The sequence below is a fragment of the Benincasa hispida genome, chromosome 10 (assembly GCF_027475165.1).
Source record: "Benincasa hispida cultivar pf3 chromosome 10, pf3_genome.v1.1, whole genome shotgun sequence".
In the NCBI taxonomy this organism is placed as follows: Eukaryota; Viridiplantae; Streptophyta; class Magnoliopsida; order Cucurbitales; family Cucurbitaceae; genus Benincasa; species Benincasa hispida.
Window position 1 is genome coordinate 47,532,582 of NC_143487.1, and position 72,089 is coordinate 47,604,670.

At 31.7% G+C, this 72,089-nt stretch overlaps 4 protein-coding genes across 4 annotated transcripts in view; 3 read left to right on the forward strand and 1 right to left on the reverse strand.

Moving 5' to 3' along the window:
• LOC120089179 (protein NUCLEAR FUSION DEFECTIVE 4-like) overlaps window positions 1-4,519 on the forward strand; it is a 4,717-nt gene extending 198 nt beyond the window's left edge. The window contains exons 1-3 of the mRNA XM_090305587.1: window positions 1-328; window positions 1,507-2,336; window positions 3,779-4,519. The exon at window positions 1-328 is cut by the window's left edge and continues 198 nt beyond it. Coding sequence (XP_090161713.1) covers window positions 1-328; window positions 1,507-2,336; window positions 3,779-4,253 — 1,633 coding nt within the window. The 3' untranslated portion in view covers window positions 4,254-4,519. The remainder of the gene's footprint in view (window positions 329-1,506; window positions 2,337-3,778) is intronic.
• A 14,910-nt stretch (window positions 4,520-19,429) lies between these two features.
• LOC120089115 (uncharacterized) lies at window positions 19,430-22,971 on the forward strand. The gene is made up of 7 exons (XM_090306401.1): window positions 19,430-20,004; window positions 20,125-20,390; window positions 20,932-21,109; window positions 21,229-21,380; window positions 21,575-21,768; window positions 21,909-21,960; window positions 22,193-22,971. The coding sequence occupies exons 1-7, from the start codon at window positions 19,430-19,432 to the stop codon at window positions 22,969-22,971; spliced, it is 2,196 nt and encodes a 731-aa protein (XP_090162527.1).
• A 10,024-nt stretch (window positions 22,972-32,995) lies between these two features.
• LOC150033412 (Glycosyl hydrolase family 10 protein) lies at window positions 32,996-37,212 on the forward strand. The gene is made up of 8 exons (XM_090306142.1): window positions 32,996-33,233; window positions 33,334-33,368; window positions 33,483-33,636; window positions 33,753-33,925; window positions 34,282-34,383; window positions 34,752-34,898; window positions 34,992-35,630; window positions 36,715-37,212. The coding sequence occupies exons 1-8, from the start codon at window positions 33,137-33,139 to the stop codon at window positions 37,048-37,050; spliced, it is 1,683 nt and encodes a 560-aa protein (XP_090162268.1). The 5' UTR covers window positions 32,996-33,136; the 3' UTR covers window positions 37,051-37,212.
• A 633-nt stretch (window positions 37,213-37,845) lies between these two features.
• Window positions 37,846-39,761, reverse strand: LOC120088451 (Pathogenesis-related thaumatin superfamily protein). Its single transcript, XM_039045761.2, has 2 exons — window positions 38,695-39,761; window positions 37,846-38,311 (listed from the first exon to the last, which is right to left on the reverse strand). The coding sequence occupies exons 1-2, from the start codon at window positions 39,423-39,425 to the stop codon at window positions 37,996-37,998; spliced, it is 1,047 nt and encodes a 348-aa protein (XP_038901689.1). The 5' UTR covers window positions 39,426-39,761; the 3' UTR covers window positions 37,846-37,995.
• Between the last annotated feature and the right edge of the window lie 32,328 nt (window positions 39,762-72,089).

The following is a 72,089-nucleotide window of genomic DNA, read 5'->3' on the forward strand; positions in this document are numbered from 1 at the left end:
TTCTTTGAAGCTGCGGCCGTCGACGACGGCGCTGAAATGGCTGGGATTTGTCTCCGCCGTGTGGGTTCAGGCCATTTCCGGCAACAACTACACCTTTTCAAACTACTCCGACGCCCTGAAATCTCTGATGAATCTTACCCAACTTCAACTCAACAACCTCTCCGTCGCTAAAGACGTCGGAAAAGCCTTCGGACTTCTCGCCGGAATCGCTTGTGACCGGTTTCCCACTTGGGCGATTTTGCTTATTGGATCTCTTGAAGGTCTTATTGGCTATGGCGTTCAGTGGCTTGTTGTTAGCCAGAGAATTTCTGCTCTTCCTTATTGGCAGGTAAATTAATTAATTAATTATTTTTAATTAATAACTGTAGAGGTCAAATTTTTTATTTTTCTTGTTCAAGATTTTAATTCTTGACCTATTTTTTTTGTTAATTTGATGTTATGAGCTACACATACTATATTTTATTAAAAGGGGGAAAAATAAAATGTTTTTTTTTTAATCTATAATTTAGTTTCTATATGTTGTTTCAAAATGACTCTGACTTTAAGATTTGAGGTTGGTTTCAATTTAGTTCCAAAAATCCAAAATATTACAATTTACATTTGAGGTTTGAGTTTTATTTCAATTTGATTCCTAGATTTCAAGATCTATACTATATCTATTAATTAATTTAAAATAAATATGAAATGAAATTTTAAAATCTAATTTTAATAATGATTAAACCTAGTGAAAATTAATTAATTATAAATTTTCTAGATTAATGAGTATTTGGTAAAAAATTGAGGTTCAACGTGTAAATATTGGACCAAATTGAATCATGGTTTAACTTATGAAATTGTAACATTTATGAAATCTAACACTAAATTGAAACCAAACTTAATACTTAAACTAAAAGTGTAACATTTGAACATCTAGAAACTAAATAGAAACTAGAAACAAAAATAAAAATTATATATTCCTTTATTAAAAATATGTTGACTTGTTTCTTTCTCGGATCTTTTAGATCCCATGGATAATCATATAATTTTTGGTCTTTCTAGATTAAATTTATAAACACAAATTTCATCCCTAAATTTACATGCTTTGTTATCCAAAATTTTTACTCATGTTTTCAAAAATTTATTTTTGTTTTTAAATTTTAACTTGAATGCAAGTGTTTAAGGTGAAATTATGAAACAACCCTAAATTAAAACAAATTTATTACATGAAAAGTAAGTCTTTTTTTCTTTAATATTTTTGAATTTTTCTTTTGTTTTTTTTGGGGGGGATTTTTTTGCTCTTAAAAATTGCGTGGTTTTGACCAATCTATTTGTTTGCAACGAAAAGAGGGGAAACTGGAAAGAAAAAGTTAAGTTTTCAAAATGGTTTAATTAATAATAATAGGGAAATAAAACAGTGATTATCATCTTAAACTAGCAATCTCAGTTGCAAAAAACAGTTGAATTAGATCTTTCTCATTATATTTCTTGTGATAAATTTCACTGAAAAAATGGCGTTTGCTTGGTCAGATGTGCATCTTCTTGTGTTTGGGCGGAAACAGCACAACATGGATGAACACGGCGGTGCTAGTAACCTGCATCAGAAACTTCCGGAAGAATCGCGGCCCAGTTTCCGGCATTCTCAAAGGCTACGTCGGCCTCAGCACCGCCATTTTCACCGATCTCTGTTTTGCTCTGTTTTCTTCCAACCCATCTCCCTTCCTCCTCATGCTCGCTTTCGTCCCCTTCGCCGTCTGTCTCTTCGCCATGTTCTTCCTCCGTGAAATCCCACCTCCACCCTCCACCACCGCCGCCGATACCCAACAAGAATCCGATTACTTTTCCGTCTTCAACGCTCTAGCCGTCGTCGTCGCCGTTTATCTCTTATGCTTCGATTTCATCAAGAACTCCGGCAGACTCATCTCTCAATTGTTCTCTTTCGGCCTTCTGTTTCTCCTCGGATCCCCTTTGGTTATCCCGATTTACTCGTTTTTCAAGAGCTGGAACTCGAATCGAGACCGATCGGATCTAGAGGCCAGAATTGAGGAGCCGCTACTGAAGGAAGAAGTGGTAACAGAGGCGGTGAAGGAGGAGGCAGGGGAAATTGCAAAGGAAGAACAGAGACTGCCGGTGATCGGAGAAGAACATACGATTTTTGAAGCGGTGAAAACGATTGATTTCTGGGTGTTGTTCGTGTCGTTTCTGTGTGGAGTTGGGACTGGATTGGCGGTAATGAACAATATGGGTCAGATCGGATTGGCTCTGGGTTACGCCGATGTTTCCATGTTCGTCTCTCTCATAAGTATTTGGGGATTTTTCGGCCGGATTCTTTCCGGTACACTTTCCGAGCATTTTCTCAAGTAAGTTTCCCTCACTCTCTCCTTTCCAAAATTAATTTTTCAATCTAATTAATTCTACATTGTAAATTTCATTTTGAGAAAAAAAATCCAATTTTTTTCATAAATTTTGAGTATGGTTTTGAAATATTTTTATTTTGAGCTTTGAGTTTAGTTTCTATTTGATTTATGAATTTCAAAAGTTTATCTTTTCCGTCGTTAAATTTTAATTTTAATTTCGATTGAGCTATTAGATTTTAAGTTGTTACAATTTTAATTAAAATTTTGTTTTAATTTAATCTCTAGATTTAAAAAATTACAATTTTATCCTCAAATTTTCTTAAATATTAAGTTTTCTTTATTTAGTAATTATGTATGATGTCTATTAATTAATTTAAAAAATATTATAATTAATTAAGTTTTACTATTTTTCATTACTTTAAAATTTGACTGAAGATTGAAAGTGAATATTTAATTGTGAATTTAGGTTAAAACTGTAAATTTTTAAATTTAAAATTCAAATCTCAAAAGTAAAATTGTACAATTTTGAAATTTAGTAATTAAATTGGACTAAATAAAAATTAGATTTAAAATTAGGTGTAAGAAAAGATATATGTTTTCTTTTTAAAATTATTCTATTTTGATGGATGAATTGTAAATGTTGTTTTGAATTTTCAAAATATCTTTTAAGAAAATATTCTTCTTAGTCCGAATTTCTTTTGATTATTCCATTTATTTTTAAATATTGATGTGACATTTACTAGAGATACTTAAATTGGCTGAGATAAGTATAAGATGAAGAGAGATATTAAAGAGTAAATAATAACAGAAACTTTATTTTAAAGATCTAGAAATTAAAATATTTTTTTGGTTAAAATAATAAAATACTATTTTAGTCCTTATTAATTTGAAGTTTGTTTGATTTTTTTTTTAAATCTTTTATTTTCGATTATCATTTTTACTATAAATTTTGAAAATATATTAAGATATTATATTGAAAGTACATCTACTAAATTCACATAATGGTAGTTAAAATTTTATTTTTTATTTAATGTTTCTCAAAATGAAATCTACAAAATCTTTTTTTATTACTCTCTAATTTTTGCTTTTGAAAAATTAAGTTTATAAACACTATTTCAATTTATGATTTTTTTATATGTCATATGCTTTTTAAAATACAAACTAAATTTCGAAAAACTAAATAAAGTTTTTCTTGAACATATTATCCTTATAAAAATTTAACTATGAATTGAAATATTTCTTTAAACAAGCACAATTTCTAAAAATACAAAATAAAAATGTCAAATACTTATACCTTTATTGTCAACAATCTTTAATTGTTGAAGTTGATATATTAAAAAGTTGAGTCATTTGTATTTCGCTTTTGGAAAAAGAAGAAAAAGATATTCTCAAAGTGAATTGAAAATGAAAAGCAATATCTAAAAATATCTTCATGGATATTACAGAAAAGCAGGCACACCAAGGCCTCTATGGAATGCTGCATCCCAAATTCTAATGACCGTTGGATACGTTTTGATGGCCATGGCAATGCCGGGTTCTCTCTACATCGGCTCGGTCATCGTCGGGATATGCTACGGTGTTCGTCTCTCCATCACCGTCCCCACCGCCTCAGAGCTCTTCGGTCTCAAATACTACGGTCTAATCTACAATATTCTCATCCTCAACCTCCCGATCGGCTCCTTCCTCTTCTCGGGCCTCCTCGCAGGGTTCCTCTACGACATGGAGGCGACCCCGATCGAGGGCGGCGGGAACACGTGCATCGGAGGGCATTGCTATAGAATTGTGTTTCTTGTGATGGCCTTGGCTTGTATAATTGGCTTTGCTTTGGACATTTGGTTGGCGTTCAGAACCAAAGAGCTTTATTCTAAGCTTAAAGCCAACAAGAAAACAAAGAAGGGAAACAACAATAACAACTCCTAGAATGGAAAAATTAAGAATTAATTGGTGGATTGATGGGATTTTTACCCAATGACATCCCCCAATTTATATATATATATATATATTGGTTTTTTCTTTTTGAAATTATCATTTTTTAGTTTCATTGTTGAATTTATATCATTAGATTGTATAAGCAAGTTTTGGAATTATCTCTTTCCCCATTTCTTGTAGTGAGTAATGAGTTGTACTTTTAATCATGAATTTTCTTAAATAAATAAATAAAAAATATCCAAATTTGTACATTGCAATTGATTTTTCCCTCCTTTTGGGAATGGTTTGTGTAGTGAAATATCATGGTGCTAGTAATTATTTGGAAAAAGGTTCAATGTATTAATTTTAATCTTAAACTTTTAATTTCATTAATTTAGTCCTCAAATTTGATAGATTGTATCAATTTTAATCTTAAACTTTCAATTTCATCTATTTAAACATAAAATTTAAACAATTGTATCAACCATTGATTAGGTCTCATTATGGTTAAAATTGATATAATTTGTTAAGTACAAGGTTGAGGTTTAAATTGATGAAATTAATAGTTTATGTTTAAATCGATACAATCTGTCAAGTTTAGGACTAAGAATGATTTTTTCCTTAATTATCATTTTTTAAAAAGGTATTTTCCTAATTATTTTTAGAAGATTATGAAAGTTATAAAAGGTATATGCTTTTAGTCAAAGAAATATAACGGTATATTTACTAAAGGAAGAGGTAATTAAAAATGAGAATATATAGGTTTGGAGTTTGGATGAAAAAAAATGACATTACTTTTGATGTTGTTTACTCGACTTTGTTTACTTACATTTGAAATTCAAATGAAAATAGCTGACGGTTAAAATATCAATTTATATTTATAATCAATTAACTAAAGAATATGGTACAATAATTAAAATGTCATATTTAAATTTTATTTACTTATTCAGATTGTAATTGATTTTTACGTATTCAAATTTTTATAATGGTAAAACATTTTAATACTTAAAAGAATGTCTAACAGAATTAAAATATCCTTTCTAAATTTATTTACTTATCGAGATTTTAATTTATTTTACTTCTTCAAATCTATACTTTGAAAACGTTTTAATACCTAAATTTAAATATAAAACGTAGGATTTTAAAAAATGAAATAGTAATTATTTTGAATTTCATTTCTCTAATTCAAATTTAAAATTTGAATTTTGGTATAAATACATCTAATTTAAAAGAAAAAAAAACATCACTTAGAGGCCATTTGGTTTTAGGGAATGTAGATAATCGAGACCTTAGATATCTGAAGTTATAGATATACGAAATTATAGATGTCCAATTTCTTTAGATTATCATGTTTGTTTTGTAAGTATTTTTTTTTTGCAAATATTTGAGAATATTTTGATAATTGTGTTTGTTTTGTAGGATTTCTACATGGGAATGCTTTAAATTTATATAATGTTTCAAGGATGCCTTTACGACTGTTTATTAATTTATATAATTTGAACTTATATAACATATTTGTTTTTATCAATTTGAATTTATTTTTAAATTAATACAATTTATATTATTTTTATTAGTTATTTTTCTCAACAAAACGGTATACGATGAAGCTAAGGTGGTACGAAAAGCTCCTATTTGAGGAAGAGCCTGATGTGGAGTTGCAGTTTTTTAAAAGAAGGCCCATGTTTTAGAATTGCGGATGGAAAAACAACTAGAATGTTCATGGACCCATGGATTCCTAAGGAACTCTCCTTCAAGCCATCATGTACAGATGATGGCTTCCTAAACTGTCTGATAGCTGATTTTATAACAGAAGATAGATCTTGGAGGCTTGATTTACTCAAACAAGCTACATCACTTGAAGATTTCGAACTAATTAGAAGAATCCCAATAAATTTGAGCTTGCATGATAGATTGACCTGGCACTTTGACAAATTGAACTTTTATTCTGTGAAATCGGGATATAAATGGTTTCAACGTTCGCATCTTTATTCAAGCTCCTCTAGTGAAAATAACATGGAAAAAGTTTGGATAAAGGTTTGGGATTTAAAGATTCAATCTAAAATTAAACACTTTATATGGAAAACTATAAAAAACATACTTCCAACAAGATCCAATCTGCTAAATAATGGTATTAATTTGACATCTATTTGTCTTGTGGGTTCAAGATATATAGAGCATACAAACCACATTTTATTTACGTGCTCTAGAGTTAAAAGATATATGATCTCACCTTTTAATCATCCCACATGTTTTAGATGATTTTAGTGGAAGTTTTTTTTTTATCGTTGGTGCTCACGCAGTGAGGATTGCTCTCTTGATAAGCTAGAAATTATAGTTGTAGCTTGTTGGTCTCTATAGAACGACCAAAATTGTATAGTCCATCGAAAGAATATTATCCCAGTTACAATGAAGAGTATGTGGATTCTTAATTATTACAAAGAAACGAATAAACGTGGCAATTAGAAGTGGCCTCACTCTCCTTCTACTCTACAAAATACCTCAAAGAAAAAGACCTGGCTTCCTCCTCTTTTAGGGGTTTTTACTTTTAAACGTTGATGCTGTGTGAACTTCCCTTCCACCTTCGACTACTTTGACATCTGTTATCAGGAACTCTGATGGTTCTTAGTCACGGTTTTAGCAATCCACCTTGATGTTGATTTCAAACCTCCTATTATTGAAACAATTGCTATATTTGAAGGAATCAAGTTCGCAATTATGCTACAAATTCCTCATATTCAAGTTCAATTAGACTGCCTTCAATCCATCCCGTAGATAAATGGGAAGACTAATGCGCTGAATAAGATTGGAAGCTAGATTGAAAAAATTCAATCCCTAATTAAATCCTTTGAGAGTATCTCCTTTTCTCATATCAATTAGAGTTGTAATAGAATAGCCGATTTAATTGTTAAGAATGCTAGATATAAACTTTGTATAGAGGTGTGGTTTAACAGGTTTCCCTCTCATTTTACTCGTCATGCATTTCAAGAGCCTTGTTCACACTATAGCCCTTGGGGCAAGCTTAAATAAAATTTCTCTTTTCAAATAATAATAATAATAATAAATAAATAAATAATATATCACAATAAATTTTTTTATAAAATAAATTTAAATTTGAATATCTAGCTTAAAAAATAATAAGAATTACGATATAACAAAAAACAAAAAAAAAAAAGAAAGAAAGAAATATGTGTGTGAAGTTATTATTGTATTTCTATATTTTAGTGTAAATGATAGGTAAATATAAGGGTATTTATATACACAAGAATACTAAAAAATAGATACAAGAAAACCTCAACAACCCACATATTCTAGCCTACAAAAACATGACCATACTAACAAACAAGACACTCACAACACCCTCCCTCAAACTTAAGGTGGTAGAGTAGTAATCAACTTAAGTTTGTGCAGAAACTGAAGAAAGCGACTGGGCGACAAAACTTTGCTGAAGATATCTGTTGTTTGCTCTATAGTGGATGTAAGGATAAACAACGTGCATTCGAGAACAATTTAGTGAAGGAACTCGTATGAGGAGAACTTTGAACGGAAGCGGATCATCCAAATTTCATTAATTATCGAAAACTTAATTTACAACAAACATACAAATAGATATGTATTTACATTAAACTACAATATGCTTTTTCAAGAAAAGGGTTCAAAATACATTACCTTTGAAGAACCTTTTTCTTCACGTATCCCTCGAACAATCACAAACTCAGCAACTTCTTGAAGACCTTCTTCAAGATTTTCTCAAATAGTAATCTGAACACAATCACAAAAAGTCCTTGGTATTCTCAGGATGAGAACCCAAGAGTGGTGAGCTCTGACTATTTTGGTTAGAGGGAGAGTTTGGGTATGGAGGAAGAAGATTGAGAGTTCTCTCACAAAAACAAGAACATAAAACACTTCTCAATCGTTCAACAAATTGCTAAATCGTTGAGGAAGAAGAAGAAACCACTTTTCTTTTATTTCTCTTGCCATAAAATTAATAACCACCCACTAAGGTGGTTGGAGAGAAAAGATAGGGAAGTTATTATTCAAATAATAATAAAATAATAAAAATAAATATGATAACTAACTTATCATATTGTATTTATATTAAATTATATGTTATATCAAATATAACATATAACCTATAGTTTTAATATTGTATCACATACAATATAAACTATAGTTTCTTTTCTCTATTTTATGGCATTTAATATAAATCATATTTATATTAAATTCAACAACTATGAATCACATTCATAAAAAAAATATTTGAATCTCATTCAAATATTTATTTCTTCCCATTAAACTATAATGTATCAAATATATTATGATAATTATATCATATATAATTGAAACTATATATAATTAAATACCTCTAATTAATTTCAACAATTCAAATTAACCCAAAAACGATTCTCAACGAAATCCTTTTGAGCTACCAAGGAGATCTTATGGACTTGTAGTTTGAAGCTCCAATGATACATGAATAATTAGTTAAACTCTTTAATTACATTATCCACCATCAGTTAATTGTTGAGCATTCTACTAAAGTCTGACAGCTACATTCTTCACACTACAGATATATTTCTATGTCCATTGGATATATCCAATCAACAGTACGATGACCCTTCACAAATTGCTCGAAGTACAGCTAGGCCAAGTTACTGTTTTGCCCCTATAGTTACATCTAATTCTTCAAGTACCACTAATCCTTTTAATGAACAATAAATCATAGTCCTACTATGACTAAAACTCCTCTCAAGCCAGGAGAGAGCTTGGTGCCACATTGTTCAAGACTTTGAATCATCCCTTAAAGGAGCAATTTATCTACTTACCTCTGCTTCGGAGAATGAGTGAATTCCATTTTGTGTAGTTATGTTTCTAGCTCTCTAATCAGACGAATCCCCAAAATGGTAGGCTTGTTGATTCGGCGATCTGGCCACTCTCACCCATACAAATCAAAGGACCGCCCTCATAGGCAAGAATTCACAACTCACTCAAGATTTAGGTCATGTTACCTATAGTCATCCCGATGAAATGAAAGTTTCTATTATAAACGTTGTTATATAATAAGATTAAACATTTCGTGGTCCGGTCTTATACAAACTCTTTTGTATAGAATATCTCTGCTCGCATGTCTAATACATGAATGATTAGGATCATATCATTTGTAGCATTTTACAACAAGTGTAATACCTATAAAGCGGGCCATACTCGTAGTGTCACCAGGATAAGATACCCAGTCTTATCCATTTATTACAGTCCATTTAGGTTCCATTTAAACATGATCTACCTGTATGTCTCCACATACATGTTTAAGTTACAATGATAACCTTGGATGCTAGTTTTGTTGCGGTTGATGTCCTAAATCTCGTAGGGTTCTGTAGTTTGTAAACATCTGTATGAACAAATGCTTGTGATGAAATAATATGAGATATTTTCTTCACTGTTGTCTATGAAATATGAGATATTTTATTTTCATTTATCACAAACTAATTAACTAAGATCCCTAGTTATCTTTGTAACTTAAGCATGTATGTGGAGACATACAAGAGGATCATGCCTTAAGTGATAACCTAAATGATCTGTAGTATATGAATATAGGAAGGAAATCTTATCCTTGTGACACTACAGATATGACTCGCTTTGTAGATGTTATAAGTGTTGTAAAGTGCTACAGATGTTCTGATCTTGATCATTCATGTGGAGACATGCGAGCGAGAGTGTCATATACAAAAGAGTTTATATAAGATCGGACCACGAAATGTTTAGTCTCATTATATAACACCGTTTATGACAGAGACTTTCATTTCACTAGGATGACCATAGTTAACATGACCTTAATCTTGAGTGAGTTGGGAACTCCTGCCTATGAAGGCGGTTTTTGATTTGTATGGGTGCGATTGGCCAGATTGCCGACTCAAACCTACCACTTTAAGGATTCGTCTGATTGGGGAGCTAGGAACTTAACTACATAAGATAGAATTCACTCCTTCCTCGGAGCAGAGGTAAGTAGATATATTGCTCCCTTAAGGGCTGATTTCGAGGCTTGAACGATGTGGCGCCACACACTTTCTCATGGCTCTAGAGGTGTTCACTCATAGTAGAACTATGATGTATTGTTCATTAAAGGAACCAGTGGTACTTATGGAGTTAGATGACTACAGGGGCAAACAGTAAATTGGCCTAGTTGTACTTACAAGCGCTCTATGAAGGGTTATCGTACTGTTGATTGGTTATATTTAATAGACACAGAAATATACCTATGGTGAAAAGAGTGCAACCATGGGTCTTTAGTGAAGTGCCCGATAGTTAACGAATGGTGGATTTCGTGATTAAAGAGTTTAGTCAGCTATTCACATACCGTTGAAGCTTTAAGCTACAGGTCCATAAGGTCCCCATGGTAGCTCAACGGATTCAAGTTGAGAATTAGTTTTTGGGTTAGTTTGAAGTGTTCAAATTAACAAGAGGGAGTTTGATTATATATGATATAATTAAACTGGTTCAATTATATGTGATATAATTGATATGATGTATGAAATATATTAATTAGAGGAATTGATATAAATATGATTTATATTAAATAAAGAAGAAAGGAACTATGGTTTTAATATTACATATGATGTGATATTAAAACTAAAGGTTATAAAGATAATATGATAAGTTAGTTATTATATTTATTTATAATCAAACAATTATGAGATAATTGTGATTGGTTATTTTTCTCCATTAACCTTGAAAATGGGAGGTTATGTTCAGTTTTCATAACTGAAGGATAAAATGAAAAGAGTTTTCATTGGGTCTAATAGATCATTTCATTTGTTGCATAACTAATCGTTTAGCTCACGAGAGACTATGCGATAGCCTTTAAACGAGAGCCTAAACGATCGTGTAAAGCGATTTACTAAACGATTGTGTAAAGTGATTTACTAAACGATCGCGTATTAAGAGAGATTTACTAAACGATTGTGTAAACTATCTAGAGTGTTTTACTAAACGATTGTGTACCTTCGAGATATATTAAACGATCAATCATTCACAGTCTATGCGATAGACAATACCTTCTCCCACTTGCTTGATCGTGTAGTTCGATCATTGCCTTCCTTCATCCCTCTACCAAATTCACAACAGAGCCCACACCTCTTGGATTCTCACTCCGAGAAGACTAAGGTTTGAGTGGTGGTGTCGAAGGGTGCTTGTTCGAGGAGAAGACTGTTCGTGATCTCTAGACGATTGGGTAGGCGATCGGAACGAGAGCAAGCGGTTGCTTCCACTTGTTGACGAGAGCGAGAGATTTACAGAAGAAGAGTTCTTCAAAGGTTACAGAAGAAGAGTTCTTCAAAGGTATGTCTCTTGTTCGTTTTGTTATTAATTAAGAAAGCATGTTGTAATTTGTTCTTAGATGCATAACTGTTCTGTATGTTTGTGAATGCCTTTAATTCATTCACAATGGGCTTGGAAAGATCTTACTTCTGCTCACTGGTTCTCTTGAATAAGAGTTCTTTCAAGTTTATTGGTTTGTGGTTAATGCAACTAAAATATCACATATTTTATAGACAAAGTGAATAAAATATCATATATTATTAATTACATAAGAGTTTTTCATACAAAGTTTACAAACTATAGGACCCAACGAGATTTAGGGCATTAACCCCAGCATCTATATCCTTAACTCTACCATATTTATATGATTCTTATGCATAAGATGTTCATTTTATAGGTAAATTCATCTCGCGGATCAAAGGAGTCACTTAAGTGAAAAATAAGCAACATTGGTGTCAAAATGGAGCATAGAGAGCATCTGACAAAATGGCACTCAATAGAGAGCATTTGGCAACGCATCAGCGTCACGACCCTAGCTCGATGTTACAATGCAGCACTTGAAGGCAGTAGCATCAGATACAGGGCAGCATTGCGACACTACCCTCGGTGTGGCAATGTTACTAGATTAACGAAAATTTCAGCTTTCGCGTGTATGCGCCTCATTACAAACCAACATCACAGCATCGTCGTAGCTCTGCTCCAACACTCGAGGTCTGAATCGATAAGAGCGTTGCAACACTCATTGAAGAGTCGCAATGTTGCGACCTAGGTATAAAAAGAAAAATTCAGTTTTAACACGAAGGAGAGACCATTTTTTAAGAGAATTTCATAGCACCTTGAAGAAATTCTAGAAAATTTTCACCATTCTTTAAGCTATTTTTGTATTCTTTCATTCAATTCTTGTAATTTCCTTAGATTGATTGAAGAAATCAACACAATGGAAGGCTAGGTAAGCCTTAACTCTTGGGAAATAGTCAATTAGGTTTAGTTCTTAAGAATTTTGTAATCTTTCTTATGAATTTCATAATTCTTGGTTGATTATTATATGAATTTTAAACATAAATTGATTGAGATGAATTGACGACTTGGATCTTTTAATTTCTTACTTGCAAATTCTACTTGGCTACTTTACATGATAGTAGATTAAGTTGCAAAAATTAGATTTTTCTTTAATGAATGAAGACTTTTTCTGAATTCTTGCATGAATAATCTAATTTAGAATCTTCCGATAAATCGATCTTTAAGTCTAGGCTTTCCAACTTAAAGAGCGTCACAATAAACAAACCTCATTCTTAATGCAAATTAGGATTAAACATGATAATTGTTGTCAAGGAAGTATTTTTGCCTAATTTAGGGTTAATTGGAATATAATTCTTGATTGACTAATTGGGCTATTAGGCATTGCTTAATAGGTTTTGGAATTGTGTAAATTTCATAAATTTTTTTAATTTGATGATATAACTACACCTAGTGACTATATTTCCCAAGAATCTTTTCATAGAGAATTTACAAGTTTATTTCGTGCTTAAATTTTATGTGTCTCAAAATAATAAAAATCTATTTACTTTCTTTTAATTTCTTTTTGCAAAATCAACCCCCCCCCCCCCTAAGGAATTCGTTGTTTTATTTAATTGATCAATAGTTTCCTTGAGGTTCGATCACAATAAAAAGCAAGTTCGATGAATTACAAGTATTATTTGGTTAGGTCACAGGTTTATTAATGACATAAATCCCGCCTAACACGCATTTTTTACATCCATCTGTAGAAAAGTTCACTGTTTGGCAGTGACAACAACTAAAAGGTTTCTTACCCGGGGGAAGAACAACGTAATCCCAAGTATGAGTCTTTTCTAATGCCTAGTGTTCCCCATCTATTGCTCATTGCCAGAGAGAGTTAGTGCTAGCCTCATGATAAGATGACAGTCCGACTAAAGACTGAATAGTGGAGAAACAAAGGAAGTCCTGAAGATGGGGGTGTGGTTTATTTACCGAGTGGAGCGACGGATAGAAAGGACTAGTATAGGTTTATAATCAGTAGCAGAGATAGACGTTGATGTCGAGCGAGTAAGAAAATGAGCAGTTGAAGAAGTCTGAGAGGTTGTGTTAGATGGGGAAGTATCATGGGAATCCAATGTTAGGTCAGGGAGAAGAGAGATAATGGTGAAATCCAATGTTTGATCTAGGAGAGGAGAAATGGGGGTGGGTGGATCAAGTTTAGGAAAAATGGCACGAGAGGGATCGGTAAAGAAAAGTGGTTAAGTAGATAGAGGGTATGGAAGGAGGAGAGACTGGAAAACATATGATGCTCCCAAAAAGTAACATGACGAGAAATACATAACTGTTTAGAGATAGGGTCCCAACAATGAAAGCCTTTATGCTTAGACTCATAGCCAAGGAAAAAACATAAATGGGCACAGGGTTCAAGTTTGGTATGCTCATGAGGGTGTAGAAGAACAAAACAAGCGCAACCAAAAACTTTAAGATGAGAGTTAGAAGAAGAAGTATCGTAGAGACGTCCAAAAAGGGAGATGTTCCCAAAACTTCATCCCAAAACTTCTCAGGACAAGAAACAGAAGTGAGAGCAACTTCATCCCAAAACATCTCAGGACAAGAAGTAGAGAGAAGCTGAGCACGGAAAAAATCCAAAATATGACGATGTTTATGCTCTGCTCGACCATTTTTATTGAGAGGTTTGGGGGTAGGAGCATTGAACAAGAGTGCCTTGTTGGCTGAGGAAAAAGAGGAGAACTAAGTCCTTGTACTCCATGACATTATCTGTATGAAGGATTTTGAAGGTCCATGAGAATTGTGTGTGAACCGTCGTGGCAAAATCAACGTAGATTTGAGATAAAGCATAATGATTTTTTAGAAAATATACCCAAGTAAAACGAGAAAAATCATCAATGAATAATATGAAGTATTGATAGCCATTGACAGTGGGAGTGGGAGCAAAACTTGAAATATCATAATGAATTAAGCCAAAATGTGTATCACAAGATGACGAGGAACGGGGAAAAGATAAAGCAGGTTGTTTCGCAAGTTTACAATTTACATAGTCAAAGTGAGAAAATTTTGAAACATTATCCAAATTGCCAATAGAAACTAACTTACGAAGTTTTTCAAAGAAAACATGACAAAGACAGAGGTACCATTGATTTATGATAGAGTCAATGACAGGCATAGAGATAGATTGATAAACAGGAAGTTGAAGAGGAAGCTGAAGAGAGGTGAGCTCAAACAACCATCCTACCTTGTGCCCCGTACCTACTATTTGTTTCGTTTGCAGATATTGAACCTGAGATATTGAACCTGACAACCAGTAAAATCAAGATCACATAGTTGACCAACAAAGGTAAGATTAAAATTCAGATTGGGGACATGATAAGTATTTAGGTATTTGGAAGATTTAAGGCTGGACTAACAACAGTACCGATATGAGAAATGGACATGCAATTTCCATTAGCAACATAAATAGAGGGCAATGATGGGGTAGGGGTGGGCGAAGACATCAGTGAAATATCAAAGGTCATATGATTACAACAAGTAGAATAAAGATGCCAAGAATTACCTAATATGACCGCAAAGGCAGAAGAGTTCGAGAAAATTACTTGGTTTAAGAAGTCTAGAATGGTTTGGATTGGAAACCTACAAGAAGAAGGGTCACTAGATGAGGAGGCAGCTGTAGCAACAGATGAAAAACTAACTTGAGACAAATTCCTTGGTTTGATGGATCTATCCGGGTGTCGAGGTGGTCGAGTAGGACAATTTACCAAAATGTGATCACTTTTGTGATTGTAGGACAATTAATAATGTTGTGACCATGTAGTGCAAAATTTTTGCGAGCAACACATAAGATCTCGTTATTATGAAAAAAAATAGTTCGAGCAACCATAATGGGTAAACCAATGCCGTCAAGAATGAGAACCAAACTAGTAAACTAAAATAAACCAGATCAAATAGCCACGGACGGAGGTCGAGCATGACCGAAAACCACGGACGGAGATGGATCTGGGAGGCTGAAGAAGAATGGAGACGGACAGATCAAACCCACGTTCTGGGAAGCCACGATTGAAAATGGAATAGTCCACGATCAGATACGGATCTAAGAGGCGAAACAGCCACAGACGAACGGACGAATCTGGCATGGACGGAGACAGACGGAGGGAAGATGGCGCACAATGGCCGGAGGGAACCCACTATCTAATAGAGGGACACACGATCTGGTGCACGAATAGACGGAGGGAGTAGACCAACACTCGGATAAAATGGAAGCACACAGGCGGAGACAATGGCAGAGGCTATCGGTGGCGCTAGCAATGATATGATATTCTAACCCTAATTTTGGGCTTTGATACCATGTGAAATTATCACCATATTTCTATGTTTTAGTGTAAGTGATAGGTAAATACAAGGGTATTTATATACACAAGAATACCCAAAAAATATACAAGAAAACATTAACAACCCACATATTCTAGCCTACAAAACGTAAACATACTAAAAAATAAGACTCACAACAATATTGTTAAATATATTTATTTTAATTATATAATAAAAATAAAGATTAATATATATATATAGGACACAAATATAAAATAAGGATGCCCTCAACTCAAGAATTTGGAAAACCAATGTTTTAGATGAGCATCCAAAGCTCTCGAGATGCCCTTCCTAAGGGTATCGTAGGATACCTGGGAATCTTTAAATGCTAGGATATCTTATAATACTGAAAAAAAAAACACGATAATCTAGATGTCTACTCTATTAGAATCTAAGATGCTCGCGAAACAATTAGTCCCTTAGATTTTTCTTTGAGATTATCTTTTCGTTGAAAAAAAATCTACCGTTATAAATTTAATTTAATGAGATGATGCATTCTTTCCTAATTTAGTTATCTTCTTTACCAATTTATTAAATCAAATATAAATTCGAAAAAATACACTACAACTAAACAAATATATACAAATTTATCTACCAAATCAACTACAGCTACACAAAAGTACACTGTAACTAAAGAAACATGTAAAAATTTAGTTACCTTATTCGACAATCTACTAAATCAAATACAGTTACACAAAAATACACCGAAATATGTACAAGTTTAGTTAAGTATTAAAAAAATTTGATTTACTTTTCCCGTAATCTTCCAATCACTATAAAGGAAATACACTATACTTAAAAAAATATTTCAATCTCCAAGGAAAAAAGAAAAGCCTATACAAATATCAGACTAAATTGAAGGCTTCAAACTCCCATCATCAATTTCTGAAGATATTCGTAACTATCAAGGAAATGGATGAAGTCCATCCAAACATAAAAATAGAAAATCCAATAATCAACGAAAATAAGCTTCAATTATGGACTGAAGTTCCAAATTGTAGATTGAAAATTTGTGCTAACGATTTGAACTCATCATGTGCTTTTTATTCAAAGAATCTTTAAAACCAATATGCACATTCATCTCGACCTTGACCATGGCTTCATCTCAATTTAAAATACAGTTTCATCTCAACTCAACCTTCATAAACAGAAGAATGCTATCATAAGAATAAAAGATAAATACATTATAATTGATTAATGAAAAGTTATAGGACAACAAGATTTTTCTAGAATTCTCTAATGGTATGAAACTATGTTAAGTTTTTAAAGGATGTATATTTTTTTTATGTTCATTTCCCCAAAATAGTGTTGATTATTTGCTTTAATTGCTAATTTTGTAGGTAAAACGGTCCCCGAGGTGTTTGGGAGTCATTAAGAGATAATTGTACCAAAAGGATAAAAAGTGACCAAGAAAATCAACAAAGTAAAGAGAATCGAGTAATTACCAAAATGCCATCAAGTATCATCGAGTATCATTGAGTAAAAGGCCATCGAGCAATGCTTCGAGTAAATGCCAGTGAATGTTATCCAGTAATCAAGTATCGAGTAATCAAGTAAATTGTCATCGAGTATAATCGAGTAAGGGTCATCGACCATCGAGTAATTACCAAAAAAGCCATTGAGTAAACGCTATAGAGTAAACGAGCATCGAGTATCGAGTAAAGGATCATCATGCATCAAGTATCGAGTTAAAGATAGAACGCTTGCTTTTTGTTGCAAAAATTCAATGTGTTGCAACGTTACGGATTTTGATGCGATACATCCTGTGTGCCTTGCACAACCAAGCATCGGCGCAGCGTTGCAATGTTAGCTCAAAGCTTCTTGGCTTTTCTACAATTTAGCATTGCAATGCTGGCCTTGGCGTCGCGACGCTGTCCCTGCAACTATAAATAGTTTTCTTTCATTTTTGGTGAGGAAGGAGGCACGATTTCGATGGAGGCTGGAATTTCTCTATGTATCAATTAGTCTTTATGGTAATTTTGTTTCCTACCTTGGTTAGATTTTGATTTCTTTTTTATTTGTAATCAATAACTTGTAATTCTTCATGGATTTGTCTATGGATTTGTGAAGTAATTCAATCTTGTTTCTATTTCAAGAGTTATTGTAAATTCTTTTTGAGTTTTCTACTTTTCTTTATTATTAGCAATATGAATTTGAGCATTATTGAATCTGATTTTAATTCTTGAAACATGTTGAATGATCTATATCTTGAGTATGTTTAGCCTAAATGCTTGGTTTTGTAACACATTCACTCATGATTGAATACGTTGCTTAATGTGTTTGATAGAATGTCTAGCCAAGATCTCTAAGAGGCAATAGTAATTGTATGTTGAATGGCTGACTATTCTAGGATGCACTAATTACTAGATTTGGAGAAAATTCAGTTAATTGAGTAAGCTATCTTAACAATTAATCGATACAATTGAATCCTAGAGCTTAATGCTCATGTTTTCTCTTCTATATGACCGTTAAGGAACCCAATAGAGGTAGAAACATGTAGATAGATTAGGGTTAGGGCCATCCTACCTTAATCATTGATTAGAACGCCTTCTTGACTAGGTTATGCTAGTTGTCCGCCTTTGTACAGATTAGTTTAATCTAGATGAAGTAAGTAGTTGCATGTTTAATCTGATTGTGAATTAAATTTGTAGAATTCAATGATAAGTATTGCAATGAACATCTAACTTAGATTAGAAGCAAGGTTGTTCTAAACTTGATTACAATTATCCTTTATCTTTTGATTTTTTGCATGTTTCTTGTCTTAATAAAAAACCCTGTTTTATAGTTTTCATAGTTAAGCTTTTTTAATAAAAGGATTAAATAACATTTCCCTGTGGATCAACCTCTTACTTCCACTTTAACTACGAGTTAGTTAGGTTTTTGTTCGAACTTTATAAATATTGTTTGTTTCGGGTTAGGTAGAACTAACGATACTTACTTAGCTTCGGAAAAACTACCATCTTATTCTCAGCTAAGTAACTTCATATGGCATTAACTCAACTCAAAATCAGAAAATAAATGATAATGGCTTACCTCAGTGCATACCTTTAAAACATATTCTTTAGTAGCAACTTTAACTCTCAGGAATCTCTGGATGGAGATGATGAAGATGCACCCTACAGGTAAGAAACATGTATAAATCTTAAGATCCGATGTTCTTTGGAAATCTACAATATTTCCTTAAACAATCCACTACCAATCTTGTACTACACTGTCGATTAGTGCTCCATGTTAAAAAAATGCTTTAGGACTGAAACAAGTACACTCTGTTTAAGTTGATTGTATCAAAGGTTGTTCCTATTTTTAGGGATTAGTTACTTTGTTATTCATGCTCTATAATTGTGGAGCAAGTATAGGACCTTTTGTTAGAGGGTTGTTATGTTTAAGATTTAAATATTGTTATGTTCCTCTTTGTAATACAGATTTCTATTGTCTTCGGCTTAACAAGCTTTACTAAATAATTCATTGCTTCAACTTTGTAATAACAGAATTCTACTATGGCACAGATTAAATTGCAGAAGGAGAAAAAGACAAGGAAATCTAAGGAAAAAGCTTGTTTGTTTGCTGTAGTCTCATCTACTATATTCACTCCGATTATGACTCTAAAATATGCATATGAGATATGGAATTATCTCAAGTCAGAGTATGAGGGAGATGCAAGAATCAAAGGAATGTGTGTGCTAAATTTGATTAGAGAATTCGAGTTGGAGAGGATGACGGAAACAAAATCAATTAAAGAGTATTCTGATAGGTTATTGGGCATAGCAAACCGAATCAAATTACTTGGTTCTACATTTAAGGACTCAAGAATTGTTGAAAAGATTCTTGTAACAGTGCCTGAAAATTTTGAGGCATCTATTTCAACCTTGGAGAATACCAAGGATCTAACTCAAATTACTCTTGCAGAAATTCTCAATGCTTTACAAGCACAAGAGCAAAGAAGAGCCATGAGGCTAGAAGGTGTTGTTGTAGGAACCTTGCAAACCAAACATGAAAATGCAAGGAACAACAAGAAGAATCAAAATCTTAATGGAGAATCCTCAGCCAACAACAAAGTAGGAGTTAAAATGGGGTCCTATCCTCCATGTCAACATTGCAATAGAAAATGTCATCCTTCTTTCAAATGATGGAGAAGACCAGACGCCAAGTACACTAAATGTAACCAAATGGGGCATGAAGCTATAATTTGCAGGAGCAAGAATCAACAGCGAGGTGAAGAGGCTAAGATTGTTGATCAAGAGGAGGAGGAGGAGGATCAATTGTTTGTGGCTACATGTTTCGTGGGTAGTGAATCAAACAAAAGCTGGCTAATTGACAGTGGCTACACCAATCATATGACTTATGACAAGGAATTGTTTAGAGATTTGAAGCCAACTAACATCACCAAAGTAAGAATCGGCAATGGGGATTACATCTCTGTCAAAGGAAAAGGCACTGTTGCGATTACAAGCTATACAGGTACAAAGTATATACAAGATGTTCTCTTTGTTCTCGACATTAACCATAATTTGTTGAGTGTGGATCAATTTATTGAAAAAGGCTTTAAAGTTACTTTTGAAGATAAATATTATTTGATTAAGAATGCAGCTAATCAGGAAATTTTCAAAGTTAAAATGAAAGGAAAAAGTTTCTCACTCAATCATTTAGAGAAGGAATAATCTGTTTTCCTTCTCAAGAAAGATGACACACAGATTTGACACAAGAGAGTTGGACACTATCATTATCAAGGTTTGCTACAACTAAAAGAAAAGAAGCTAGCACTTGATCTTCCCAAGCTTGGTGATGCAATCTCAAGCTGCAAAGCATGTCGGTTTGGAAAACTAAACAGGAAGCCATTCCCGAAGTCGACCTGGAGAGTCACTTGCAAGTTGCAACTCATCCATGCAGATGTTATAGGACCACAAAGAACACATTCTTTAAAAGGTAGTCTCTATTATATTGCCTTTATTGATGACTTCACCCGGATGTGTTGGATTTTTTTCTTGAAGTTTTAAATCAGAAGTAGCTCAAGTTTTTTGGAAGTTTAACGCAAGTGTGGAGAATGAAAGTGGTTGTGAAATTCCAATTGTAAGATCTGAAAATGGGAAGGAGTACACTTCGGTAGAATTTGACAAGTTTTGTGAAACTTCAAGCATAGAGCATCAACATACAGCCCCTTACACATCCAACAAAATGAAGTTAGTGAGAGAAGAAACAGATACATCATGGAGATGTCAAGATGCATGTTGCATGAGAAAAATCTGCCAAAGAAATTTTAGGCAGAGGCAGCAAATACGACTGTGTTTCTTCAAAACAGGCTTCCGACAAAGGCAATGAAGGAACAAACACCTTTTGAGGCTTGGTATGGTTACAAACCCTCGTTGAAATTTCTTAGATTATTTGGTTGCTTGTGTTTTACTCATGTTCCACAGAACAAGCGTGACAAGCTTGATAGGAGAGCTTCATCAGGTATTTTTATAGGCTATAGTACTGTCAGCAAGGCCTATAAAATTTTTCAGTCACAAACTGGAAATATTGTTGTTAGCAGGGACGTCCACTTCCTAGAGGATGAAGAGTGGAGTTGGGATGAAGTAAAGAAGAAGGATCAGACCATAACAGAGCAACTCAAGTTGAAGAAGAAGATGATTGGAAAAATGAAACAGTGGATGATGTGCCTGTGAGAGGAACAAGGTTACTCTCAGATGTTTATGAAAGATGCAATGTTGCTGTGTGTGAACTTGCTGTCTATGCAGAAGTAAAAAAGGATCAAATGTGGATGGTTTCAATGAAGAAGGAGATGTTAATGATAGAAAAGAACAAGACTTGGGTCCTTGTAAATAGACCTCAAGGCAGGAAGGTAATTGGGGTGAAGTAGGTGTTTAGAACCAAGCTTAATGTCGATGGCTCGATCAACAAACATAAAGCCAGACTTGTGGTTAAAGGGTATGCTCAAATCTTTGGTGTTGATTACTCTGACACTTTTGCGCTTATTGCTAGATTAGACACAATCAGGTTACTGCTTGGAATAGATGCACAAAAGGCCTGAAAAGTTTTCCAGTTGGATGTCAAAACAGCTTTTTTAAATGGTGTCCTACAGGAAGAAATTTATGTTGAACAACCCCAAGGGTTTGTGAAGGAAGATGAAGAATATAAGGTTTATCTTCTCAAGAAGGCTCTCTAGGGACTAAAACAAGCTCCAAGAGCTTGGTACAACAATGTTAAGCGCAATGGTACTGACATTCTTATGGTTTCATTGTATGTTGATGACTTACTGGTTACAGAAAACAACACAGATCATATTCAGAATTTCAAACAAGAGATGATGAAGACGTTTGAAATGACAGATCTGGGGTTCATGTTATACTTCCTTGGCATGGAGATTAAGCAAGGGCAAGATGAAGTTTTCATATGCCAGAAAAAATATGTAAAGGAAATACTGAAGAAGTTTCAAATGGATGAATGCAAGGCTGCTAGAACTCCAATGAATCAAAAGGAGAAGCTATGCAAAGAAGATGGTGTTGTCAAAGTTGATGAAGGATATTTTAGAAGTTTGATTGGTTGCTTGATGTATGTCATAGCAACAATGCCAGACATTTTGAATGTTGTAAGTATTTTGTCTCGATTTATGCATTGTGCAAGCGAATTACATCTCAAGGCTGCTAAAAAAGTGATACGATATGTAAAAGGCACAACTGATTTTGGTATCAAGTTCATAAGAAGCAAGGAGTTCAAGCTTGTTGGTTTTTCTGACAGTGATTGGGGAGGTTCCATTGATGATATGAGGAGCATTTCAGGCTATTGTTGTGCTCTTGGCTCTAGTGTTTTCTCATGGAGCTCAAAGAAGCAAGAAATTGTAGCCCAATCCACTGCCGAAGCACAGTTTATTGCTGCAACAGCTACTGTTAATCAAGCTTTATGGTTAAGAAAAATTTTATTTGACCTTGATTTTGAGCAGAAAGAAAGCACAAAGATTCTTGTTGACAACCAAGCTACTATTGCTATCTCTCATAATCCTGTGTTTCATGGGAAGACTAAACATTTTAACATCAAGGAGATGTAACTCTTGTCTACTGCAAAACAGAAAATCAATTTGCAGATATTTTAACAAAACCATTGTCTGCTTGCAAGTTTGAGTTTCTAAGGTAAAGACTTGGTGTTTGTAGCTCTCAAAGCAAGAAGGAGTGTTAAGAAAATGATTTAGGACTGAAACAAGTCTTTAAGTTGATTGTGTCAAAGGTTATTCCTATTTTTAGGGATTAGTTACTTTGTTATTCATGTTCTATAATTGTGGAGCAAGTATAGGACTTTTTGTTAGAGGGTTGTTACGTTAAGTTTTAAATATTGCCTCTTTGTAATGTAGATTTCTATTATCTTTGACTCAACAAGCTTTACTAAATAATTTGCTTCAACTTTGCAATAAGAGAATCCTTTATTTTTCTCATATTAAAACAACACTCCATAAGGAGGGATCAACATCCAAACAAAACCTAGAAACTTGCTATATATATCCAATTCATCTTTATTCTATATAAAAGTTCATTAGGCCCATGTGACCTTGTATTTAGGTTTCAGGTTGAGAAACAGTAATGAATCTCCACAATTTATCTTCTAGATTTCTCTCTAAACATTTTTGTATTAGAACCCAATCTGGGCATTTTGATGAATCTTGCTGCCGCCGCCCACCACGCTCAAATAGGCATCATTGATGATATCATCGATACCCACTTCAATGTTGCTTCTATCGGCTTCACCCCTTCCGGCAAAAAGAGCACTCAACGAGCCTCTTCTTCCTTCTTCTTCTGCAACAACTTTGGTCAATATCCACTCAATTACGTAAACATTGAGTTGAGTTAGTTTCAATTTTCGGTTGGGTTAAGTTCGCTTGAATTTTTTAATGATTTTTTCAGGTTGGACTGGGTTCAAGTTAAAATTTTTAAAATTTGGATTCACCCAACCCAACCCAAATTTCTAATATTAATGAAATAAATATATATAATATAATTTATAAATATTATAACTCATATATATTTTTATGATGGATTTTGATATTTACATTTGAGTTTTATAAAATTTTAGTTATTAATATGTGATGTACACTCTTTTAATTTAATAAAAAATGTTCTTACAAAAAGAAAAGAAAAAAAATAAATAATTCAACAACCTAACCCAACCTTATTTTGGATTGGTTTGGGTTGGAGACCCTATTCGAGTCATTCAAGTAGCGTATCCAATCAATCCAATTTTTAGAGTTGGTCCTCCAAAAAAATCTCTCCCACCCAACCCATGTACCAAATCGGTTTCAAAATTTTAAATTGCTGATATGGTTAAATTAAGCATTTGTTTGGAAATGATTTGGTTCTTAGTTTTCTAACTTTATGTCTGGTTTTTTTCTTCTTCTAAATTTTCAATTATGATTATCACTTTTAAAAACTACTTGAAATATGAGTTAAATTCTAAAAAAACAAAAACTATTTTTTGAAAACTATTTTTTTTCTAAATTTTCAAAATTTGACTTGAATTTTGAAAATATTAATAAAAAATGGATAACAAAGCTTAGAAACTTATAATTGTAAGTTGTGTTTACTAGCTTAATTTTAAAAATTTAAATATTTATCAAATGATATCTAATCGATTCTGACAAAAAGAAAAGTAGAGAGATGATGAAAGAGAGTTTGGAAAAACTAACGAAAATAAATAAATAAATAATTTTTTTTTGATTAAGGTCAAATAAGAGAGAAATGGAAAAAGAAAAAGTATCTATAAAAAAAATCGCATAGAATAAGGAATGAGAATAAAATTGATCACAAGTTTGTGAGAAAACAAAAGTAGGAATAGGATTTTGAAATTTGGGATGAACGTCCCTACGTTTTATTCTCATTCTCAAATTCTGATTTTGGTAAAAAATTGTCCATAGAAATAAAGTGAGTCCCAATTTTGTATTTTCATTCTTTGATATCGATTCCTTATTAATAAACATGACCTAAAAGAATCCACATATGAGTATACTTTGTCTTACAAGTGATTTGATAAACATTATTTATGGTAGTATTGCCATCATTAAAAAGAAAAAGGAAATTTTAATTATAACTTTAAAAAAATCTAATATTTACATATAATTTCAATTTTGTATCTAAAAAGTTTTTATTTTATTTATTGAATTTTAAAAGATGTGTGAAAGATAATTAAACTTTAAAAGCGTCTTATTAGTTTCTTAACTAATTTTTATCTATAAGTTTTCTAATATATTTAAAAATAAAATAAATAAAGTATTATATTAAATTCGAAAGAGAAATTTATGTTGAATAAGGACTTATTAGATTCAAATTTAAAATATTAAAAGTCTAAAGATATTACTTATTTGACATTGTTAAAAGTTACTAAATACATACAAATTTAAAAGTCTTTAAACTAATTTTTTTTTTAAAAAAAAAAAAAAAAAAAAAAAAAAAAGACGAGAAGTTTATTGTAAATTTGTATTGAAATATAAAGAAAATGTCAATTTGGTTACAAAAGTTTGGGCTGGTAACAATGACAATTGGCAATTGGGTTGGGCTCGTTGCATGTGTCTTACTCAAAATGTTAGGACTCGTGGCTTTGAATATTACATGGTCAAAAGATTAGTTCAAATATGTAGCAAAACCAAATTCTAAAATTACAAGATATTTTCTCGACAACTTATAAAAATGAAAAACGAATAAAAAATGACAAAAAATCCATTTAAATTGCCGAGAATATAAAATCCAACCTAATAAAACGTGTTAATTTAAAATAGCTGCATCCATCTATTGTGCAGTCCCTGCTACATCCAATTAAAAATTTTCTTTCTTATAAGTCTTGCTCCTTAAAATATTATATAGATTTTGTCATATATGTTTTATATTTCACATTGAGTCAATCTATGGTGTATGTATTGTGGTGGAATTGATCAAATAATATGGTTAAATGATATATACTGCACTCTCATATGATTATGAAATGAGTTTTAAAGACGTTTTTCGATTTAGGTATTCGGTTATATGATATTTACTATGATTTATATGCTTTATAGTTTCTATTGAGTCAACATGTGATTTATGTACTATGGTATAATTGATATATACTCACATACTATAGTGTTATACTCACATATTATAATGTTAAAGGAAAATGGTATAACTAATATATATTGTTTTATACTTTTGACCGGAACTACTATAATGACAAAAAACATCTTAATACGATGGTTCACAAAATATTTCATTATATAAAAATTCTTAGTATATATCTTGCGTATATTGAATAGAATCTTGTATACACCTAACAATACGATGTTTTAAGATATATTTAAAAATAATCATCTAACGAAACTTTCGTATTGGACAACCATCTATTTTGTTATATTTTAAATATACTTTCGAATAGATCTATGATATTGTGGTGTCAAAAAACATATTAATTTGATGTTTCACATCATATTTCATTATATAAAAATTCTTAATATATTACATATATATATATTAGAATATTTCATACACCTAACACAATATTTTTAAAATATATCTAAAAGAAATCATCAAACGAAACTTTTGAAAAGAACAATCATCTATTTTAGTATGCTTGATTTAGTATATTACAAATATACTTTCGAATGAAATTATAGTGCTAGAGAACATATTAATACAATGTTTTTAGCATTATTTAATTATATGAAAATATTTGTATATTGCATATATATGTTAGAATATTACAGGACCGGAAGGAAGAAAATATGAACTAGAGCAACCATTAAAGGACTTGAATAACGCCCTCCAAATTACAATGAAGGGGAAAATATGAAGAAATAAAACAATACAACGAATGTGAAAATCAATGAAAAGAAAAGAATGTCAAGGTTTAATGCAAATTGATTGAAAATTTCAACTAATTTAGAATCTACCATAAATTCATTTTACGAAAAAATAATCGAAAAATTAAATCATTCTAATTAAATATATTGGGTCATATTCTTTTTTTGCATTAAAAGTTAAGTTGGTAATTATTATCTAGAGAGTCACATTGTCTTTGTTTGATGTGTAAAGTTGAATTGAGTTGGTAATTATTGTATGTATTTGAATGCAGAGTTGAATTGAGTTGGGATACTATTTTTATAAATGGATTTTGCATTTTTTTTTTCTTGCTATTGTTGAGTTTAATTTTCAATTTTACACATATTTTTCTAACTTTTCTATGATAAAAACAAAAAAACTTCCCTTTCTTTTCCATTTTCAAAACACAACAAATTATCTACAAAGTATTCATATACAGAACACAAAATTTTGAATTCAATTTTTAAACACACAAATAGAAGTGATTATTCCATTAAAAAATCCAACTTAATCATTAATTACCGTAAAAAGTAAAAAGAACTGAAAGGATTAGTGCGAAACTATTGACATTACTTTAGATAGAAGGGATGACACTTAAATGTTAATCTTTAAAAAAAAAAAAAAAAAAACCAAAATCTTACAATTTAAATCACAAAACCAACTATTAGATAGTCTTTTTTTGACCAATTTGTGGAATATAGATTTACCTTTTTCTAAAACCGGTGAAATGATTTTAGAAATTTGAGGTCTATTTTTTCTACTATTATGTTACATCAATGTACAAATGAGCCATAATTTTAAATTCCACTATTTCATTAGAATTATGTAATATCTGAAAACATCAGGGATAGGTTGTTTAAAACATATCGTTGAACTTTTGTATAGTGAAACAACAATAGGACGCCGTATGTAATATTTTTTTAGATCTAAGAAAAAATGAAATAGAAGAAGAATAATTAGATCTAAAAGAACAGCTATTGAAAGAAAATCAAAAAAGAGAAAGGAGGAGTTGAGAAAGAAAAGGGAAAATAAAACCCATACGAGTCAGATAGAGAAATAAGAGAGAAAATGAGAAAGATGAACCATACGGCAAAAGAAGAGAGAAGATAAGAGAAAGTGAGTAAATGTGAAGAGAGCATGAGAAAGAGAAACGACAAAGTAATTGAGGGAGTTGGGAGAGTAATGAAAACGCATGGGAGAATGGGTGAGAGTGAGAGTGATAAAATGGTGGGTAATCAAACCCATTGTTTTATTTTTATTAGTGGTCATCGAAGTTGGGCACACGAAGGTGGTAGGCAGAGTATATTGTCGAAGTTGCTTGTGCGAAGGTAGTCGTTGGAATTAGTCGCTAGAGTTTTCGTCGGAGGTGGTTGGTGGAGCCCAGAGTTCTTCATCGAAGTTGGTCGTGTGAATGCGAAAGTCAGAGTTTTTTCTTACTAAGGTGGTTGTCAGAATTGTTTGCCGGAGTGTCATCAGAGGTGGTTGCCGGAGTTCGGAGTTGGTTCTCGAAGTTGGCCACCTGAAGGTGGTCATTGGAGTATGTCGTCGAAGTGTGGTAGCAGTTTTTCACTTAGCCTAATCCTAAGTCCAACTAAAGTGTCCAAACCCAAACCAAAGAGAATTTTAGGAATTTCATTTTTTTTTTTAAAAAAAAAAAGTCTCCATGGAGAAACAAAAGGGTGAAGGCAGGGATGGGGTGGGGATGGGGTAAATTCCCCCATTAGGAACGGGGAACCCTGCCCTGCCCCACCTTGGCCCCGTTGCCAACCCTACTTATAATGTCCTTCTTTTGACATTTGTCTATGATCATGTGTAATTCTAGGGATATTAAGGTAGGTTGTGGTGCTCAAAGCTATATGCACCAGGTCGAGCACGATTCGATTATTTTTTTATTATGGTTCAATTGGTTGGTCCATAACTCAAGAATTTGACCTTTTCCTTTAGGGACACATTTTCTCATGTTGCGTCCCTAATTTCCCTTGGACTTGGGCTTGTCCATGGACTTTGGACCTTACATGGGACAATCCTCAACAAACCTAATTTGAAGATAAAAAATCAAATGTGGTCAAATAATTTAATCTTAACCCAACTCAAAAATCATCTTGAAATGTATTCATGTATAATGATAGCTAGATTTGATTTATCTGATTATCTAATTACCACTTTCTTATGGTAGGTTACGAGAAAGTTGTACAAATTGTGCTTAAAACATTTCTATAATTAGTAATTAGGCAAACTATATATCTATTTGTGCATATAATTTATGGTTAGATCATTTAAATGTGTAGGGTGTACAATCCCAGGACAATATCTTTGTTGATATGTAACTCTCTGACTTTGGATAAAAAAAAAAAAAAAACAAACAAATAAAGTCATGAGAACTTATTTGCACAAAGTAGATAAAATATCATATCATTGTAGAAATATGGAGAGGTCCAATTTTTTTTCTTAATAATTGTATTAAAGTTGTGCCCAAATCTTAGGTATCAAGCAAATGTAATGTTGTGAACCTCAATGACGTAGACAATTTGAGATAGGTTGAGCTCAATAAAAATGGTGGCTTGTACTCTAGAAAAGAAAAGTTAACTTGGGATAAAAGTGAAAAAATAAATTAGATTATTTGGGAGGAGACTCTCTAGGTACTCAATTCAAATCAAACGAGAGGATTGTTGAGAGTGCATGGATGAATAAAATACATCAATGTTTTACATTGACTAGATAAGAGAAAGAACGTAGAATCGTTTTTAAGTAGAAAAAAAAACAGTGAAAATTTATATCCAAAGTATAGATGACACCACATTTTATTCATCGATTCGGGATCCCTACCAAAGTGTACCTCCCTTGGCAAGTATAAATCATATAAACTGAAGTTCTGGTCCATGTGAATGAATGGGAAAATGGTGGGAAGGGCATTTATGAAAACTTCAACATGAAGTGATAAAGAAAATAAAAGCATTGATGAAAAAAAATGGTGGAGTTAGCATATATTGCCAAGCATTTTGTCCCATGCTTTTTCTTAGAATGGTCACTTTTATATTATAATTAGAGCATGCTTTGATTCATTCAAGTTCATGTGAGCCACCACTCAAAAACAATGAAACTCCTCCAATTGGGTGTATTGTTGCACTTTCCAATACTTTGAAACCCACTTTGGAACTTGAAAACTTGTTCCATTTCCTTCCCATGAAAGGAATGGGCAATTTGAGTTGGGACCCTTTGGTCCATTTTTTGGTGTCTTCCAATGTCAAACACAAACAAATGGCTTGAACTGTTGTCCACTTGAAAATAGGATTCCAGACAACTTATGGCTTCATTAACCTAATTATTATTCCCTTGTCTCTCTACCTATCTTCCATTCTGCCAAATTCACTTACCTATAACCCTCTACCTACCTAAGTCTTTTGAGGTTTTTTTGGGCTCTTAATGACTAGCTCGTTTGCCTCTAGTTTATCTTATCGGAGGATCTTCATGTATCTTATCTTTTCTTCATTAATGAAGTTTTAGTTTAAAATAAATTCAAAAATGTCTTAGGGCTATTGTGTCAAACGATTATGTTCGTCAAATAATCAAATATACAATTTTCTCTTCAAGCAAGCAAGGTTAACTTATAAGCTCAGTTTCTATTCGTAGTTTTGTTTATTTCTCGTGTTATGTTCTTATTTCTTCTTTTTTGAATTAAGAATAACAATTCGACTATGGTAAATGTTTCTTGTTTATTGCCTTCATTTTTTATTATATAAATGACAAATTTTTTTTTTATCTTTTTAAGATTATTTTGAGGTAAGGATATTAATGCAACCATCGAAAGTTCATGAATATTAAAAAAAAGTAATGGTGATTTCTATTCATATAAGATGTATTTTTTAACTTTAAAGTTGGAGGGCATTATTAAAACTTACAAATGTTTAAGAGTATTTTCTAAAACAAAGTACCAACAATTTTCATTTAAAACCAATGATAAGGATAACATGTACTTTTTTTTAAGATTATGTTTGAAAGTTCAAGAGTATTTTTTGAAGTAAATACAAAATTTAGGTAAATATTTTCTATAATTTAATCTTTTTGGTTAAAACGATTTAATTAATTAGATTTTTTTTAGTAAAAGAAAATGAAACGTTCAAATTTTAAAAATTAAAAATAAAAACAAAACTTATGACAAACATCCCTATCTTAGTCATATTTTCCCGTTTCTTTCTCCTATATTTGGGTTTTAATCTTAGACGTGCCAACTTAAATATAATATAATAGTTGAGATATATGTTGTTGACTAAGAGGTTCGATGTTCGAATCTCTCACTCCTACTTGTTGACTAAGAGGTTAGACGTGCCAACTTAGATTTTCCATTTTAGTTCATTTTGGTCTTTAAACTCCTAAAATGACCATTTTGATTATGCACTTACAACACTTTGGTTCATTTTAGTTTATATACTTTTGAAACATCCACTTTGATCTTTATACTTTTAAAAAGTGTATCTTTTGGTTATTTCATACTTTCAAATTTATTTCTTTCTCTAGATCAAAACTTTAGCAAGACACTATTCACTAAATCTCAAAAAATTAGAAATAAATTGTCTTAAAAAGTTTAATTGTGTATAAAATTTATTTTAGTAATTGGCAAATTGGATAATAATTGTCACCTTTTATAAGGTAGGGACCAAATGAATATTAACCAATTGATATTATTGAAGTTATAGAAGTTATTGTAACTATTATTATTTTTACTATAATGGGTAGAATAGGAGAATTAAATTTCTAACTTTGAAATTAATAATACAAGTACTATATTAGTTGAGTTATAATAAGTATGACAAGTGATCGTAACTATTAATTAATTTGAGTACGAATATCAAATATTTAACAACCAAATTTAATTTTTAGTTCTAAGAAGTCTTCCAAATAATTAAGACTTCGCAGAGGAAAAATGAAAAAGGTCAATTGTTCACACGAAAACCCTTATGGTTGTACTAAAAAAACTTATGGTTAACTTTTGCACACGTTAGTTATCAATAGCTCCTCAAGATTTTGTTTTTCTATTAGCATAAGAAAAGTTAAACCAAGGATTCTAACATTATTGATTAATGTTTATACACATGTTTTATCTTTTACTTTTTTTCATTTTAAGAAAAATATTATTATGTTGATTTTGAATTTAGTTTCTATTTGGTTAATATATTTCAAAATATTATACTTTTAGTCAAAAGTTTTGAGTTTCGTTTTAATTTAGTTTATAATTTAAAATATTACCATTTTACTTTTGAGATTTAAGTTTTATTTCAATATGCCCCTAGATTTCAAGATTTAGAATTTTAGATTAAAAAATGTTACAATTTTAGTTTTGAGATTTGAGTTATGTTTCTATTTGATTTGTAGATTTCAAAATTTACACTTTTAACTTCAATTTTTTACTCAATATTATTTTTTCAACTATAGTGTTAAGGTCCATTTACTAATTTAAAAAAATTTAAAGAATTATAATTAATTAAGTTTCATTATGTTTCATCACTATTAAAATTAAATTTAAAATTTCATTTAATAATTATTTTAAATTAATTAATAAACACTAACGGCAAAGATTAAAACTGTTTATTTAGTGAAAAAAAAAAGGTGAGGTTACATGTGTAAATCATTACCAAATTGAAACAAAACTAAAATTTCAAGAGAAATTATAACATTTTGAAATGTGTATAGAACAAAATTGAAATCAAACTCAAAATTAAATGCTAAATGTATAACATTTTGAAACTTAGGGACAAAATGAAAATTAAATCCAAAATTTAGGAACAATTTTTTCTATCTTTTTTAGCAGATTAAATATGTGGAAGAATATTTCTTTGACTTCAAAAAAGAAAGATAGTAAATGGCCATTAATGTTGAGTTACAATGAATTTGAATTCTATACACATGTTGATTCCATAGCAAAGAAGAGAGAATCAATGTCTTATTAATAAAATAATGATCAAATGAAGTTTAAGAATCCACAAAACAGCATAGTTAATGAATCAATAGGAGATCAAGTATGATTAATTAGACCCCATCATTAAGAGGATCATACATTCAGCAAAAAAGAAGAATTTGACTCCAAAGAAAACATCATAACACAACAATTAAACCAAAAGTTAATTTAATATAAATCATTCAAACATTAAAGAATCAAGACAAACATTTTTATATAATTTGTCAAAAGAGACACAAATCATGCGACAAAAACATATAAATTAGATGTTTAATGAACAAAATAACAAGGCGAAAAATTCTGTCTTTATATGGCAAGAGTCACATGAAATGGTGTTAAAAGAAAGCTTGTGACCAGATTTTCACTGTTCCCCTTGTGATTTCATTTCTTTTAAAACCCTCATATTTTCCCTCTTTTTTCATTACACCATGAGAAAATTTCATCCCTTCTTCTCTACTTTTCTGGTTTTCATCCTCTTCTTCTTGTTTCATCCTCTTCTTCTTCTAGTTCTTGTTGATTCATACGGTCTCTTCTCTCTCAAATCTCTGATTTTTCTGCCATTTTCTTGTGTGTTTCTTAAAGTTTCTTCTTATTCTTTTTGTGGGGTTGTTTTGTTTTTTTGCAGATGGGCCTTTATACGATTACACAGCTCACACTGAGGTAATATTTCACTACAAATTCTTATATGGTTCTTAAAGTTTGAAACTTTTTTTGTTTTGTTAATGAAATGGAGCTTTTTTTTTTTCCAAATGGGTTTTTTTTTAAAAAAAATAGTGTGAATTAAGTCCAGAAAAACCACTCTACAATGGAGGAATCCTCAAAAATCAAGCTTTAAGTATTGAAACCATTGAAGGCTCTTCAAATGCTGCTTATTCACCTGCATTTCTCTTGCACAATCTCACAGCCAAAACCTATTATTCCTTTTCAAGTAAGTGTCTTCTTCTTCTTCTTCTTCTTCTTCTTCTTCTTCTTTTGGGCCTTAAAATAAAGAAATTCAGCTAAACTCAGAGCCCAAATTTGTTGTTGTGTTGGGCTTGGTGATAGGTTGGGTGAAAGTTGGAGGAGCAGTTTCAACTGTTGTAAGGGCAAGCCTTAGGATTGAGAATGATACTTACAATTGTATAGGGACTGTTTTGGCAAAGCATGGTTGTTGGTCTTTTCTCAAAGGTGGATTCTTTCTGAACTTGCCTTCAAATTTCTCTATTCTATTCTTTCAGGTATGAGGAGAACAAAGATTTTTAACGGTTAGAATACCTTGAAACCTAAGTTGTATTCGTGTTTATGCTATTTATGATTTCGGCTCAACGTTTAAAAGAGTGGGCTATATAAACTTTCTAACTCTACTCAAGCCTGTGAATCTGTAATTTGATTCTCTCTCTAATAATAAATTGCTATCTCTCTTTGTCCGTAGATGTAGTTAACACGCTGTTAATGAACTATATAAATCTCTATGTCAATTCTCTATTGTTTACATTTTTCTATTTATATTTGATTGTCAATTTCTTGATATGAACAAAAAGCATTTTCATTTTACTTCAATTGGGTCCTCATTGAATTCCCTTTTCTTTTACAGATTTTTGATGAGGGAGATGCCAATATAGCAATAGATAGTGCTTCTTTACAGCCGTTTACAGAAGAAGAGTGGAGAGTAAATCAACAACTCACAATCAATACTGTAAGTTGGACATTATTCAGATAATCAATCCTCTGTTTGGTTGCTAAGTAAATGGCTCTGAATCTATGATGTTATTTCTTGTTTTGATATTTGAATAATAATAGTTGAAATACCTTGAATCTATTAGTTGATGCTTTTAATGACCAATCACGGGGTTTCACTGTATACACATTTATGTTATTTACGATTTTGGGCCTAGGATTTAGAGTGTGTTGCAAACTATATTATATGATATTACTATCTGTTAATTAAATTGCACTCTCTGCACGTAGATGTAGCTAACAGTGTCTTTGAATTGATCTTTATGGTTTACGCTTTCTCGCTTTCTTTATTTATCGATTTCATAACGCTAATCCAAAACAAAACAGGTGAGGAAACGAGCTGTCACAGTTCATGTTTCTGATAAACAAGGAGGGAGGTTGGAAGGAGCAGTCATTAATGTAAAACAAATCTCTAAAGACTTCCCATTTGGATCCGCAATTGCAAAAACCATCCTAGGGAACTTACCTTATCAAGTAATTTAGCTTAAACAATCTGACAAAAGTGTTTGTTTCTTACCTGTTTCTCAAATCAATCTCTCATTTATGTTTCAAAAACCCCATTTCCAGGATTGGTTTGTGAAGAGATTCAATGCAGCTGTTTTTGAAAATGAACTAAAATGGTATGCCACAGAGCCAGAACCAGGGGCTCTTAACTACACAACAGCTGATAAAATGTTGGAATTCGTTCGAGCAAATCAGATAACTGCTAGAGGCCACAACATATTCTGGGAGGATCCAAAGTACACACCGCCGTGGGTTCGAAACCTGACTGGGGCAGGGCTGAAATCGGCAGTCGATTCTCGGATAAAGGGGCTGTTAAGTAGATACAAAGATGAGTTCATACACTGGGATGTGAGCAATGAAATGCTGCATTTTGATTTCTATGAGAAAAGCCTTGGTGCTAATGCAACTTTGCATTTCTATAAGACAGCACATGAGATTGATCCATTGGCTACATTGTTTATGAATGAATTCAATGTGGTGGAGACTTGCATTGATGTGAAATCTACTGTTGACAGTTATATTGATAGGCTTAAAGAACTTAAAAGAAATGGAGTTTCAATGGATGGGATTGGTTTGGAAGGTCATTTCACCATCCCAAACCCACCTCTAATGAGAGCCATCTTAGACAAATTGGCCACTCTCAAACTTCCAGTTTGGCTCACAGAAGTTGATATCAGCAATACTTTGGATCATGAAACACAGGTATTATGATCTACCAGTTCTATTGCAACAAAATTCATTCATTAGTAGAAATGTTTATAGGTAGTGACATGATTTTACATTCAATTTTCAACCTTTTTAACTTTGTTATATACCCTTTTGAAGGTTGTGTTTGTTAGTCTCTAGACTTTCGATTTTGTGTTTGATAAGTTTATGTCGTTAGACCAATTTGTTTAACATTTACATTGCATACAAGCTATGCCTAAATTTTCCTCACCCACATAATCCTTTAAGAATGCATGGTTAGTATTTCATCAAGTATAAAATGAGTTGTCGAGAATGATCTTCTAGACACTATAAAAAATTTAAAGATTCATTTAAAAAAAACTTTTTTATGTGCAGGGATTAGCTAGACAACTTTAAAAGTTAAAACTTTGTTTGATAACAATTTTGTATTTAGTTTTATGTTTTAAAAAATTACGTTTGTTTCTTTCCATTTTTTCGCCATGATTTTCTTATTTTTAAAGAAACATTCGAATATTAGTCAAATTCTAAAAACAAAAATATAATTTTAAAAACCACTTTTTACAGTTTTTAATACATAGTTTGGTTTTTGAAAAAATTGATAGGAAGTGAAAAGAAAAACAAAGAAACTTAGAGATGGAATTGATGTTATAAGCATAGTTTTCAAATAACTAAAAATTAAGGCATCATTTGGTAATGTTTATAAGCATAGTTTTCAAATAACTAAAAATTAAGACTTCCTTGGGTAATCATTTGACTTTTTATTTTTTAATTTTGAAAAATTAAGCATATAAACACATTTTTACCTCAAACTATTGTTTTGTTCTCTACTATTTACTAATATTTTCAAAAACCAAGTCAAGTTTTGTAAACTAAAAAAAATAGTTTTAACTTGTTTTTATTTTTAGAATTTGGCTAAGATTCAACTCTTCAAGATGTAAATCATACTAAAAAATTGAGAAGAATAAATATAATTTTTAAAAATAAAAAATAAAAAAACCAAATAGTAACCAAATCAAGCCTTGAATAATCTAAAACGGTCATCCTATTATCTTTTCTTTTCTTTCCTCTCTTTCCATTTGACATGGAATTCTCTTTGTAGGCTTCTTATTTGGAGGCTGTGCTGAAGGAAGGTTTCTCCCACCCTGCCGTCGGTGGGATTATGCTGTGGACGGCGCTGCATCCGAATGGCTGCTACCAAATGTGCTTGACGGACACCAACTTTCAGAACCTCCCGACTGGGGACGTCGTTGACAAGCTCTTGAAAGAATGGCGAACCGAAGATATCGAAGCTCGAACGGATGACCATGGTTCTTTTAGCTTTTATGGCTTTTTGGGTGAATATGAAGTAAGCGTCATGTATGAAAACAGAACTGCTACTTCAACTTTCCCTGTCTCAGTTGGTGATGAAACTAAACACTTCAGCATTCAGTTGTAGAACTGTTGCAATTTGAAGTTGAATAGTAAAGGATTACTGTTTTTACAGAAAATATGTAGATAACTGTCTAAGTTGAGTGTTCAAAGGAGTTTCATTTAGAGCCAAACAAGTTGTTCTGTAATCAAAAATCAAGGAAATCGAAAAACCTAAATATTTGAGAAATCGATACAAATATTTAAGTAGTTCAATAACAATGTATTAACTACATTCCAAAGTTAAGAGAGATAATAGGGAAAATATGAAATTTTAAATCACAGAAGTGTTTCCAATGTTAAAATGTTTATATTTAACGTATTTCTCTAAACTCTGTATTAAAAAGCGTAAATAATATAAATACAAATACAATTAGATCTCATGCATAGTCATTCGAAGCGTCTGATTATAGATCCAAGACATTCCAATACAAATAAAATAAATTAACAAGTAGATAATATTCCCTTATCCTACCACTTTACACTGCAGATTCGATCCCCAATTTCAGTGATCTGTCTTTCTCCACTGCCAGTTTATTCATTCAACTTAACAAGTTTTCAAATTCCACTAAAACCAAAATGAACTAAGGGGCTTTGAAAAGTTGCATTTTTTTCCATTTTTTTTCTTAGCTAAGATGACAGACAAAAAAGGCCAAAGTTGTGACCTGTTACTTGCATTACAGGCCAAGAGATCCTTCTCTAATATAAACAAATCAGCCATGCTTGTCAACTTGTTCACACCACAAGCAATGAGCTGATTCAGAAACATTTGAAAAGGAAATAATATAATGAGAAATAAAAAAAGAGCATTGAACTGAAACACTTCCAGACAAAATAGAAAATGAATCATTCAAGATGGCATTTTACAATCTGGGGGAAGAGCCTTTCCTTCTTTCCTACCAACTGCAAATCCCTTGCTCAATTTCACATAACAAAGCTGAATCCATAAGTTGAGAAGAAATTAGAGAGAGGGCTACAAGAAAAGAGAAGTCAAAACGACTATAAATGTTACTATAAACAGTATAGTGGATAGAGGAGAGACTGTTTTGGCCGAGTCTCCCATAGCCAAACCGGCCAACCATGACCCATCTGCTAGCATAGCTTCCCCAGATCCCGACCCCAACTCCGATCCCGAACTTGCACCTGTCCCTAACATATCAGTTCCAGAAGCTCCTGAATACCCCATCCCATACTCCGATCCCGACTCTGACCCTATACCGGATTCGGATCCATAGCCTTGAGATGTTGTATCTGGTGTTGTTGGAGTAGGAAAACTTGATGATTTTTGGCTGCACCAAGTTGGAATGACCCCACATGTTAATATAATTTTAGTGCCATGTTCTTTGTTGAAAGCAGAAGTTATTATATTCAAATGCACAAATATTCCATAGTGATCACTTAAAAGAGAATCTTTGGCAGTATGGCATTGGCATTAATATAAAACCAACCCCATTATCAGTTAAATAAACACATTAGAATCAGGCTTTACCAGATCGTCAGAACCCCAGATGCCAAAGCAAATTCCTTCAATCATTTCGATCTAAACTAAATCATAGTAAACTAAACCAATCACTGCAACATCAGTAATCTCATATCATGACAGTAAGATTTAAAAATCATTCCACAGAAAAAATAGGGGTCAATGGAAGAAACTTGAAACAGAATGGATTACCTTGGAGAAGAAGGGCAAAATGTAATGGTGTAATCGGCGCCGGAGCAAGTGAATGTACTCGTAGCATCGTCGTAAGCGTAGCTGTACGATTTAGGACAAGCAGCTTTGAACATTTCTGAGTACACCGACGGTTTACAAGAGTTGGGTGAACCATACGCGCCGCTGCAACAGTACTCAGCAGTCCCAAACGCTTCACACGCGCTCTTGCACGCGTCTCTTTCGCCAACCCTCAGCTCCGGCGGACATTGACGGTTCAGATCCGTTGAGCAACCCGTGGAAGCGCACTGACCGGACCCACCAGTTCCTTCAACGATCATGGGTAGATTATACCCATCAACGAGACTGACATCGTAAAAATCCATCCCACCAGTTCCGAGAGTGAACTCTGCAAGAGTGGCCGGCGGGGCAGCTCCGGCGCCATTGCATTCGACTTGGCCAGAGCCGCAGTCGCCGGTGAGGCAGGATCCAGAAGTGGATCCGTCGAAGTTACAGGAGGTTCGGCCCCAGAAACGGCCGGACCAGCCAGTGGGGGCAAGGAAAGAACGGGAAGTGTCTTTAGGGAGTTCGAAACCGGTGGTGCCGAGAGTGGGGTTGCCGGCATTGGCGAGAATGCCCGGCCAGACGGTGAAATCGCATCTGTTGACGAAGGTGAATGTGGCGGCTGTGGAAGTGGGGAGTAAGTGAAGGAATGCGAAAATGAGGGAGATGAAACGAGGGGCAGAGGAAGCCATGGAAATGGAGCAGAGGGTTTACTCTGTTTCTTCTTTTGTTGGGTTTGTTTGTGGAAATTTGGTGAAGGAAGGAAAATGGAGGAGGGTTTTTGGCGGGTGAGAATATGAGAGGAGATTCAGTGGAAGTAAAAGACAAAAAATGTCTGTAGAAACAGAGAGAGAGAGTGAGAGAGGAGAATGAAAAAAGGAAGAAGAAAATGAGGAAGAAGAAGAAGGGTAATGATCTTGAAGGAGGACTTGGGCCTTCATCTTTTTTCTTTTTCTTTTTTTTTTTGTTCTTTCCATTATTGATGTTTCATCCTCTTTTCCACCTCTACTTTAGGGTTTTTTTAGTTTAACTTTTTATTAACACGATTGAAGAGGATTTAAACATCTGACTTCAGTAGTTAATAATTTAGTCGATACTATTTGAGGGTGATTTCGAATAAAATCTTATTTGTCAAACAAACTTAAATTCTTAACCAAATTCAAATTTTTTTTTTCTTTTTCAATAATATGTGAAGGGTGATCAAACATCTGATATCGAGGTTGATAATACATTTTTTATGCTAGTTGAGTTGTACTCTCTTTGATAACAAAAATATTTTTTTTTTCAAAATCTTGACTTGGTTTCTTAAGACATTGGTAGAAAGTAGATAATAAAACATAGGAATACACTTTAAAAAATGCGAAAACTATCATTGAAAAATTAGGATGAAACTACCATAAATTTAAAAAACTAAAAATGAAATTGTTGAGAACAAGGCTGAAAATTGTCAATCTAACATAAATCTTAGAGACGATTTTAATAATTTAACATTTTCATTGTTTTTGTTGGATATATTTATAGTGAAAGAAAATGAAACAATTGAATATTGAAACATAAAATTGGATTTAATTGTATAGATTAAATTTATTGTTTAGAAACTTTCAAATTTGATTGAAACTTCCAATTAAAATGATGTTTCATGTACAAATTTAACATGTATGAAAATTAAATTTGTAGTTTTTTTAATTTGAATGAGTTATTTTTTTATTTTTATCAAGTAACAACTCTATTGAGTTAAAATTGACAATTGTTTTAATTTTTGTATTTATTTGATTTTATTTTGTATTTGGGAGAGTTACTAAATTGCTAGTCTATAAATAGCAACTTGGTTCTTCATTTGTAGCATCTTATTCCAAAGTGACTAATGTCTTTCTTTCTGTTGTTCTTAAGTTAAGTTGAGAGCAAATATACAAGAGATATGACAGATCTGAGTAGTTTGAGGTTGCAGTTCTACCGAAGTTAGTCGTTGTATCCTGCTAAGACAATTGTTATAGTCTGCTTGCAGCCCATGCAGAGCGAATAATTGTCTTCAGGACAACGCTTATCAAAAGCATGTCTCGACTACATTTTGGAGTCTCCAAAAGTTTTGAGGTTCTTTCAAATCTTTGGTTATTTTCATATCTAAGTCTCGTTACATCATTTGACTTAAGTTTGAGTTCGAATACTATACAATTGTTTCTAGTTGAGGTGTAATCAGTTTGCTAGTGTATTCAATTCATATATATTCAATTTTTCCAATTTTTACTATAACTTTAATGATTGTAGAAGGGTGAATATGCATTGGGTTAGGGTTTTTTTTTTTTTTTTTTTTTTTTTTAATAAAGTTGGTCAAGTTGACTATATGAAAGACTCAAATAAGTTTTCCAATCCAACCCTTAAAATTTAGGTGGTTGGGTAAGATTGTCGGGTTAATATTATTTTTTCTTATAATTTAAAGTAATTAATTTTCTATACAATACATGATTAATAATTAAAATATCATAAAACTCAAATGTTAAATATTCTATGATAGGTCTGTTTGGATTGATTAGAAAAAGCTTCTTTCAAAAAATTCATTTCTATTTAAACTCATTTGATAAAAACATTTAAAAATATACTTTGAAAGTATTTCAAAAATTATTTTGAGTTGTTGTCAAATACTTCAGTGTTTTTTAAAATGACTTATTTTCAATATTAAACACTTGAAAAGTTCAATCAAACACACCCAATATGTATTATAAATTTTAAACAAAAACAAACAGTTTAGGTCCTGTTTGATAATCATTTGATTTTTTGTTTTTGTTTTTGAAAATGAAGCCTATTTCATCCACATTTCTTATAATAATTTGCATCTTTTTAAGAATAATGGTTAAATTTTTAGTCAAATTCCAAAAACAAAAACAATTTTTTGAAAGCTTTTTAATTCTCAAAATTTGGCTTGTTATTTAAACCATGGGTAAAATGTAGATAACAAAAAAAGAAATTTGGGAGTGGAATGAGTGTTTAAAAATAAAAACTAAAATCAAAATGATTAACAAACGGGGTCTTAACAATTTTAAAAGAAAAACATTAAAAAGAATTAAAACTTATAATGTGTTTGTATGGGTATGTGTGTGTATATATATATAATTCAATATGGCGCTCTTATTTTGGAAATATACTATGGGTTTATTTTAATATATTCTCCATCTCCAAGGGGTGGATAACAAAAATTCAACATCAGAATTACACAAAGAAAACACTATTTGATTAAACAAAATTTTTATATTATTTCTTCATTTTTGTAAACTTTTTAAAAAGTATTTGAAGATCTAAACAGAGCTTCACTTTTAAACCTTCACTAGAATTTTTATTTATTTATTTTTTAGTGAATAGATTACATGATATAAGTGAAATTGGTTTCTTATAAAGAAAAGAGAAAAGAAGAAACAATTATGAATAGTTCTAGGCTTTCTCTAACAAAAAGGGAAAAAATGAAGGTAAATTTCTTTTTCTTTTCTTTTTTTTTTTTTTTTTATTAATTTAGGATTTGTTGATAGGTAATCTGGAAAGAAAATTTGAAAGCAATAAACTGAATAAAAACATAATTGTTTTTAATGTTTTCCAATATGTATTTAATAATAGATTAAATTGTATATAAATTTAAACAATGGTTGAAAATGTGTTTTAAAATATATTCATAAACTATAAAAGTAGTTCTTTTCTTTATTTAAAAACCATCCTAAATATTAAATTAAGTTGTTTATATTCAACCTAATTTATGAATTTAATGTTAAATTAATTTTAAAATATAATTAAGTTTATAATATGAATACTATTTTTATTATTATTATATATATGTACGTACATACATATATATATTCACCAAACTCAATAAATCAATAAATAAATCTACATTACCTACCAATGTACAAACTATTGCTGTGAAAATATTTGAGATAATGATCACACTATAGATATAAGTGAAGGAACTCTATTTACAGAGAACCTTTGAGCGGAAGTGAATCGTCCAAATCTCATTGTGATTGAACGCATACATTTACAGTCATACAAGAACAGATTATGCATAAATCTTAAATTACAACATGCTTTGAAATAAAAGCAAAGGATCAAGAGACTATACCTTTGAAGAATCATTCTTCAAGTAATCCCTCGAACGAACTCGTTCACGAACGCGTCGAACAACTCGAACACTCCTCGAACGAGCAGCAAGTAAAAACTCAATCCTCAAACCAACCGGGACACTACCACTTAGTAACCTTGGTATTCTCGTTGTGAGAATCCAGGAGTGGGGGCTCTGGCTAATTTTGGTTAGAGGGGAAGTTTAGAGTTTGAAGGAGGAAGATGATCGAGTAGAAACAAGGCTATCGTATAGTAAAGGCTCTTGATCGTTTAGAAAGACAAGTCTATCGCATATGCTCTGAAGAACAATCGTGTAGATACTTGATTGTGTATGCTCGTCTATCTTTCACTTATACTCGGAATAATGAAAATCAATTTCATTTATCCCAATTTGCCATCAAACTAAATAACTACTCACTAAGGATGGTTATAGAGAAAAATGATGATTACCAAATAATTAATAAATCATAAATAAATATGATAACTAACTTATCATATTATATTTATAACCTATAGTTTTAATATTGCATCATATACAATATATACACCATAGTTCTTTTTTTCTATTTTATGGTATTTAATATAAATCATATTTATATTAAATTTAATAACTATGAATCTTATTCATAGAAAATATATTTGAATCATATTCAAATATTTGTTCCTCCAATTAAACAATAATGTATCAAATACATTATATCAATTATATCATATATAATTGAATTAACTTAATTATATCATATTTAATTAAATTTCCTCTTATTATTTTGAACATTTCAAATTAACCCAAAAACTGATTCTTAACTTAAATCTATTGAACTACCAAGGGGACCTTATAGACATGTAGCTTGAAGCTCAACCGTACGTGAATAACTGTTTAAACTTTTTAATCACATTATCCACCATCCGTTAATGTCGGACACTTCATTAAAGACTGATAGCTGCACTCTTACCACTACAGATATATTTCTGTGTCCATTGGATATAACCAATCAACAATACGATGACCCTTCACAAATTGCTCGTAAGTACAGCTGGACCAAATTACCGTTTTGCCCCTATAGTTACATCTAACTACTTAAGTACCACTGATCCCTCTAATGAATAATAGATCATAGTCCCACTATGACTAAACCCTTCTCGGACCAAGAGAGAGTGTGGCGTCACATTGTTCAAGACCCGGAATCAGCCATTAAGGGAGCAATTTATCTACTTACCCCTGTTTCGACGAAGGAACTCTTAAACAAGAGCATCCATGATCATGTTCGGATCTTTCTTATTTCATTGTGACTGAATTGCCACACATACATTCTAACAAATAAGTATGCAATTTTACACTAATTAACGACATGCTTTGATAAATAAAATACAAGAGATTGAGTATACACCAGTTGAAGACTCTCTTCACTTCGAACTCAACCCAGCGGAAGCAAACCTCTACGTTCTTTATCGCCCAACAAACAGTCGGCTACCAGCAGCACGATCGTCTACACGAACGACAGCAAACGAACAAGCAAGAGTGGGGACGACACCACCCCTTAGAGCCCTTGGTATTCTCAAAGTGAGAATCTAAAGAGTGATCTTTGTTGGAGTTGGTAGAGGAAGGAGGAACGGGATGATCATGTAGAACGATAAGCAAATGGGAGAAGGCTATCGTAAAACGGATGCTTATCGTTTAGAGAAAGCTACACGATTGTGTAGGTTTTATTAAGCGATTGTTTAGTAATTAGTAAGCGATCGTTTAGAAAACTCGGCACGCTAAGCGATCGTTTAGAAAAGCTGAGCGATCGTTTAGAGAATGTGTGCGATCGTTTAGACGCGGGGTGTGTGATTGTTTAAGCGATAGGGCGCTATCGTATAGGCTCTCAGCTAAGCGATCGATACGTTTTTACACCTTGAGCGATTTTTTCGAACTCTTTGCAAAATGAAAATCAATTTTCATTTTATTCTTCAGTTACAATAACCGAATAAGATTATCCCACTAACGCACGATTGAGGAGAAGTTTTTGGCCAATTATCACATAATTAACCAATAATTAATAAATGAATATATCATATTATATTCTTACTCTATAGTTTGATATCATATATCTACTATGGTAATTTCTCCTCCACTTGATATAAATCATATTTATATCTAATTTAAAATAATGTATCTCATACATTCAGTCAATTATATCATATATAATTAACCAGGTCAATTATATCATATTTAATTAAACTCCCTCTTGTCAATTTGAACATTTCAAACCGATCCAAAAACTGATTCTCAACTTTATCTAAGCTATCTAGGGGACTTTATGGACCTGTGGCTTGAAACTCCAATAGTACGTGAATAGCTGATTAAATTCTTTAGCCATGAGATCCACCATCCGTTAACTGCTAGACATTCCACTAAAGACCAATAGCTGAACTCTTCTTACCACAGATATATTTCTGTGTCCATCGAATATAAAAATCATGAGTACGATGACCCTTCACAGATGCTCAGAAGTACAGCTAGACCAATTTACCGTTTTGCCCTTGTAATTACATCTCACTCCTTAAGTACCACTGATTCCTCTAATGAACAATACAACATAGTCCAACTATGTGTAAACACCTCCCGGGCTAAGAGAAGGTGTACGTTCAAGCCCTGAAATCAGTCCTTAAAGGAGCTATCTATCTACTTGCTCCTGCCTCGGGAAAGGAGTGAATTCCATCTTATGTAGCTGAGTTTCCAACTCTCAAATCAGACGAATCCTCAAAGTGGTAGGTTTGAATCGACGACCTAGCCACTCGCACATATACAAATCAAAGGACTGCCCTCAATGACAGAAGTTCCCAACTCACTCAAGATTGAGGTCATGTTACCTATGGACATCCTAGTGAAGTGAAGTCTCTGTCATGAACGGTGTTATATAAAGAGATGTTAACACTTCATGGCCAGGTCTTATACAAACTCTTTGTATAAGACGCCTCCGCTTGCATGTCCCCTACACGAATGATCGGAATCAGACCATATGTGACAAGTCACAACACTTGTGACCATTCCATAAAATAAGAGAAAAGTAATTGGAAACATAGTATAAATTGAATGAACTCTTATCAAAGAGCACCTCTGAGCGGAAGCAAGATCGTTCCAAACTCATTATGACAGAAATACCACATTCACAATCAAACATTCTAGTTATACATTTAACAACAAATTACGGCATACTTTGAACTTTAAACAACAAAGAGAACAAGATACATACTAGTTGAAGAACTCTTCTTCGCAGAAATCTCGCTCTCGTCAAGGAAGCCAATCTCACTGTCGCTGAGATCATCCAAGCTATCGTCCACTAAATCGTGCTATCATCTACCCACGAACGCACTCCTCACGAACAAAGGAGCAGAGGAAAACCATCATTTGGAACCCTCGGTATTCTTGGAGTGAGAATCCAGGAGGTGTGGGCTCTGTTGGATTTGGTAGAGGGATGGAGGAAGAAACGATTGTTTACCACGACTAAGCAAGTGGGAGATATCGGGAGTTTATCGTATAGATGGATGTTTGATCGTTTATGTAAAAGTACACGATCGTGTAGTATAAGGGGCTTGATCATATAGACAATCGTTTAGTAAAATGCTCAGACGCATGATCGCTTAGAAAGAGCTAGACGATCGCTTAGGTAATTTTATGCGATTGTTTAGGAAATGCGCATGAGTACACGATCGTTTAGTAAACTTTGAGTTGTCGTGTATGCTCTCGGTTTGCTATGCAATAGATAGTGTACTTAATAGGTGAACAAATGTCTGATATCTTGCAAAATGAAAACCATTTTCATTTTATCCTTCAGTTATGAAAACTGAATGCAACCTCCCACTATCTCATTCGGTTACGGAGAAAGAAACCGCAAACAACTATCCCATAATTGTTTAAATTAAAAAAATATAAATAATCATATTATATTTATAACCTATGGTTTAATATCATATCATATGCAACATATGAACCATAGTCCTTTTCTTCTCCACTAGATATAAATCATATTTATATCATTTTTCTCCAATTAATGTATCTCATACATCATGTCAACCATATCATATACAATTGACCAGTTCGATCATATCATGTATAATCGAACTCTCTCTTGTCAATTTGAACACTTCAAACTAACCCAAAAACTGATTCTCAACTTGAATCCATTGAGCTACCAAGGGGACCTTATGAACCTATGGCTCGAAGCTCAAACGGTACGTGAATAGCTGACTAAACTCTTTAGCCACGAGATCCACCATCCATTAACTGCCAGACATTCTACTGAAGACTGACAGCTACACTCTTCTCACCACAAATATATTTATGTGTCCATCGGATATAACCAATCAACAGTACGATAACCCTTCACAGATGCTCGTATGTACAGTTGGGCCAATTTACCGTTTTTCCCCTGTAGTTACATCTAATTCCTTAAGTACCATTGATCCCTCTAAGGAACAATACAACATAGTCCTATTATGTGTGGACACCTCTCGGGCCATGAGAAGGTGTGTGGCGCCACATCGTTTAAGTCCTGGAATCAGCCCTTAAAGGAGCAATCTATCTACTTACCTCTGTTTTAGGGAATGAGTGAATTACATCTTGTATAACTAAGTTCCCAGCTCCCAAATCAGACGAATCTCCAAAGTGATAGGTTTGAGTAGGTGATCTGGCTACTCACACCCATGCAAATCAAAGGACCGTCCTCAAAGGCAGGAGTTCCCAACTCACTCAGGATTGAGGTCATGTTACCTATGGTCATCCTAGTGAAGTGAAGTCTCTGTCATGAACGACATTATATAATGAGACTATAACATTTCGTGGTCGGGTCTTATACAAACTCCTTTATATAGGACGGCCCCGCTCGCACGTCTCTATATGACTGATCAGGATCAGACCATCTGTAGTAAGTCACAACACTTGTAATTATTCTACAAAGCGGGCCACATCCGTAATGTTACCAGGGTAAGGTATCCCTCCTATATTCATATACTATAGACCATTTTGGTTATCACTTAAGACATGATTTACTTGTATATCTCCACATACATGCTTAAGTTACAACGACAACCAGGGATCTTAGTTTTTTGGTTTGTGGTAAAGCAATTAAAACATCCAATGTTCCATAGACAAAAGTGAAAAAATATCATATATTATTATATCACAAGCGTTTGTTCAATACTGTGTTTACAAACTACAGGACCCAACGAGAGTTTAGGGCATCATCCTAACACAAATTTAGGTCCAAATGTCTGAAAAAACCAAAAAGGACATCCATCGATCTAGCCAATTTTCAAGAGAACCTATTTTGTGCAATCAATAAACAGCGAAATCACTGATAGCCACCAAAATGTGCAACTATTCTTCTTCCCTTTGATTTCACTCAAAAATTCAAAAGGTATGTTTTTTCCCTTCTTCCCGTCTTCATCTCTTCTTCTTCGATTCTTCATCTTTTCTTCACTGATAGTCATCCTTTGAAACTGTCTCACTGATTTAGGGCATTGTTCTTCTTTCATTGATAGTAGTGATTTCTATTCTTCGGCCATCATTTATTCCTGCCAGTTTCTCTTTCAAAATCCTAAAATCAGTGTAGGTAGTTTTGATTTTGATTTCGAATGATATTTGTCGATATGTTATTGGTAGTTCATTAAGTTCCTTCAAATTAGTGCTATATGCACTCTCCATATTTTTTAAGGATTTTCGGAAATTCATTTTGTATGTATTAAGTCAATTAGTTGGTGAGATGCAATAAACACTGATTCTTATTCTATCAAGCCTTTAATTTTATCACAATCCATGATTTTATTACTTCAATTTCAATTTACATCCTCTCGATCTGTTTTATTTGGTTAATATTTGGTAATTCTTTTCATACTTCAAGTGTTTCAAAAGTTTTATTCCATATTTTGATCACCGTGATAGCTTTTCTTTCTTAACAAAAATTGATTATGTGAAGTTCTCTGTATCGTATTTGATTGCTAATTTAGTTTGCAAGTAATCCCAATTATGTTTTTTATGTATGTTGTTTTTGCCGAATGTACCAATAGTATGTTGATAGTTAGTCGATAGTATGCTATTTCAGGTTTTTTGGTATTTAGTATATTACATGCAAACTGGAAAAACTTGATTGTAACATAAGTGATAACTTTATACATTGATAGCAACATAAGTGACAGCCTTATACATTGTTATCAATATTGAAGTATATCATTGATAGATATATCACTAAAATCTGCTATCTCTATTTCCTATCTAAAGTTTGTTGATGGATTTATGTTTCCTATAGTATGAAGGTAACAAGTATGCTTCCTATACTATAACTTGATATCATTAGTTGGATATCAATAATGATTCATTTGATATCATTAGTTTATTGGTTGTTTAACTAGAGTTATCAATTGTTATTACTAATAACATCTGTGATTTACTGATTGTTTAATTATGCTATCAATTTATATTTTTGATAGTTACTATCAGTGATACTCTTTTATTGCTATCAATAATGGTATCTATCACTGATAATATCACTAAAAGTATATAACATTAGAAGGATATCGCTGATACCATTTCTAAGTGATATCCCTAATAGGCTAATATTAATAATATGAAGGTAATGTTTCTATAAAGTGATATTTTTGTTATTTGTTTTTAGTATAAGTAGAGAAAGGAAAGAGAAAATTATTTGAGGGATCAACATCATCTAGAAAAAAGCCTAAGAAGCTCAAGGTCGACAATCTAATGATATTTTATAAATTTATACACTTGTAGTTGCTTTTTCCTTATATTTATGTTGTTATATAAACAGGAAAATGTATTGATAGTTTCTGAAAGTGAATGGAGAAACCCATTGACAATGAGCGTTTTTATAACATTAGAAGTCTAATCCAAGAATTTTAGATGAGCTATCACTCCAACTATTTAGGAAAGGTCCTTTTGGTCATTTCTTAGCATGAAAATGAAAAGGGTGCCCATCCAACTCGTATACACCTGATTAGAAGGCAATGTACTACTACAAAATAAAACATCTTGGCCTTTAATATAGAAAGACACGTTTTAGAATTTGGACTTAAATAATTCTGTTTATTAACATGTTTGAATTGTGATAACTACCTTGTAGATGGTTTTTATAGTGAAAAATAATTCATGGATAACACAATTAGAAACTTCTTTTCAAGATAAATATGAAAATTGTAAGAAGAGAGCTTCAACCTACCTTTAATTTGTTAGGCTTTGATGCCAATATACCCATTGATCTAAAGGTCAAACTTGTCAACTTGTATTTTTTAGAGAGCTTCCTAATTCCTACACAAAGAAATAATAAAGTAAGTTGGAAGCATCTAAAGATGTTGGATGATGAAGAAAATTTTAGATCTTACTCATGGGGAGGGTATCTTCTGAACTTACTATAGAATTTTTTAAGAATGGTGTTATCAACAAACCATCTTCAATTTTCCTCCATGAATTTCTACTTGCCTTGGTTTATTGGGCTTTAGAGGTGATACCAAAACTATCTGACCCTACTATTGGATTGCAAGAAGAATCAAAAGTGATGGGCCAATAATTGCTTAATGGGAATCTTAAAACCTAATGATTGGCAACACATTAGTAACAATATCTTCAAAACCACTGGTGTAAGTCTTGTATCATTGTTATTTTCTTTATTTATTTATTATTAGCTTACTATCAATGATAAAAACTATCACTGATATTATGTTATCAGTGACAACTTCTATCACCGTTAACAAATTAATAACATAGAAAGTATCATTGACTTCAAGTTATAAACTTTTTTTTAATAAAGAAGTATAATAACAAAAATGATATGTGCATGTAGAATGAAGCTAAAACTGCTGAGGACAAAGAGGCTGAAGAAAATGAAGACAAGTAAGCTCAAGAAAATGACCAACAGAAACAAGATAATAAAATGTAGAAGTGCAAGTTGAAGAGAAAGATCTTGAAGATGAAGAGAGAGATCAGGAAGTAAAGGAGGATAAAGATAAAGAAGAGGAAGAGAACGTAGATGAAGAAAATAGAAGAAAAAAGGGAATGATAGAAAAAAAGATAAGTATTGATTGATTGATATTTTGAAGTATAGGATTAACATGCTATTAGTGATTGCTTCCATAACTGATATCATATTATCAGTTCAGTAATAGCCTCTATTCACTAATAACATACTATCCATGATAACTTCTATCAGTAATAGTACAAATGATAGTAAGCTTTATTTACTTTGTTGATAGCGTATTGACAGATGTCATGTTGTTTTTTATTTCATAATTTTAAGGTGTTGAAAAGACTCTTAAAAATAGTCCAAGAAAGTATAGACCAAAGATTGCAACTGAAAATATGGACGAGCTTGTAGTTGAGAAAAGACCAAAAAGGCAAACAAAACCAATCAAGAAAATTTGGGAGAATGCAAAAAATTTAAGAAAATACAAAAAAAGGTGTTTCTAAAGGTGTCTCCAAATATGCCACCAAGCAAAGTTACAAGGCATTCTCCAAGGTGAAGTGATGATACTCCACACTTTGGTCTCATAATATTACAACTTTGATCGCATGTAATAATTAGGTGTTCGTTTGATAATACATTGGTTTTTGTTTGATAATAGTTTGTTATGGTTATAATTTTGTTTGAAACTAGATTGTTATGCTTTTACAAGACACTTTTTTTTTTTTTTTAATTTCGAAATGCATATATTTTAGTTTTGTACTTTCAAAAGTGAAATAACAATTTTGTTGAAATAAATACTTGATATTCAACAGGTTGTTTAGTTGTTCAAACACTAGACCAGTGATAGCTTCTATCACTGATAGTATGATATCAGTAATATATAGTACTAATGTCAAAATGTTTATCTTATTGTTGTAACTTTCCCGTGAGAGAAGGCATTTATATCATTTAGATATTCAAATAATTAAAGTTGATGAAATAAATCCTTCAAAAATTAAATACTGATAAGATTGTTCACATTAAACACTTGAGATATTAGAGATAGAAGCTATCATTGATAGCATGAAATCAGCGATAGATGCTATCACTGATAGCTTTATATCAGTGATAGATGCTATCACTGATAGCATTATATCAGTAGAGAAATATCACAACTTTGTTGTGGTTAAAAAAAATTCAATCGAAACACAACCATCATATTGACTAAAGAATATTATATAAAAAACAAAGTTCGTTTCACTAGCTATCATTGATAACTTGACGAACATTAACAACAAAACAAGTAGTCTCACTGTCTATCATTGACAAATTAGACAGCCTATCATTGACAAATTGATAAACATCAGTGACAAAACAAGTTTCCACACAAAGTATCATTGATAAATTGTAACAAAACAAGCTTCTTATACATCATTATGAAAGGATTAAATCTCAGGGAGAAGCGTGTGAATGCTGTGTTTTAATTTTCAATTGATTAATACAGAAAATTCAGAGATATACATGAACAAAATTCATGGGATAAATATAAAAAACCAAAATTCACAGCATGCTTTGAGAGGAAAGAAAAAAGGAATTGGGACTTACCTTTAAAGAATACCCAATGTTCATAAATCCTCTCCCAATCCACAAGATCGTGAACAGACGCCTTTTCCCAATCTCACCAAGAAAACGTAGTAATGGCTTTTGGGCACCACCACGAGGCTTCCCTATTATTCTCAAGGATGAGAATCGATGCGGAGTTGTGAGCTCGCAACGATTAATTTTTGGAGAAAGGAAGGAAAGATTTTTAAGAGAATCCGTAGATCGATTTTAACAGAGATGGTTTCTGTTTTACAGAGAAACGTAGGAAGAAGACGATCTTCTCTCTCTCACTCTATCAAACATGAATTTCCATCTCGTAAAATGAGATCATGAGATATAAAATGGGGAGAAAGTTATCAAAATAACTTCCACCCTTTTTATTTAATACATATTTTTATTTAGTACTTAAATTAAATAAAAATAATAATTATATATTAATAAAACCAATTTTATTAATAAAACTATATGTTATATCATATATAACATATAACATATAGTTTATATTATATCACATATAATATAACCTATAGTTTATAAATCTCTCACATAACCTATAGAATTAATATGAATCAAATTAACATTAATTTTAAGCTATAGTTTTTATATGAATCATATTCATATAATTAATATTGAATCATATTCAAATATTTATTTTTCTCATTAGAACTTTATAATATAATATATCATATACATTATGTTAATTATATCTTATATAATTAAATCTAATTAATTTGAACAATTCAAATTAATCCAAAATTAATTTGATTCTCATTAATCCTAATTGAGCTAACGAGGGTGAAGAAACTCTATTTACAGAGAACTTTTGAGCGAAAGCGGATCGTCCAAATCCCATTGTGATTGAACATATACATTTACAATCATACAAGAATAAATTATGCACCAGAAACTAAATTACAACATGCTTCTGAATTAAAAACAAAGTTTAGAGATTATACTTTTGAAGAACCGTTCTTCAAGTTAATCCCTCGAATGAACTCGTTCACGAACGCGTCGAACAACTCGAACACTCCTCGAACAAGCAGCAAGAAAAAACTCGATCCTCGAACCAACAGGGACACTACCACTTGGTGACCTTGGTATTCTCAGTGTGAGAATCCAGGAGTAGTGGGCTCTGGCTAATTTTGGTTAGAGGAAAGTTTGGATTTTGAGGACGAAGACGATCGGGTAGAAACAAGGCCATCGTATAGCAAAAGTTCTTGATCGTTTAGAAAGACTAGTCTATTGCATAGGCTCTGAGGAACAATTATGTAAAGACTCGATCGTGTATGCTCGTCTCTCTTTGGAATTATGAAATCAAATTTCATTTATCCATTTTTGCCACAAAAACTAAATAAACTTCCCACTAAGGGGTGGTTAGAGAGAAAAATGGTTAATTATCAAATAATTAATAAATTATAAATAAATATGATAACTAACTTATCATACTATATTTATAATGTATAGTTTTAATATTACATCATATACAATATATAAACATAGTTCTTTTTCTCTATTTTATGTCATTTAATGTAAATCATATTTATATTAAATTTAATAACTATGAATCTTATTAATAGAAAATATATTTGAATCATATTCAAATATTAGTTCCTCTAATAAAACAATAATGTATCAAATACATTATATCAATTATATCATATATAATTTAATTAATTTAATTATATCATATATAATCAAAATCCCTCTTATTAATTTGAATATTTCAAATTAACCCAAAAATTGATTCTCAACTTAAATCCATTGAGCTACTAAGGGGACCTCATGGACTTGTAGTTGGAAGCTCCAATGGTACGGGAACAACTGATTAAACTCTTTAATCACATTATCCACCATCTGTTAACTGTCGGGTACTCCACTAAAAACTGATAGCTGCACTCTTCGCACTACAGATATTTCTGTGTCCATTGGATATAACCAATCAATAGTACAATGACCCTTCACAAATCACTCGTAAGTACAGCTGGGCTAAATTACCGTTTTGTCCTTGTAGTTATATCTAACTCCTTAGGTACCACTGATCCCTCTAATGAACAATAGATCATAGTCCCACTATGACTAAACCCCTCTTGGGCCAAGAGAGGGTGTGACGCCACATTGTTCAAGACCCAGAATCAACCCTTAAGGGAGCAATTTATCTACTTACCCATGCTTCAGGTAAGGAGTGAATTTCTTCTTGTGTAGCTGAGTTCTCAACTCCCCAATCAGAAGAATCCCTAAAATGGTAGGCTTGTTGAATCGACGATCTGGCCACTCTCACCCATGCAAATCAAAGGACCGCCCTCATAGACAGGAATTCACAACTCACTCAAGATTAAGGTCATGTTACCTATGGTCATCCTAGTGAAATGAAAGTCTCAATTATGAACGACGTTATATAACGAGACTAAACATTTTGTGGACTGGTCTTATACAAACTCCTTTGTATAGAATATCCCCACTCGCATGTCTAATACACAAATGATCAGGATCATATCATTTGTAGCTTTACAACCTTTGTAACACTTACAAAGCGAGCCATACTCGTAGTGTCACCAGGATAAGGTACCTAGTCTTATCCATATACTACATACTATTTATGGTATCACTTAAAGACGATCCACTTGTATGTCTCCACATACATATTTAAGTTATAACGATAACCATGGATCTTAGTTTATTGGTTTGTGGTTAATGCAACTAAAATATCATATATTTCATAGACAAAGTGAATAAAATATCATATATTATTAATCACATAAATGTTTGTTCATACAAGTATTTACAAACTATAGGACCCTACGAGATTTAGGATATCAACCCTAATAGAGGAGACCTCATGGACCTATAGATTTAAGCTCCAATGGTACTTGATTAATTAATTAAAATTTTTAATTAAATTAATCAACCTTCATTAACTATCGATCACTCCACTAAAGACCGACAACTGCACTCTTCACACTATAGATATATTTCTATGTCTATTGGATATAACCAATCAATAGTGCGTTGATCCTTCATAAATTGTTCCTAAGTACAACTAGGTCAATATTATTGTTTTGCCCCTGTAGTTACATCTAACTTCTTAAGTACCACTGATTCCCTTAATGAACAATAAGTTATAGTTCAACTATAACTAAATCCCTCTTTGATCAAAAGAGTGTGAGGCGCCTCATTGTTCAAGTCCCAGAATCAGTATTTAAGGGAGCAATTTCTCTACTTACCCTAGCAATAAGGAAGGAGAGAATTTCTTTTTGTGTAGCTATGTTTCTAGCTCCCCAATCAGACGAATCTCCAAAATGGTACGCATATTGAGTCGATGAAACTGGTCACTCTCACCCATGCAAATCAAAGGACTGCCTTCATATACAGGAGTTCATAACCCATTTAGGATTCAAGTCAAGTCACCTATGGTCATCCTGTTGAAATGTATGTCTCTTTTAGCAACAATATTATAAAGAGAGACTATTCATTTCATGGTCAGATCTTATACAAACTCTTTGTATAGGATTCGTCCACTCACATGTCTTTACATGAATGATCAGGATCAGATCATTTATAGCATTTTACAATACTTTTAACAACTACAAAGCAGACCGTATCTGTAATGTCACCAAGATAAGATACCCAGCTTTATCCATCTATTACAGACTATTCAGGTTATCATTTAAACATGATCCACCTATATGTCTCTACATACATGTTTAAATTATATAAAATAACCTAGGATTTTAGTTTATTGGATTGAATACATGCACATAAAATAACAATTAATTTATTGATAATATTTTGTTTATAGAGTTTGCAAACTACAAGAATACAAGAGAGATTTAGGACACCAACTCCAAAACATTAAATAATATGTGGAAATTTGCATGTCCTGCAATTATGGCCATGAACATGACATCGCTGCACCTTCGAGTTGCTTTTGCTTTCACAAATTGGCAATATTCTTTGTTTTTGTGGTCTTCCACCTGGACGTTTAACTATTGGAGGTGATACATTCATATCAACATCAACAGAGCTCCAGTCAAAATGATTTCCAATAGGATAAAACGATTCTTTATAGGTTGACAACAGTATACTGGAAAAATATAGTCTGACACAAAAGCATAGATATCTAAATTTAGCTCACGAATAATAGTAGAAGCATGAGCACATAGAATGTCCTTAAAATCCCAAACACGAATATTGCACGATTTAAAGACCAAATTAACGTTTCCATCAACTACTAAATATTCTTTATTGCTATTAGGATCAACCTAAAAAGTAAAATATAATCAACTACTTGATAAAAAATTATCATTGTAATCTAATGGCTAATTTTGTACCTTAAAGCTTCTTGACTGATTGTGTTCTCACAACTCAGACTCTACCCAACTAGTCAAAACAGTCTTCATGGATAATGTTGTTTGACCTTTTTCATAAAACCAATTTTGAAGTATTTCTTTAAGGGAATAAAGTAACGATGCAACAGTGAGCTTTCTAGGCTCTTTCAAAATATTATTCAAGCACTCTGAAATATTTATAGTCATCATATTATACCTTTTTCTCCTAGAATATGCATGTGCCCACTTCTCAAAACCAACTTTACTGAGATATTTTTTAATAGTAAGATATATCGATTCCATCCATTTCATATAAAACTTAAACTTATCAATTGTATACGCTTTTGCACAGCTAAAAAAATATGTTATCAATTAAAGAACCCTTATAAGTCAACTTCATATTTTGTAAAAAATGTCGTTGACAAACTCAATACTCAGCTGTTGGAAAAACATTCATAACACCTTTTGGAATGCTAAGATGTCGATTAGAAATAATAACTAATCCCTTTCATTCACAAAATTGTTCTTTATATTCTAAAAAACCATTTCCATGAGGCATTATTTTCAGAGTCAACAATATTAAAAGCAAGAGGAAAAATCTGATTGTTACCGTCAGTTATTGAAGTCGTCAAACGAATCCCAACATATTTACATTTCAAGAACGTACCATCAACAGATATATTGAGTCTACAATACTTCCAACCCTCAATTGATACTCCAGTAGCCATATAACAATACTTAAAATTCTAATTCATGTAAGCTTCATAGGCCGTGAATACCTAAAATAAGATAGACATAAAAATAAAAAATTAAGCAAGCTTATGAAAAGTGTATAATTGATTGGTGCCTAACAATGATAGCTTCTATCACTTATAGCTTCCATCATTTTTATGTTATCATGGATGGAAACTATCAGTGGCAGACTCTTACCCGTGATAGAAAATATCATCGATTGATCATGCAACCTCATTAATAAGTTGGAAACAAGAAAATAAATATGGATTCCTTTCTTCTAATTTCATAAAAAACTTTGGAATCAAAGCGTATGATTCACGTACATCGCCTTTCAAATACTTCATTATTTGCTCTTTTGTCCTCCATACTTTATAATAACCAACATTTACGACAAGTTCCTTACGTACTTTATTTATAACATCACTAGGATTTGAGGTATGAGAAGAACTAAATCTAAAATCATTTTTCAAATATTCAACTATTAAGGACGAACAAGCTTGCCTATGAGAGGTCTGAACACTTTTTACAGAACTATCGCGAATAACAATAAACTTCCTAAAAATCCACAAAATATTACCCTTGTAACGGGATGCTCTCACATACCATTGACAACTATTTTGAACACATGGAAACACAATTGATCTTGAATTTGATCTAACAGTCTTAAATTCAAAATTCTTCTTGACTGCTATCAAGTAAAAACAATTTGATAAAATCTCTTTACTAGCAAATACATCATTTTCTTTCAACTCACGAGCAATATGTATATCCATAATCACTTGAAAAATTGTCATTATCAATCACAAGTGTAGAAGAAGGAACAACAGACAAATAATTCTGAACTCCACTAGAAACAACAATAGAAGACACTTCCAAATACGAACTAGTGACATGAGTAACCAAAGGATGTCTCTTATACTGTGTTCCTTAACTAAAGCCAAAAACTAAGCTACATCCTTATCTTCATGAATTTCAACTGCATTTTGAACTTCATTCATAACAAAATCTAACAAAGTTGATAGTTCTATAGAAGAAGTAGATGCATTCAAACAAATCTCCTTCACTATTAAACCCGCAAAATCTTAAAAAACCATTATATCATCTACTAAAACTCTAGTAGATTTGTAATTCACATAACAATGTTTTTCATTCCATATTCTACTATGAAAAATAACTATTGGAATAACCATATTTTAAAATTCCTACGAAAGTAAAACATAAACTCGTGAATAACAATATCAATATGTTTTAAAATCTATCAAAAGCAAATATCAAACCTAAAAACTAGGCATGTCTTTCAACGGATATCAATAAGAAACAATAAACACATAAAAAATTATAGCAGTGCATATATTCTTTCAATGATAGTCATTATCAATGATAGCCAATTAATATGTTCCTATTGATGACAATAACTTCTAAACCCTAAGTTAATATAGTAAAAATTGCAAAAAAAAGCATAAATGACAAACAAAAACCCAAGGTAGTCATAATATCAAACCTAAAAATATCAAACATCAAAATACACTGATATGTTTTTACAAATATTATGCAATATCAAAGTAATTATCAAAGAAAAGAATGAAGAACACAAACCTCAAAATCATCGAAGAAAATAATGAAGAGCGTAATATCTTAATTAATCGATTGAACCTCAAAATATCAAAGAAAAGAGTGAAGAATGCAATGAAGAAAGCAAAACTTCATGAAAGCACAATAAACTCCCCTCACAATCCACTCTGTTCATGGTGAACTAAAGAAATTATTAGGTTCTTGAGAAAAAGAGAAAGAAAAGAGTAAATGAGCTGAAGAAATCGAAAAAAAAAACTAAGTCGAAAAAAAGAATGCAAAAAAAAAAAAAAAAAAAACTCAAAATCAAAGATGCAAGGGAGAAAAGGAAAATGAACTCACAATTTGATGACGGAGAGACTGAATCTAGGGGTGTACATAGTCCGGGTTGGGCCAGGTTGGAAGATTTTTGTGGACCAACCCAAAAATTCGGGTTGGCTAATAATGAACCCTATTAGATCTTTTTTGGAAGGTCAACCCAACCCAACCCAAAATTTTCGAGTTGGGTCACTGGTTCTTTTTTTTTTTTTTTTAATTTGACTGTTTTTTTAACTTATATATATATTCAGGTCGGGTCAGGTTGACCCAACCCTGAAATGGGGTAACCCGAGTCCCAATCCAAATTTAATATTTTTTAACATTTTTAACCCAACCCAATCCAAAATAAAATCTAACCCAACGGGTTGGTCGGGTTACCGGGTTTTTTGAACACCCCTAACTGAATCGAAGATGAAGCAATGAAAAAATGAAAGAAATGGGAAGGAAAACAGAGACACGAGCATTGATAGATCAAATCAAAAAGAAGAAAAAGGGAAAAGTAAAAACTAAAAGTTAATAAAAGAGCGTGCAATTGAGGGTAATTTGGAACTTTTAAAAAATTTGTAGCATGACTAGTCAATATTTACCATATTAACAAATATTTTTAAAGTGGACTATATTTTAAGATTATTTTCCGATTTGTACTATTTGATAAAAAAATTCCTAAATATAAATTAGAAAGATTCAGAAAATAATGAAATGGTTATATGGATATTTTATGATAAAATCGGGACATTTGGGTTACCGGGTTTTTTGAACACCCCTAACTGAATCGAAGATAAAGCAATGGAAAAATGAAAGAAAAGGGAAGGAAAACAGAGACACGAGCATTGATAGATCAAATCAAAAAGAAGAAAAAGGGAAAAGTAAAAACTGAAAGTTAATAAAAGGGCGTGCAATTGAGGGTAATTTGGAACTTTTAAAAAATTTGTAGCATGACTGGTCAATATTTACCATATTAACAAATATTTTTAAAGTGGACTATATTTTAAGATTATTTTCCAATTTGTACTATTTGATAAAAAAATTCCTAAATATAAATTAGAAAGATTCAGAAAATAATGAAATGGTTATATGGATATTTTATGATAAAATCGGGACATTTGGGTTACCGGGTTTTTTGAACACCCCTAACTGAATCGAAGATAAAGCAATGGAAAAATGAAAGAAAAGGGAAGGAAAACAGAGACACGAGCATTGATAGATCAAATCAAAAAGAAGAAAAAGGGAAAAGTAAAAACTGAAAGTTAATAAAAGGGCGTGCAATTGAGGGTAATTTGGAACTTTTAAAAAATTTGTAGCATGACTGGTCAATATTTACCATATTAACAAATATTTTTAAAGTGGACTATATTTTAAGATTATTTTCCTATTTGTACTATTTGATAAAAAATTCCTAAATATAAATTAGAAAGATTCAGAAAATAATGAAATGGTTATATTGATATTTTATGATAAAATCGGGACATAATTATTGGGTAAAAAATTACTATACTTTAGTTCATAAATATTGAATTTGTCCATTTGGTTCGTGAACTATTAAAAGTATTTAATAGGTTGACTCTCAGGGTCAATCGCCTCTGGAGCATGTTGCACAACCATTCATTATTCCTAACCAAATAGTCGAATCTATCTCTTAGTGATCGATTCTTTTTTCCACTAATAACCCCTTCCCAACCAAACCGGTCGTCGATTTTGTAAGGTTGACTAATTCAAAGGGTTTAATCTGATCTAAAGTTGTCGGAACGAATCGTTTGCTTTATCGAACAAAGCTTTATTAGGGGGTATTGGTTGGTGTTGAGGATTAATTTGTTTGTTGATATGTGTTGATGGTCATGCGATGGTTTGAAGAATATGAATTATGCGTGAAACGTGTATGCGATGATCATGTGTTCCTGTCACAAGTTTTCTTGCTCTCTCACAAAATATAACAAGATCGTAAGTTTCTCAGGATGATCCAAGGTCGAACACGGGGACTTGTAACTAAACGATGAATGTAAAGTAATGTGTTTGAGGCGGAGAATAAAAATAAAAAGAAAGAAGCTGATTAACTATGTGCTACTCCTGCTCCTACCTAAACAGACTGAGCAATTGAAGTTTGACTATAAGAATCAGTAGGGATGTGGCAACTGTTAACGCGTAATAAGATGCATGGAGAAGTACAGATGGGGAAGAGACATCGCCAAGTCATTAATTTTGTTCGCAAGGGTAATCCCAGCTCGCCACACTCACACATTACACACCTCTCGGTAGTCAGCCACATGCATTATATCTCTATAATGCATTATTGATGTTGCGTTGAACATAAGGTTATTCCTATCTCTAGGAGCACTTTTTACTTTACTTAGTGAGTTCCACAACTACTTACTCTCTCAGGCAGTTGGTTATAGCTACTTGTTTCTATGAGGGATTATAGACAAGCATTGTGATAGCCTTACACAAAGCAAACAGGATTGACTCACTACATTCGCGCGTCGCACACATCTCGGTGGTCCGCTACATGCGATATATCTCTATGACGCATCATTAAGTATGCGATAACTCTTGTAATCCGCACTTAGCTCATGGCGGTGAAAGAAAAAGATGATAAAGTAGAAGAAGATGATGAAAATGATGAAAATGATATTGAAGGAACTAAAGAGATGCATTGATTACAAAGTGTATTAATGTCTTAAGCCAAAATGTAATACAATACAAAGGTGAGAAGAGAGGTGAAAAGCTAGATGTAGGCAATCTCTTGCTTCCATCAGATGTATGTCAAGGCTGTCGGTGGTGCATCGGATGGGCAGTGGAGTAGTCCCTCTCAAGCTCTATTTCTGGTGAAGCTTCGGTCGTCAATCGGAGGAAGTTGTGGAAATGAAAAACTCTCAAAGAAATTCTTACTCATGCTTTTGTCTGTGATCATAGGAATCTACCCAAGGCAGAAGTCCCGAATGCTTGAACTTGGGCTCCAAGGCTCTATATATAGAGCTAATTGTTGACAACTTTGATAATCTCGCTCTGAATCACTGCCATTAGTGACGCAGTATGTGAGAATGTCTACGCTACATCATGGTCTGACTGCTTTTTAGAAGGTCTGCTGAGTAGCTCAAACATCCCGAGGCATGCGTTCATATTTGTTTCTTCTGAAGGATCAACTCATTCCACCCACTGTTTGTAATCATACTTCTTCATGGCTATCACTCTGTAGTTGCGGTAGTGCATGCGACCAACTTGTCTTCATTGAGATCAACGCATGCGGTCGCCTTCTGTGATAACTACAAAATAGACATTTTGACGCAAGATAACACATGATATGAGGTTAGCAGGGATTTTTAGTGCAGATCAACACAAGTTCATTATTTCACAGGAATTCTTAGCAATATCAACTCATGTCTGCTCATCAATCCTCATTATTCTAAGTAAAAGGCTGCTATACTTGTATTTCTACAAGCTATCAGTTGACCCAAGTCTCTAAATATTTAATTTTATATCTAATAAATTTTTAAACTTTTAATTATGTCTATTGGGTTACTGACGAATTCATTTTTTTAAAAAAAATTAATCGATCTATTGGATACAAATTTAAATTGGTTAAATTACAAATAGTTCCTATGGTTTGATAAATCATTCTAAATAATTCATGTGGTTTGATAACATCATCATGAAAAACCTATACCGTAGGGACTATTTATAAGGTTTTAACAAATTATAGGGAATAGATTCTAGTTAATAAACCAATAAGGACTAAATTTAACTTTTCTCTATATAGATTAAATTTGTAATTTAATAATTTAAGTCCTGTTTGATAATTATTTAGTTTTTTTTAAAAAATTAAGTCTATAGACACTATTCCAACTCAAAATTTCTTTCTTTGTCATCTACTTTTTACCAATGACTTAAGAAACCAAGCTAAATTTTGAAAACTACAAAAATAGGTCTGTTTGGTAATCATTAGATTTTGGAGTTTTAGTTTTTGAAAATTGAGTTTATAGACACTACTTCCATCCAAATTTCTTCGCTTGTTATCTACTTTTTACTAATGGTTTAAAAAACTAAGTCAAATTCTCGTTTGGTAACCATTTTATTTTTGTTTTTTGTTTTAGAAAATTAAGTCTATTTCCTCCATATTTTTTATAATGATTTGCATTTTTATTAAGTACAATAGTTGAATTCTTAGCTAAATTTCAAAAACAAAATTTTAAAAACTACTTTTTTTAGTTTTCAAAATTTGGCTTGATTTTTTAAACCATTAGTAAAAAGTAGATAACAAATGAAGAAATTTGGAGGTGTTAGGAGTGTTTATAGAGTTAGTTTTTTTTTTTTTAAAAAAAAAATAGTTATCAAACAGAACCATAACTTTTAAAAACTTGTTTTTGTATTTGAAATTTGACTAAGAATCTAACTATTGTATTTAAAAAAATATGTAAATCATTATAAAAAAATGGGAAAGAAATAAATTTCACTTTTAAAAATGAAAAATAAAAAACAAAATAATTATCTAACAAAATCTTAAATTTTATGTCAAATGAAATTTTAAACTTTCAATTATGTGATAAAAAAGAACTAACTTGTGTAATTTAACTAAATTTATTTCTTAAAATCCAGAGCAGGAGAAATAATAATTATTTATTTATTCAACCACGAAATTATAAGTAGTTCGAAAAAATCACAACGGTAGAATTAATGGAAAATAGACCAATGCATGGCCATTGCAATCATGTGAACTACATTATCACAATTTTCTTTCTTATAAATTATAATATCTCCCTTTTTCTTCTTCTTTCAAAAAAAAAAAAACTCCCCTCTTTTTTTTTTTAAATTTTTTTTTACAGTTTTATTTTAATCTCTAAATTTTATATTTGTTTTATTTCAGTCACAAGTTTAATATCATATGGTATTATGTTGTAGGACACACTTATAGAGAGTCCAGAAATCTTTTTTTTTTTTTTTTTTTTTAATAAAAAAGTGAGTTGTTTATGATTTTACTGAAAAATTAAAAGACTAAAAAATAATTGGAAACAAAAACAATATTTAAAATTATTCAAAACAAAACAAAATTAGTGATCAAATTGGTACAAATATTTAAGGCATGTAGAAAAGAAATATGGTATTTCATTTAATAATAATTTTGAAAAATAATTTTTTTATTTCATTTCTCAAATATAGGAAAATTATTCAACTTATTTATAAATATAGCAAAATGTCTATTAGTGTCTATCATTGATAGACAGTGATATTTTTTTATGTCTGAAAATATTTTCAACAGATTTTCATTTAAAATAATTATCCACAAGTTTAACTCTCTCTATATATAATAAATTCAAAGAACACTTAAATGATGGTGTTACTTTTTAAGAAAACAAGATTATTAAAAAGGAATCATAATATTAGCCATATGAATACTATAGTCTTATTAATTCTTCAACAACCATAAGGTTTCTCACTAGTCATAGAATATTAAGAAAAAAAAAAAGATTGAGCATGACAAAAAGCTTTATATTTGTCAAAAAGTATAAAGTAAAATATAAGAATTGAGACATGTTGTATATATAAACAATTTAAGCTTTTCTTAATGGGAATGGAATTTTTATTAATTAAGTCTTGAAGTTGGATTATTATTTTATCAACTTGTGGTGGACCTATATAAAGACTATCCTTCCACTAAATTTTAATTTTTTTTAAAAAAAATATTTAAGCTATTTCTCTTTTTAGATTATTAATGATTAGTCTCCACAAACTTGACACTTTTCCATATGACCTATAAACATTAGCTAATCTTTAAACATATGATTTTGAGCGGCTAATTATAATAAAATATTAATTAAGAAAAGTTCTTTAATTTAATACATGCCAAATGATTTATATTTAAAGAATTTATATGTAAATGTTATCCATGGGATTCTTTTTTTCCCCTTAATATTATGATTCAAACACTTTTCTTACCTTAAAAAATAAAGGCCATTGACATAAAACAATCCTAAGAAAAAAATTATTAAATTACAAATTTAATTCGGAGGATTTGAGTTTAATCTCAATTTAGATCTTTATCATTTAAATGTTTTTACGTGGTCCTTATGGATTAGGCTTAATTTCAAATTTTAATGTGATTATATTGTTTGAAAGTTTCAATTTAAAATTTATTCTTTGGTTTTTTCTTTAAAAAGAATTAAGACTTTGCAAATGGTCTCTAAACCATTTTTTACCCATCTAACACATTTTCTTTTCGAATATTAAATATTTACATTACACAATCAATTATCACATAAATAGAAAGTATATTACATATTCAATATTGTTAGGAATGCGATAAAAGTCTCATATTTACTAGATAAAGGGATGATCATGAGTATATAAGAGATGACAACTATCTCTAACGGTATGAAGCCTTTTGAGTTTAACCAAAAGTAAAGTCATGAAGGTTTATGCCCAAATTGAACAATATAATATATCATTATGGAGATATCTATCGTTGACCCTAAAAAGTGGTATCAGAACAAATTTTGATGTAGCCATCGTGGACAATATAATATGCATGTCGATTGAATTCTCGGGTGTTGAACAAAGAAGTCTAGAGTCTCAGAATATGTAGTCATGATGACATCTATATGTGGTTGAGCTTTTGGATAGGCAAGTGTAATATGGAGAGGTGACTATTAAGTGGTTAGGCTTTCAAACATGCAACATGTTTAAGTGTAATTCAAAGAGGTGAATATTTGATGGGAGACTCATTGGTTCTTTGTTCGAAAGGAGGATTGTTAGGAATGCAATAAAACTACAACATTGGCTAGATAGAGGATGATTATGGATATACAAAGAAGGACAACTATCTGGAATGATATTGAGGTCTATTGGGTGAAACCAAAAGCAAAGTTACAAGTATTTATGCCAAAAGTTGACGATATGATACCATTATGTAGATATTCATAAAGTTATTTTCCCTAACAATATCATAATATCATAATATACGGTAATAACAAGGTCTATTCGTAAAATTTAATCAAATTATAAATATCAAATTACAACATTTAGAACTACATAAAAACGCTAAATTAAAACTTTTTAAAATCATTAACCACAAATTCAGACTATGTTTATAGTATTGACCAAATTTTAAATATTGATATCAATAAAAATGTCGAAATTTCAATTTAAAAAAATGTGGATAAACATATCATAAAATATCAACCTTTTAAGTAAAATTTCTATAATTACTCTATTGGAGAAGATGAGTAGAACGAATTAGGAAAGCAGTGAAGTGTTAGTGTAGTGTCGATTGACCGTGTTCCAGTACGGGGAACCCTACAGTATCATTAGATAAGGCACAACAAGATGCAATGATAGCCAGCCACGTGTAAAGTAGAAAAGAGATGGAGCTTTAACGAAGAGATGGGTCCACAAAACTCCTTTTACGTGTCACATCCAAACCCCCCACCAATAGCCAGAAGGTGCTGATGCTGATGCTGTTAGTCCAACGTGGAGACAAAATGAAAAGTGGGTCCCAATAATTAAGGGTGTGGAAAATGACACGCCGGATGATACTGACCGTTGATACACTCCGATATGAATTTGTGGGGCCATTGGTTGTTGAAGTGTATTAAGGAGCAAAAGCATTGGATTCTCTCTCCCTGCTACATGCTTGTCTTTTTATGCATTGGAAGCTGCAATATTTGACGCCTATTTTCTATTTCTTTTTCTGCTTATTCTTTTAACCTTTTTTTTTAAAGTATAAATCTCAAAATTAGTAAATTATTGTTAAACTATGTTTTTTAAGGATACAACAAGTAAAATAATAAAACAAACTAGCTAAACAACTACTTCAAGGATCACAAGTATTGAGGCCACTCGGGATAGGGAGAAGTAAGATAGGAATAACCACGCTCTTCTAAAGCTTTTGACGTAAGAGAGTGCGCTAGACCATTATGACACCGATGAACAAAAGAGAAAGAAGTAACTCTCATAATACTATCTCAAATCTTTGCCTCAATAAAGAATGAGACCTCAGTGATATCATTCACAATGTTATTTAGCATTATTCAGCAAGTTAATTACCTGCAAACAATGAGATTCCATCAAGAGATTTGAATGAAGAATTTTAGCTGTACTTTCCAAACCAAGACAAATCGCATTGGTTTTGGTATTTGTTGATGTCAAAATTTGAATTAGATAACAATGGTAAATTTCTTTGTACAGAGAAGACAAGAATCCTACAAAAAAAGTATCATTGCACACAGATGTGGTAGATGCCACATCCACTCCGATGCTTAAGTTAGAAAATGACTTAAAACTTAGAGTATTAAAATTTTACTCAAAGAATTAATTTACTTCTCAAGAAACTTCCATAGTGTATTTTATAAATTATCATGCCCTAACCTTTAAGGATCTGGTTTCATAGTCTATCAATTTTAGAGTTCCATTGAACCGGCGATGCGAATGGGATAATTTTCAAGCTGATTTGCCAAGTCGACAAGCCGAGGTCGATGAGCTTGAAATAGGCTCCAAACGATTCCTTCTTCTTTCATTAGACCAAATGGTGCAAATGAGTTAATTCCTAAGTTGATTCACTGGCCTCGACCTCGACTTGGGCCAAAGCCTAGGAGCTCGGAATGGTCTCTGGCCTATTTCTTCATCTTTGCCTAGACCTCCTCTTCAACCTTATATGTTATTTTAGGCTTTAACTATCCTTACTAGATGGGTTTAATCACTCCAAACTTTTCAGAACAATTTTGCCCCTTGGCCTAGAATTACTTACAACAATATTTATTTTATTTATAATTTAAAACTTAGCAAATAAAAAGTTGAATTGTAATTATATATGTTGTATAAAGTTTCTCAACTTTGCTCAAATTAAATGAGGCTTTGCTTAGTGGTTTGTTCAATGGAATATTTTAACTTGGTGAACTACGGTTCGAATCAACGGAGATGCACATATTTAATTCCTAAAATTATAAATTATATACATAATTTTCCTTTAAAAAAAAAAAAAGGAAAAAACTTTGCTCAAATTAAATTCGTTCATTTTTTGTACAAATCTTTACGTTTTGTTTGATAACTACTTAATTTTTAAAATTATGCTTCTTTTCTTACAAATTTTAACTACTCATTATTTTTTCTAACTTAAGATTTTATTTATTAGTTAAATTCCAAAAATACATCAACAAACTTTTAAAAACTATTTTTTTAGTTTTTAAAATTTGGTTGGATTTTGAAAATCTCATAAAAACCAGACAACAAAATCAAGAAAAAAATAGATAGAAGTAGCATTTATAGACTTAATTTTCAAATATCAAATAGTTAAAATATCTTAGTCGTATTTGATAACTATTTGATTTTTTTTTTTGAAAATTAAGCTTATTAATATTACTTCAACCTATTTATATATATATTTTTTTGTTTGTTATTATTTGTTATAAGTACTATTTTTTAAGAAATAATTTTGTTTTTAGGATTTAACTTATAATTCAAATGTTTAGTTAGAAAAGATGAAAATCATGATTATAAAAAAGTTATCAGAAACAAACAATTTTTAAAAATTAAAGTTCTTATTTTTGAAATTTTGACCAAAATTCGAAAAGTAATCTTTTTTTTTTTTTTTTTTTTTTTTTTTTTTTTTTTTTAAGTTAATATTTTAGACATACAAATTTTAGACTCCGAAGGCCCGTCCTTAAAAACTTATATAGATGTGTGAATTAAATAATTAATTTGTAAATAGTAATTGTAAGTATCAAATGCTAATGTAATAAAGTAGTTTTAATGTCTTTAATGTTTTAATCAAGGAATATAATTTCTCTACTTTTTGGGAAAGAGTTTTTTTTCTATATCATAATATTCTCATTAAAAATATGAAGGTATAAATTAACGAATAATACTTTCTTTTCAATCAATAAAAAAATACTTTTAACTCATCATTTAAAATTTGACTACCTATTTTTACTTTAGGAAAAATGAACAAAAAAAATATCAAAAATTGTTTGACCAATCAATATATGAGTATTATCCTAAAATGAGGTATTATTTATATAGAGAATAAAAAAGAGAGAAAGTTTTCGGTATAAACTAATTTCATTTATATTTTGACACATTATTAATTAATATATTTGTTTATTTTATCTGACTCTACATTATATTTAAATACTACGTCATTATTAGAATTTTTCTCCTAAAATGATTGTACATTTGAAGAAGAATATATTCTAGTACACAAAGTTTAAGTTAAAAAAATGTAGCACTTAATTTTTCCATAATAATAATAATAATAAGAAGAAGAAGAAGAAGAAGTTGGTATTCTATAATCTCATTGTTTGGTTGAATTGAGTCCATACTATCGTACGGAAAAGAAAATGGACAATTAATTTACTCTTTTAAAATAAAAGAAAGAATATAACATTTTTTTAATAACATTAATCTTAAATTTCACTATTTATATTATGAAAGTGCATTAATTATTCTTATGAGTTGCCAATTCTACACGCTATTTCAACTAGTTATACTTATAATCATCAAATTAGAAAGAATCAATCAATTATTAATTATATTCATTCAAAAATTTCAATATTCTCATCTTTATTTTCTATTGTTTGTTGGAAAAGCATTTGGCTTAAAAAGCCATCGTTTCCATTAGTTGTACACCAAAAACACTATTATTAATAAGAAAATTTACTTGACATTCACATATTATCAATCATAAATTTATATTTTGGAAATGAGATGACTTACAAAATAAAAAGAATAACACACTAATATGGTACTTATCACATACACTATGATACTTAAGTTTTATGTGATGTTCGAATTATATAATCTTCATCATCATTGTTATATTATTATTTGGATAAAAAGACTCTTTAAAGGCTCATGGACTCATGGTGGAGGTCTTCCAACCAAATGACATTTCGAACGCATCCTCTTACATGAGTGACAAGGGTATTGTGCAACCATATTTGAAGCTCTTGAAATGTAGAGGAAAATCTCACATGACGCTTTGTTTATGCTTTTTGGAAACGACATCGACAAATATTTGAGTTCATTTTCGTAATGATAATTAATCCAAATTAAATTTCTTGAATTTCACTTGTTTGAAATTCTTTACTTATTTTATATTAACCTAACACATGTTCTAAATTTCTATGGTAGAAAAAGAATACTAATGTTGGTCAAGAATTTTGGGGGCTGTGTGGGAGATTAGAATGTAATTAGGATTATTGGGAATCTGAGGAATGTTGGAATGCATGCGAAAACGAGGGCGGGACAAAAACGAGATCGTGAAGTATAAAAATGGTAGAAAAGAGGTTTGGATTGGAAACTATGAGAACAAAATGAGTTTGATATTATAATTCAGGTCCAAAACACTCGTCCAAACATAGATTTTGGATCACATTACATTAATTCTAATTCCGTTACCGTTACTGTCCAACAAACTGCGCCTTAGATAATTGGATTGGAGGAGGGATGAGCCGTAAATGAATCTGTCTTTAAACATGTAATTAGTAAAGCAAGCGATTTTGGTGTCCAATCAAAATCTAATTAATATATTTGATAATGATTGAAAAGTAAAGCAAATTTACATGAATTCTTGTTTTTGAATTATTGCAAATCTCAACTTTATCATCTGCTTTTTTACCTTTTTACGTTAAAAGTAATTCAATCTTTTTTTTAACCACCTTTTAAAATGCCTTTAACCGCTCAGTTAACTCCCTCTCAAACATATGAATCCCACGATTAACATTTACTTTTTGCATCTCTTTTGAGACCTCGCTAGAAAAGGAGAAAAAGAAACAATTTATTCAATACGATTCTTACTCTCAGTTGTTCCTTTAATCTTGTATGTGGTTACATGTATGTTTGGACAAAAAATATCATGTGGTCCACTCTTGTTAGATGTTCTTAAAACTTGTTGCAATTTTATACCGAGAAAGATTTAATAGAAGAAATCTGAGGGTTGCTTTAGGGAGAGGCCCAAAACCCACAGGTGAGCACAAATCCTTAGGGTATTAGAAAGAGGCATTGGAGAGTACATGTGTTAAAAGGGATATGTCAATTATTTGAGATTTGGGTGATTAGTCAAACTGGTGAACATATATATCAACTGAAAAATAATTGAGCCAAGTTCGAACTGACACCCTGCAACAACAAGCGCCAGAAGTGTCTCTAACACTGGTGTTACACGTAATCAAACCCATGTGTCAAAGGAAGGGCCTATAAATAGCCCATCCAACCACCTCAAGGGAAGGATAATTAATCTCCAAAGGAGAGGTCCGACCTTACTTTTTTCGTGTGCTAAGTTGAACTATACACTCATTGTATTAAGGTTCGCATAAAAGTGCAATAGGCTCAACACCTCTCCAGTGCAAGAATCTCTTATGCATATTAGCTTAGAGTATCTCAAGACCAGACTAGGGGGAAGCGGGACAGAGGTCAAACCTACCAGAGGCCCACAACAAAAAGCCCAATGTAGACAAGATCTGAGCGCCCAACAATCATATTTTGGCTTTGCTAATTTGGTTTCACCCAAAAAAATCTCATACCATTAAAGATTGTTGTCACCTCTTATATGTTGGAAATTTATGCAAGATATAAATAAATGCGAAATAAACTAAATTATATCTCAAACTCTCACTTCACAGATTAGAGCCAAAATAAGTAATCGATCATAAAAGTATAAATTATTGGAGATTTGGGTTGTTGGCTTTATAATTTTCTTTAAGGAAGTGGTTCTGCAAATGTCTTAATTAAAGCCTTAACATCTAGTTGGGACATCAAAATATTTTCCTGCATAATATTTTCCTTATTTGAA

Excerpts from the sequence above, each read along its gene's own strand:
- LOC120088451 (XM_039045761.2), bottom strand. The coding sequence starts at position 39,425 with ATGGCTTCCTCTGCCCCTCGTTTCATCTCCCTCATTTTCGCATTCCTT. Across the intron at positions 38,312-38,694 it reads TTTTGCCCTTCTTCTCCAAG|CCAAAAATCATCAAGTTTTC; the intron begins GTAATCCATTCT and ends AACTTGGTGCAG.
- LOC120089115 (XM_090306401.1), top strand. The coding sequence starts at position 19,430 with ATGGCACAGATTAAATTGCAGAAGGAGAAAAAGACAAGGAAATCTAAG. Across the intron at positions 20,005-20,124 it reads AAAGTAGGAGTTAAAATGGG|GAGCAAGAATCAACAGCGAG; the intron begins GTCCTATCCTCC and ends TATAATTTGCAG. Across the intron at positions 21,961-22,192 it reads ATGCACAAAAGGCCTGAAAA|AAAACAACACAGATCATATT; the intron begins GTTTTCCAGTTG and ends TACTGGTTACAG.
- LOC150033412 (XM_090306142.1), top strand. The coding sequence starts at position 33,137 with ATGAGAAAATTTCATCCCTTCTTCTCTACTTTTCTGGTTTTCATCCTC. Across the intron at positions 33,369-33,482 it reads ATTACACAGCTCACACTGAG|TGTGAATTAAGTCCAGAAAA; the intron begins GTAATATTTCAC and ends TAAAAAAAATAG. Across the intron at positions 35,631-36,714 it reads CTTTGGATCATGAAACACAG|GCTTCTTATTTGGAGGCTGT; the intron begins GTATTATGATCT and ends TTCTCTTTGTAG.